Raw genomic sequence first — 69,567 nt, 5'->3', positions numbered from 1 at the left:
CGATACAATCCGCTCTTTTCTCTTCACTGTCACCTGAACCTTTTCCACCAGAGGTAAATTGAGTTCCTACTTTGCCTGGATTTGTTCCGAGTGCCTAGCTGCAGCATCCAGCCAGCCAAAGGTATCTCTGGGGTAAAACGCCACAGCTGCCGCCTTTGGTCCAGCAGAAAGGGTCAGACGCTGCCAGGCACGACACACCTGGAAACATCGGGATTAATATTCTATACCTTTGCATCCTGATGATAGGCCAAAGTTTGCCTTCACAATGCCTTCAGTCAACAATGCCGAACCTGTGTGGAGATATCAATGGAAGGTTTTCCCACAGGGCTGTCGCAATAGCCTGACTCTTTGTCAGTGGTATGTGGCTCAGGCTTTGTCTGGGGTTTGCGTTCAGTTTCCTGATGTGTGTTGTTATCATTATATGGATGATATCCTGGTGGCAACACCCACCCAGGATGAGTTGCTGTGGATACAGCCTCAGCTGTTTGCTGCTCTGCATGCTTTTGGGCTGCAGATGACTCCAGAGAAAGTTCAGCAGCACCCTCCGTGGAAGTATCTGGGGGTCAAAGTTCTTGACCAAACCATTCAGCATCAGGAGTTGCAATTTTCAGATTCTATTCAGACCTTGAATGATGCCCAGAAGTTGATGGGTGTCATCAGCTGGTTGCATCCTTACCGACTGACACACTAGGAACACAATTGTCCCCATTGTATGACACTTTGAAAGGGGATCCTGACCTGAGGTCGCCTCAGGAACTGATCCCTGCAGCGCAACAAGTGCTGGAGGAGGTCCAAAGGGCTGTTTCTGCTCGTCAGGTTCATCGGATAGATCCTTTCATTGATATCACTGTCTTCATTACCAATCCAGATTTTCATCCTACAGGTATTATTGGCCAGTGGAGCGACAAGTAGTCTGATCCCTTGCACATTTTGGAATGGGTCTTTTGGCACCATCAGCTGAAAAAGATGGCACCCTCATTGTTTGAGCTAATTGCTTGTTTGATAATCATATGCTGTCAATGGTGTTTGCAATTGATGGCTGCCAATCCCTCAGCGATCATTCTTCCTGTGGAACAGGAAGATTTTGAATGGAGCCTTGCTAACAGCGCTCCTTTGGAGAGTGCACTGCAGAACTTTTCAGGGCAGATTGCTTATCATATGACCAGCCATAAGTTGCTGCTGCTGGCAAAGACATCAGGTTTGTTGTTGCGGCCAAAGAGCAGCCGGGTGCCAGTGCAAGGGCCCACTGTCTTCACTGATAGTTTGGAAAAACAGGGAAGGCCACTGTTACTTGGAAGGATGAATCTGGATGGCAGACACTGGAAGGCCATGAGTCAGGCTCGGCCCAACTGATTGAGTTAAAGGCCGTTGCCATGACGTTCCAGAAATTTTCCCAAGTGCGTCTGAATTTGGTGACTGATTCTGCCTATGTCGCGGACATAACCAAGTGTTTGGATTGTTCACTTCTGAAGGAAGTCAATAATGTGGTTTTGTTTCAGTTATTGGAAGCCTTGTGGAGTGCAATTCAAACCTGATTCCATCCGTATTACATCTTACATATTTGGAGTCACACCAACTTACCAGGTTTCATAGTGGAAGGTAATGCCAGGGCTGACAGGTTGGCTAACCCTGTGTGGGTAGCACCTCAGCCTGACAAAATTGCACAAGCCAAGGCGTCACATTATTTTTTCCATGAAAGTGCGCATACTTTGCAGAAACAGTTTCATTTGACACTGACTAAATCTTGTGACATCATCAGTTCTTGCACTGACCGTCATGGATTCGCTGCACCTTTGCCAGCGGGGGTGAACCCCAGAGGCCTAAAGGCCTTGCAGCTTTGGCAAACAGATGTCACTCACATTGCTGAATTTGGCTGACTCAAGTATGTGCATGTGTCTCTTGACACATTTTCCTCTGCCATGTGGGCCTCTGCTCACACTGGGGAAAAAGAGTTGCAATGTGATTGCCCATTGGAGGATGGCTTTTGCAGTCTTTGGAATACCTTCTTCTGTGAAAACTGACAATGATGCTGCTTATGTCTCACAGAAGATGCAGCAGTTTTTACACCTGTGGGGAGTGTCACACAAGCTTGGTATTCCACACTCTGCAATGGGCCAGGCCATTGTTGAATGCGCTCATGGTACCTTGAAGCATGTTCTGGACAGACAGAAAAGGGAAATGCCTGGAGAAACACCACACAGACAATTGGAAAAAGCTTTATATACAATCAACCATTTGACAGTGCCACAGAATTCGGAGAACCCTGTCATTCTAAATCACTTTCTCTCATTGCATTCTTCAGGTGAGATGCACCTGCCTCAAGCAAAGGTCCGGATAGAGGATCTAACCACTAATAAGTGGGAAGGCCTGTACGACCTTGTCACTTGGGGCCACGGGTATGCATGTGTTTCCACATATACTGGAGTGCAATGGGTACCTGCAAGGTGTGTCCGCCCTGACTTGAAACACCAAAACTGGAATGTGGCCAACAGGAAGCCTCCAAATGATGACCAAGAGGACAACCATCAATCAGATGGCCCCTCCATGAGTGGGGAGTGGACATTTCATTCTGCTTCTGAAAAATGACTGTTTTGTAATAGAATAAGTACATGATTTAGGATTGTTAGTGCATTTTTGTAAGAGAGAATCACAAGATCCGATCTCTCTGACCATTTTTATTCACCATCCAATTAAGGAACCTCTGGAGCCATGTTTGTTCTCCTGCCTGCAAGGGACCCTTCAGAGGATTATAAACACTAGCTCCATCTTTAAACAAGAAGGGGGATTGTGGATGTAACAGCCTGGTCAGAGAGCAAGAAAATGGGATTCATTTTCTCACAATGGACTTGTGAGACCTTGTAGGGAGTTGTAGAAAAACGATGATAACTTGTTAGTATAAACAACCTGCAGGTGGTGTTTTCCTACTCTGTTTTTCTGTTCTTCTCAAGGACTGTTTGTGAGAAAAATGTTTTTGTTAATTAGCTAATCAAGTAGAATGTGTCGAACCTAGTTATAAAAGAAGAGAACTTTCGTATTAAAAGCTGCTGCTGTTGTGCAAACCAGCCTGCTGGTGGATTTGTGTCATTTCTTGCTCAACAGTGACACTGGAGCACCCCAGAGGAGGCACTGCCATGGGGCTCACCCTGAATGGGCTGGGCTGGGGTGAGCTGAGTTGGGCTGGGCTGAGGGCAGGGCAGATGGGCAGAGCTGGGCAGAAGTTGTGCTGGGCTGGGAAGAGCCCAGGAGATGAAACCCATCCATGTCAGCTGAGCTGTGTGACTCTGCAGCGCCAGGACACATTCCAGCAGGTGTGTGATGCTGTGCCAGTCCCCTGGCAGGGATCTCAGGTAGGTGCAGCATTGAGGAAGTTGATCTGTGGCCTTGGTGGTACGGCCAGTCTGAGAAGGTGCCCCAGGGCTTTGACCGTCCCTCCAGCCTCTTCCACCAGCCACTTTGAGACCTGGGCACTCACCCCAGTTTATTCGTCTATTTGTTCTGTGGTTATCTCCGTCCTCCTGCCGATTTCAGCACCAGTGTAGAGGCAGCATCAGCCCTGCCTCAGTTCGCTCCTCAACCAGCCCTTAGCAGACCCCAGAGCTCTGTGAACCCAGGCACTGGACATGGTTGGAGAGGCTGGACACTGAGGTCTGGAATGGACACTCTGGTGGGAAACATTTGCCCACCCAAAACACATCCTGTGCTGTGCCATGTCTGATGAGGGGGGTGTGGGGCCTGTGCTGGGCAGGGGGGCTGTGCTGCCTCAGGGACAAATGACAGGGATGAGCTGCAACACAATGGCCAGGAGGTGGAAGTGAGGACAAGCTATGCAGGAGGAATTCAGAAATCTGACCTGAGCATATGTTCATGTGTTTATGAGAGCCAAAGCCCAGCTGAAGCTGATGGAGGCTGCAGGCAACATCCAAAGCAAAGTTCATTCAGTTGCTGTATTTGCAGTAAATGGCTGCAAAAGGAACATGTCAACCTGCTGCTGCTGAATGTGGGCAGGGAGGGGCAGATCCAGGATCATAGGATGGCTTGGGTTAGAATCCTTAACATCATTCAATTCCAGGCTCCTGCCATGGGCAGGGACACTTTCCACTGGACCAAATTGCTCCATCCAACCTAGCCTTGAACCCCTCCAGAGGTGGGGAGTCTGCAGCATCTCTGGGCAACCTTTGCCAGGGCCTCATCACCCTCACTGGGAAGAATTTCTTCCCAATATCCCATCTAAACCTATTCTCCATCATCTCATGTTCCCCTTATCCTGTCCCTCCAGAAGTCCCTCTCCAGCTCTCTTGGAGCCCCTTTAAGTGCTGGAATGGGCTCTAATGTCTCCCTGGAGCTTTCTCGTGCTCAGGCTGAACAACTCCAGCTCTCAGCCTGGCTCCAGAGCAGAGCTATTCCAGCCCTGCAAATGTCCATTGTGACACTGCAGGGCTTCATGTAACCAAGGGTCCATTGTGACAGTGTGGAACTGTTATAAATTATCAAATCGTGAGCCAAAATTATCAAAAATTTAGCAAAGATTTATTAATTTGTCTGCGATACCAAGGTTTGGTCTTTGAAACCACCACAGCCAAAGAGACAGCGTTGAGCCCCGGTTTGGTGCCAGGTGAACCTGAATCTGACCTCCCGAGTGTCAGAATCTCCCCCGCTTACACTTGCTGCTTCACGCGGCGAGGTTTTATACAGTTTATTCTGCCCAAGGCAAAGATGACCAAATTTCCTTTGTGTCTCTTCACATGCATCGCTGTTGCTTTCCATGTGCAGAGGTGGACAAAGGCTGAATCCAGGTGTGCTATCGGCGTTAATCGGCTTTGGAGGAGCCGTGTATTCAGATGTATCAGTTTGGCGCCGCTGACTACCTTGATAGATGCAATTGGCAAGGCAATATTCGCTCTTGGGTGGCTCCTGACAACTTGGAAACCAGTGATCATCATCTTGGACGCTTCTATTCTTACGTTAAGATGTCGATCGTTATCTTAACTTGTGTCTGGGAACTAGTTGAATCTAAATAGACAGCTGCTCCCGGCCGAGGTCGTCAAAAGATGTGGTTTGGATTTTACAATATTTTATACCATACATGAATAGTATGAATTATCCCTACCATATATTACAGAACCAATGAGACCCTTGTGACACTGGGATGCCCCATGAGAACAAGGCACCATTGTGACATAGCAGAGCCCCATGAAACCAAGGAGAGCATTGTGACACTGGGAAAACAAGGAGAGCATTTTGACAAGTGGCATCCCACAGAACCAAATGTCCATGGTGATACTGCAGATCCCCTTGGAACCAAGGAGACAATTGTTATACAATGGGACCTCATGGAACCAAGGGGCCATTCTGATCCTGTAGGGCTCCATGGAACCAAAGAGAGCATTGTGACACTTGGGGGCCTCAAGGAGCCAAGTAGCCATTTTAACACTGCAGAACCAGGGTGACCATTGCTACACTGAGGGGCCTCATGGAACCATGGAATCCATTGTGCCACTAAGAAGCCTCATAGAACCAAGTGTCATTTGTGATGCTGTGGACTCAAGGGGTCATTGTGACACTGGGGCTCCCCAGAGCCAAGGGGCCATTGTGACATTTCAGGGCCTCGGGAAAGCAAGGGGATCATTGTGGCACTGTGGGGTCTTGTATAACCAAGGGCCAGTGTGGCACTGCAGGGCCTCATGGAACCAAGGGCTCTCTTTTAAAATTGCAAAGCCAAGTAGATCGCTGGGACACTGTGGGGCCTGACTGAACTGATGAGAATATCGTGACGCAGTGAGACCTTAGGGAAACAAGGGGCCATTGTGACACTGCTACCAAAAATTGGAAAAAGTGAAAGAAACTGCTTAACACCAAGGAAGCAGTAAGAAGCAGCATTCTTTATTTAGGCAGACGCACAAGAGGGAATAACTCCTCCCAAAGCTGTGCATGCTGAGTACAGGAAAGTTCCTGCTTACAGACTGTATTTTACAAACATATTCAGTGATTGTCACAGAATAAACATACACATCATAATCATTTTTCTGAAATCATTAACATATCTTCCCTGCCCTTCAGAGATATGTTCTTCTGTTCTGGGGGTCTCTTTGGTGGTCCCTGCTGGTTGGTGACGTCAGAGTCACACCTGACTTCCCGGTGAACTGCTAAAATTTGGCACAACTGGAGCTGGTTGCTTTGGAATTCTCCTTCTTACACATTGTGCAGTTCCATGGGCCAGTGGGTTTTGAAGAACAAGCATTGTGTGTGGTCACCATGTAGAGATGGTTTTTCATCTGGTAACTTCCCCCCTTTGAAGCTTGTGAAGCTTCTCTTCAAGTCTTCCTAAGCTCCACATTTGTGTCTGCTGGAATTAAATCCCCCTCCCCATCCCACAGCAGCCCTGCTTTTCCCATGCCTTTGTCCCAGCACAGCCATGGAGGCTCTTTGGGGTCTTGACTGTTCCTGCAGCCACCAAGGACAGCTGAGTTCTGCTGTGGGAACCCATAAAATCAGAGAGTTTTAGGAAAACTGCAAAAGGCAGGCTTCAGATACAGCAAGAATTTTGAAAGTGCTAAAGCAGCAGAAAAATTATTTAAGCTGTACAGAAGAACAGGGAATAAGAACAATAGAGCTGTGTATTAGTGCTTGGTTGGCTTTCTAAGTTGCAAAAAGTTTATCTAGCAAGATATTAGGAAGATTAAGCTTATAGGGCTCTATGCGTTGTGCCTCACAAACAAGTATTGCATTTGAAATAAACAAGTATTGTTTTAACCAAAGCTATGTGTGCTTAGGGTGATTGGATAGAACTACTGTCAATATGCTTTTGCTTCATCTAATTGGCTTAGAAGGTTATAAAGTATGCTGTAACATTAAGCTTTCCAGCCTGCTTCCTGGATTTGTGAGCTGTTAGCATCTTTCCATTATCATAATCATGTAATGAGACTGATGCTGAAAAAATAAACAACTTGAGACGCTATCACAGCAGCCCCGTCCTGTTCATGTCTGTAAATAAATTGCCGGCGTCGCTCTGACTTTGGCACAGTTAGCCCTGGCCAGCGCAGGCCATGCTCAGCAATTGCTTGTGTGTGCCTGGCCTTGCTGTGAGCCCTGGCAGCGGCTGCGTGGTCCCTTTGTGGCCCTGTGCTGGCCCAGCCATGGTGGCCCAGCCCCTGTGCAGGCCCAACCCAGGCCAGGAGCATTGTGGCTGGGAACGGCCCCTGTGCCGTGGTGCCCACAGCAGCCTTGGGGCTCTGTGCCCCATGGCCTCCCTGCTGGGCAGCCTCTGCCAGCTCCTGCAGAGCCCCTGCCACCTGTGGGTCTGCACAGACAGCCCTGCCCTAATAAAGCCTCTGTTTTGGCCTTATTAATATGCAGAGCAATATAGCTCAGGAGCTAGGTCCCCCGGGGGGACCGGGTGCCCAATGCTGGCTAGCTCAGACCGAATCGCCGCGGGCCAAACACCATAGCAAGCTCAGTGATTGTCAGCTCTTATAGTGAAGGCAAGCTCTTAGGATTTCAGCTCTGCTTGGTAGGTAAGTTTGCCCTTGGCTTGAGGCTGCAGCAGACAGAGGGAGAGGAGAAGGAGAGGCGCGGGTTGGTTCCACAGAGATGGCTTTATTGGGGATGTCTGTGAAGGGTCCCGGCGACAGCTCTTCTTCTGTCGAATGGGGTACAGTATGCCCTTTTTATAGGGTTGGATAGAATCCAAACTTAACCAATGGTAAGGGTTTAGGGGTATCCATATTTGACCAATAGTAAGGGTTAAAGTAACATAGCCTTATAGGGTTACAGAGATAGGTTATGGGGCGGAGGTCTAGGGAGACAGGAACTTCTTTGCTGCCTCAGCATTCCTATTGTTCAGATTGTCCATGGTGCTTTTCCCAAATCTATGGGGTTTACTACACTGCCCGGGCTCTGCCAGCCTCTGGGCCAGCAGAGAGGCCGGCCAGGGCTGCCCATGGCTGGGAACAGGCCCTGAGCCCCGCAGGAGGATGGAGCTGGGCCACAGCCAAACTCAGCCCAGGGCAAAGCTGGGCTCAGCAGCCAGGGCTGCCAAGGGCTGGGCACAGAGGCTGGCTCTGACAAATGTCCTGGGCCCCCTCCCTGCTCTGTCCATGCTGTTGGAATCCATAAAGTTAGAGGGTTTTGAGAAAATGGTAAAAAAGCAGGCCCCAAAAAGCCAGCAGGGACAGAGAAATGCCAAGATAGCAGAAAGAGTTTTAGGCTGCAGCTTAGACATGAGAAATAGAACAATAAGCCTATGTGGTTTGTCCTTTTTGGTTGCAACAAATTTACTTAATGTATATTTTAGAAGGCTAACATGAACGAGCCATTGTGTTAGAAAATAGGCTGCTATTGTTTTAACCGAAGCTACGTGTGCTCCATGTAATTGGGTAGAAGTAATGTCAATATGCTTTTGCTCTATGTGTGATTGGCTGAAACTTGGAAAGATTTTGCTTTATGCTGTGTTGTAACATTACGTTTCTTTGGCATTCTGTTTAAATCAGTGAACTGTTCACATCGAGTGTCTCCATTGTTAAGTGTTGAGACTGATGTTGAAATAAAACAGCTCAAGACACTGATTTTCGAGTGTTCCATCCTGTTCGAGTCTGTAAATAGTTGCCAGTGGCACGTGCCACCAAGGGCACAGAGCAGCCTCCTCTCTGGGGCACTTGCCTGTTTTCAATGCCTTGCACAGGCACTGGCCCTGCCCCACAAGGTCTGGCCTGAGTCCTGCCCCTGCACGCTCAGCCAGGCTGAGATGGACACTGATGGTTTCTGGGCCAGGCTCTCTGAGCCCAGCCCAGCTCCCTGCAAGCTCTCCCAGCTGCCCTGAGCTCTGGGCAGCACCAAGGGCCTCTCTGAGCCCAGCCCAGCCCAGCCGGCTCTGGCCCCACAGCTCTGCTCAGGCCAGGCTGCTCTGGGCAGTGCCCCACAGCCTCAGCCCCTGGCAAGGGCACAGCAGCAGCTGCAGCTCCCACAGGACTCAGCCCCACCATGGGGGAAGGTGCTTGGCCAAGGCCAAAGGAGGCTCCCTGGCTGCCCTGCTCCCCTCTGCCTGAGGTGCTGAGGGCTCTGCAGCCCCTGCTGCCATCCCATCTGCCCAGGGCAGTACCAGAGCCCCGGCCTTGGGGCCCTCAAGAGCTGCTCCTGCTCCAGGCCCAGGGCCCATCCCAGAGCTGGGGCAGCCACAAAGCTGTGCCCATTTCTGTTCATTGCTGCTCTGATGGGGATGGATCCTCAGCAACTTGGAGGTTGCAGATGAATTTTACTACTCCAGAGGCCTCTCCTTTTTTGAGCTCTTCAGTTCAGGAATTCAGTGACAAAGGCTCATAAACATTTGTTCAAAACACCTGAACAGGAAAAGCCCCTGGGAATAACTGAAGTTTTCAATTCTTCTGTGATCAATTAGACACATTTCAGAAATATACTCAAAGTGAATATACTGTACTGGAAAAAATGCAGAGAGAACTGTTTTGTCCTGTTTTCCTGTTTATAGCTTGATATCAGCAATTGATATTGACCCCCAGCACCTCCTCATGTAGTTTGAACAGATATGAAAATCAAGACCCTTCACGCCTGACAATCAATAACACTTTGTCCCCACTGCCTCCCCACCATTTTCCTCATCCAACCCCTTGGATTGCTATGGATCAGGAACAGTGTGGCCAGCAGGAGCAGGGCAGTGATTCTTCCCCTGTGCTCGGCACTGGTTGGGCAGCACCTCGAGTGCTGTGTCCAGTGCTGGGGCCCCAATTTAGGAAGGACATGGAGGGGCGGGAGCGTGTCCAGAGAAGGGCAACAAGGCTGGGGAGGGATCTGGAGCCACTCCTCACAGGTCCTGTGAGGAGTGACTGAGACAGCTGGGGTTGTTTATCCTGGAGAAGAAGCAGCTCAGGGGAGACAAGGTGGTGTCAGGGCACAGGTTGGACTTGATGATCTCCATGGCCTGTTCCACGCTTGCTGATTCTGTGATTCTCTGAAAACACCCTTGGAGCAGTTGCAGGATGAGCCCTGGGCTTCCTCTTCAGGAGCTCCAGCAGCTCAGGTCCCTCAGCTTCTCCTGCCAGCCCCAAAGCCCATCCTGTCAGTCCTGCAGAGCCTCTGCAGCTCCTCCTCATTGCCCAGAACAGGGAGCCCCAGAGCTAGACACAGCAGCCCAGATGTGCCCCCCTGGCCTGGGGTTCCTCTGGCAAGGGAGCAGCACCAGGCACTGCAGGAGCCTGCAGACGATTCCTGCAGCACTTGTAGGATGATCCTGCTCCCCAAGGGACGTTCCCATGGGGCCAAGCCAGGAACTGAAATGGGGAGTGGGCCAGAGAGGGAAGGGCAAACAGGGATGGGCTGTTTGCAGGGGAGGGAGCAGGGGTGGGCAATTGGAAGAAATTTGTATCAGGCAAAGGAAAGAAAGCAAAGGTGAAGCCAAGGAAATGCTCACGGCAGTTTGTTGGGTGGCTGCCAGGCAGCCCTGGCTCTGAGCAACAGCGTCTGCGGTGGGACAGGAAACTCCCAGCTGATGGGAACAAACTTTCTGGCTGACTGCAGAGGCCAGGACAAACCTGGGTGGTTTCCCTGCCGTTCCCCAGCCCTTGCTGGCCCCAGGGGCGGATGGCATTTGTGCTCCCTCAGGTTCATGTCCCCACAGCAACAGCATGGGGGTGCTCCCCCTGCTCTGTGCAATGCAAACGGGGGCTCCTGAGCCAGTGCTGCCGTGTCTGTGCCTGCAAGGATGGGGCACCTGTGTGAGCTGGGGGAGAGGCCAGGGCTGCAGAGGGGGGATGTTGTTGGCAGCTCCATGAGGACGCTCTGGGACGCTGCCCTGGGCTGTGCAGCGCACTGGGGATGGATCAGCCCCTGCTCTGCTGCTCCTTCCTGTCTGCCCCAGGGCCCTTGCAGAGCACCAGCCATGCTGCCCTGGGCTGCCATGGCAACCCTGAGGACAAAGCGGTGCCAGGGCTGTTCCAGGTACAATTGCAGTGACACTGGTTGGTGCCAGCAGGTGCCATGGCAACAGCCACGGGGACCCGTTCCTTGGTTTGGTGCCATGGCAAGCAATGCCCGGAGCCGTTGTGGTGGTTGGTGGCCATGGAAAGCTGCCCTGGGGCCCTTGCTCAGGGCTGGTGTCAGTGCCCAGAGCCAGAGGGGATCCCTTGCTGGGGGCTGTGCCATGGCCACCTGCCCTGTGCCGCACTGGCCGCTCAGGCACCCGGAACCAGCAGCCAAGGGCACTGCCAGGGCCAAAGCCCAGGTCAGCCAGACAGAAAGGGGCAGGGCTGGGCACTGTTTCCATGGCAACCGGCACTGGGGGGGACACCTGGGTCACCTGGCCTGGCAGTTGCCATGGAAAGCCCTGGCAGGCACTGAGGGCACAGCCCCTGGCACTGAGACACTGCTGGGCCGGGTGCTGAGCACAGCGCTGAGCACGCAGAGATGGTTTTGTTCTTGCTGAGCTGCAGCACAGCCAAGGCTTGTCCTGCCCCTCGTCCAGCCACACTGGGGAGGGGCTGGGGCTGCGGGGGAGCTTGGCAGGGGACACAGCCAGGACAGGTGACCCCAACTGACCCTGGGCATACCCCAGACCAGAGGACATCATGCTCAGGGTATGAGGGGGGGGGAACAAAGAGGAAGGGGGGAATTTTGGAGGGAGGCTTTTTGCCTTCACAGGTAATACTTAGGCAAGAGGGGGCCCTGTTTCACCAGTGGGCAGGGTCACTACCAAAGACACAGACACCAACTGAAGGAATTGTGTCATTTATGTCACGGCACAGCTGCACAAATTACAAAAGGATAAGCTCAGCAAAGCACATCATCATTAGCAAAGAATTACAAAAGAAGCTCAGCAATCCATCCAGTCATGACTAACAAAGATTGCCTGCAGTGATTAAAGAAAGATCCATCAGCAGTTCCCCTCAGACTTTACCATCAGCCAGATCCACACATCAGCTGGGGAAACCAAGGACTGCAGAGCCACTCCCAGACACTGGGAATTCCTGCAGGTACCTCCACCTCTGCAGGCAAGGAGGCTCCAAGCCTGCTGGGAGAGGACACAGCTTTTACACTTTTAAACAAACCAGCTGACATCACTGCTAGTGTGGCAACATCTGGTTTCATTCTCCTCATTGGTTTCTCCCAAAGCCTGGCCAGGGCTCAAGAAGGAACCAAGGGAGTTGACTTTGATCCTTCAGCCCCAAACAAGGCCAGATGGGGCCTGGTCTGGTTTCTAAATACAGAAAGATAAATCCATGTTTTATCAAGGGACACATACACTGATCATGTTGTCAATAATGCTTCCTTAAGGAGTGAATACAAATATAACATTTGGTTGGAAGGTTCATCTAGAGGTGAACTTTGCCTCGTGGCCTGTTCAGGCCTTGATCACAGCCTGTTCAGGCCTTGGTACTTTGATCGGTCCTGAGACCTACAATGAACTACAACCTTCCTAACAATTCTTTCAATAACACAGTGTAGATTGAGATATTAGGCATAAAGGCATCTCCTCTTGTGCTTCAATTAAGTGCTGTTTAATTTCATTACTCCGAGCTAGTCACCTTCCTTTTAAAACATGCCTAAATAATTGCTGTTATTCTCTGTTATTTATCAAATGCCTCTCTTTTCTTGAGACTGTCTCTTTTAAGACAAGTCTCAATACTCCACTTCCCAGCACAAAGTGTCACAACAACTCTAACATGGAATGTCAGAGTGCACACCAAGTGCACACGCTGCAATGATGACAGGCACTGCCACAATGCCAAATGTCACAGAAGCCTCCAATTTGACAGCCATGAAGCCAATCCCAGCAAGAAGAATTTTCTTCTTTCTGCCACTCTTCTACTGCTCTTTGTGTCAAGGTGATTCCTGACTGTTGGCCTTCAAACCCATTACCGAGAGCAGTCCAACATTCCTGTCCCATGAGAGCCCAGGCTCCTCCTTGGCCAGCAAGCGGATAATCCAAGGCCATGCAATTCTGTGGAGTCCCCAGTTGTGTTTGTTGGAGCTCACAGGATGTGCTATTGGACATTTTAACTGGATCATTTGCTACTTCTTCTAATAATCCATTCAGCTTATTCCTGTAAACTCCACAGGACGGGGCAGCACACATGGGGCAGAGGCAGAACCAGAATCTTTTGCTTTTTGAAAGCCAAGGCACTCCTTGGGGGGAAAATGTTCTCTGGGCCCCAATTCTTCCTTGTGGTTGTTGCTGAAGGACATGAAATGGTGGCCCTGCAGCCAAGAGCGGTGTGACACTGACACTGAGCAGCTCCAGCAGCCCAAGTTCTACTGACATTGGCAGTGATGGAAAAACACAGAAATCCTCTCACACTGTGGCCTCTGGAACTAGAACGGGGTTTGGTTTCTCCTGAAGGGAAATCTTAGGGAATCCTGTCCAAGTGATCATTGTATTCCTGTGTTTTCTTTAACTGTCCCTTCACTGACAGTTACGAGTCAGAGCCCATGGACAGAGTTCTGGCCACCCCACAGGGTGGGCCCTCCAAGTGAACCCCATTCCTCCCAACTCCAGCTGAGAACATACCCAGAAATTGGTGACATGCAGTACTTTGGCTACCCTGATCTTTACATTTTCATAACTCATCATTACATTTTGATGACTAACCCCTTGGTCAAACACTAGAGGTGTTTGTGGCAGACAAAGATTCTGGCTGACTATCGAGGTACACCTTACAGACATCAGTAGTACTTTAGTGACACCGTTCTTCATTCTTTTTTCTCAATCTCATTGGAGTTAGGAACAAGAATTCTGTTGTCCATGGAGCTGGCATCTTTTTAATTCCAGAATAATGCCCCCAGGCCCTTTGCTGTTCAGCTTTACCATGTTGTCTGGGGCTAACAAGGCCTGGGGGGGGGCCCTTTCCCCTCTGGCTGGAAGGGGCCAGGTCCCAGTCCCTGAGGGGCACCCAGGCTCCTGGATGCAATTCCTGTGCAAGTCCCTCAGTGTCACAGCAGCCTTCCCATGGAGCCCCGTGGATCAGAGCATTTGCCAAAGGGGCCCTTGGGGCAAACAGGGAGATTTGGTCTGGCAGCATGTGTAAAACAATATTGCAATATTGATAATTGGGCTACCCTGTCATGGGGTTGAATAATCCAGTCTTGTTCACTATTGTTTAACAGAATTACTGTAATTTCTGCTTGATATTCTGCACCAATTCCTCCTGCCATGACATGAACACTTTGCAAGGCCAAGGTCCAAGGGAGCAGTTACCAAAGCAAAGTGTCCTGGAGGAATCTGAATTCCTGTTTCAGTATTGATAGCTCTTATTTGTTTTGAATTTCTCCTCATTAATTCCAATGCATGAAGGCCCAGCCCTGCAGCCTCTGGGCTGGCCCTGCCAGGGGCCATCACAGCCAGAACAATTTCCCAGGCAGTCCAAGTCTCACTGCCCATGGTTGGATTTGCAAATTGGGGGCAGCCATGCACAGCCAGGGGGTTTCCATTTCCCCCGTGGGCATTGTTAAGGGCATGGAGCACATCTGGGAGATGGGTTCTCCATGGGCAAAGGTTCCCATCTCCTCATTTTTTCAACTGCTCTTGTAACAACCCCTTCACCCGTTCAACCAATCCTGCAGCTTTTGCATAGTCTGGTACATGAAAAACCCTGCAGGCTTAATCACTGTATTTTTCACAGCAACAGACAAAGCACTCTGCATCACGGTATCAGCAAACCCTGGGGAAATAGCCAATTTCATCCCTTCCTCCTTTTTTCATTGTATACAGTCTCACAAAATTGACCACTGACATTAGGGTCCTGGCCAATCCTGTTCTGTGGGGTATTTAGTGTTATATCCCTGAGCAGCCAAAGCTACCAAATTAGTACTCTCAGCACTATTTCACATTATTATTATTTTATACGTAGATAGTGATATAGAAATATAGATATAGATAGATATGGACATATATAAAAGATAAATATATATATTAAGGTCTTATTATCCTATAAATATACATATAGTTATTCATTGTATTAATATTTCACTTGCAGAAATGCATCTGAGCTCAAGATTAAAACCTTCTTCTCTTGCTCCATGTGGGAGCATTCCAACAATAATTGTTCCTTCTGAAGGTGCTGTTTCCAATGGACTCTTAACAAATTCATCTTTGTCTGCCCAAACCCACAAGTTCTTTTCCTTTTCCATATGCAATTTTTGGATGCATTTGAAGACATCCAGGGCTGCAGCTTCTTTTACCCGACTGCCCCACTGCTCCCACAGGGCTCCCACCTCAGCCCACTCCAGAGCCAGGGAACTCCAGGGAAGGGCTTCCCATCTGGAAATTTCTGATGGCACTGATGCCTCACATTGACACTGAACAAGTGACATTTGGTGGGGATCTGGCCAGACTGTGCCAGTTTGGTTTGACCAGTGGCCAAAGTCAGCACCAAAGACACAGACTCCAACTGGAGGAATCAGTGTCATTTCCTGCAGTTCAGAGCAGCAAAGAATCACAAAAGGAGCAGCTCAGCAATGCACCCAATCATCCCCACCAAAGATTGCCTGCAGTGATTAAGAAAGATGCAGCAGCATTTACCCTCAGCCTTTCCCATCCCCCAGATGCACACAGCAGCTGGGGAAGCTGTCACAGCCAAGGGCTGCAGAGCCACTCCTGGGCACTGGCAATTCCTGCAAGTGCCTCCAGCCCCAGCTGAGGCTCCAAGCCCGCTGGGAGAGGGCCCAGCTCTGACAGTGCTGCATGAACAAACTGACAGCACTGCTAGTGTGGCAACATCGGCTTTCATCCTCCTCTTGGCTCCCTCCCAAAGCCTGGCCAGGCCTCAAGGAGGAGCCAAGGCAGCTGACTTTGATCCTTCAGCCCCACACAAGGCCAGATGTCAGATTTCATGGCCTTCTCTGGCTTCTAAATACACAAAGGTCCATCCATGTTTCACTAAGGAGTGGCTACATCTGTCACAGTGCTAATGACCATGCATATCTCATCAGGGAGCAGATACAAAGATAACCTTTGCTTGGAAGGTTCATCCAGAGGCCACCTTTGGCTCAGGGCCTACTGTCCAGGCCTCACTCAGGGCTGCTGTCCAGGCCTTGGCACTTCAGGGACGTGCTTTAGTGCTGGGCTTGGCACTGCTGGCTGAGCGGCTGCACTGGGTGAGCCCAGAGGGCTTTTCCAACAGAAAGGATTCTGTGATTCCATGATGATATCTGCTGCATTCAGCTGGGGCTATTTTAGCAGCATTACTTTGCTCCAAAAGTTCCCTCTTGCCCAGCTCCTGTGGCCTGAGGCTTCAGCTCCTTCAGCTCCTGGTGCTGAGCTGCTCATGCTGAAAGAGACGACTCAGAGAGACGAATCCAGTCCATCCAATTCCTTCTGGGACATGGAGAGGGGAGGCTGTGCAAACAGGAGCATTGTTTGCTGTGGCCTCCTCTCTGCCCTTCACGCCTTTCAGCGCTTTGAACCAGCCAAGAGCTTTCTCCGAGTGCAATGGAGCAGCTGTTCCTGCTCGCGGGCCTGGCTCTTCCCAGTCTCTACCCTTGCCTGCTTCTGTCCCTCTTGCTATGCCCTCTGTTTCCCCAGGGCTGGCTGGCTGCTGCCCAGGACTGTGGCACTGGCACAGATCCAGTGCTCCAGAGCCTCCTTTCTGTGCCCTTGGAGCTGCCTGGGCACAGCAGCCTTTTCCATCTGGAAGCTCCCCATGGACAGGGAGTGCCCAGCTCCATTCCTTGCACAGTCTCCAGGAGCCCAGGGCTATCATCTCAAGTCCCTGCTGGCACTGGGGGCTCCCAGGCGCCTCAGGCTGCTGTGACACCACTGCACACGGGAGGGAACAGGGGCAGGGTCTGTGCTGAAAGTCATCTCCATCTGCTGCTGCTGCTGCTGTGGGGTCATTTGTGCAGCCCTGGCCCAGAGTCAGGGATCAGATGCTGCCAGTCTTTTCCAGCCCTGGCTGCTCAGAGGTTGGGCCTTGGAGCCTCAGGTGGCCAAAGGCAGCTGCTGCTGGGCCCTCTGTGTGTGCCCGTGTTCAGCAGTGCTGCTCCATCAGTCTGTGCCCAGCAACGGGGAAAAGCCTCAGCCCTGCAGGGCCAGGAGCTGCCGGGCTCTGCCTGAGCATCTCAGCCAGCAGGAAGAGAGCTGCTCCACACAGGAACCAGGAGAAAAGGACATTCCTTTTGTAGGACATGTTTTCTATTTAAAGGAAAAAAAGGAAAAAGGAAAAAAACTATATAAATTGTGAAAGATGAAAACAAAACCCAAGTGTTAGTGAAAAAACTTCTGTAACTTTGCATTAAGAGGTAAATGATGTTTTTTAAAAGGAAACTCAGTTATCTTCATTGTAAATGTGCTGATGGCATGGATCCATCTTACTGATCCCAGCAGCCTTTTAAAAGATTTTGGGCTTTGTTTCCAACATTGCCATTTGAAATTGTGCTCAAAGCAAGAGGAAATTGCTTTGTGCCCTGCCAGCTCCAAGCAGGACTGGGAATGGAAACTCTGTCAAAGCCCAAATCCTTTAGAAGATGCCCTTCCTTCTCAGCCTGGGAAGGAGCTGCACATTCCCTTTGAAACTGTCAGGGATTTCTTAGAGACACAAAGTCCCATTTAGGGCTTTTTGCTCTGGTTTTGCAGTACAGAAGGGCAAATCCATCAGCTCCAGACTGCACTGCCTCAGGAGCACGGCCCACTCGCCAGCTTTGGTCCACTCGTGGCACTTCTAGAGGAGGAAGAAAGTGCAATTGCACAATTCCAGCCAATCAAGAAGGAAGAATGGGACAGACAAACACCCTGTGCAGATACAGGTGTTCAGCTGGGACTGTGGAGAGTTTGGGTTCTTGCCAATTGCATGTGTGTCCCCAGCTGCAATCTCTGGGCCTGCAGCAGAGTCTCACTCAGCTGCCAAAGCAGAAAGCTCAGGCGCTGTGCTCGCAAGGGGCTCGTCTGATGCAAAGCTGTCAGAGCAATGTGAGGGCAGAGCCAGCCCAGCTGGGCCCAGGGCTGAGCCCAGCAGAGCCCTGGCAGAGCCCAGAGCAGCCTCAGCAGCCGCAGAGCCCGGCCGCAAGGAGAGAAAGCAGAAAGTGCCCGTCAGCTGAGGGCTCCTGTCCCCTTGTGCCAAGGCGTGCGGTGCCCAGGCCATGCTGGCTGTGCCCAGAGCTGTGCCCAGAGCTGCCCATCCCTGCTGCCTTTGGCAGCAGAGCAGGACATGTGCCCAGCCTGCAGCCAGCCACGGCACATCCAGCCCTCAGCAGCTGCCCAGAGCAGGATGCTCCTGTGCTCGCTGCCATCTCCCAAAAGCTCTGATCCCACCCTGCCAAGCACACAGGGACCCACCTCACGCCAGCCACGGCTGCAAGAAAAGCTGCTCCCAAACCATGTCCTCAGCCTTCTCCAAGGCCACCGCCCATCCACGCCACAGCTGCTCCCAAGCACTTCCCCATCTGCACTGGACCACCTAGACGCTTCCTCTGGAAAAACAAACAACACATTCTTGAAAAGAGATTAGATGCAAAAAGGGAAAACAAGAAAAACGGGAAAAACTCTTATCTCTGTCAGGGCCTTGAGGACGGCCCAACTACTACATGGTAGGGAAAAACCCAGCCAAGGCTGAGGGAAGCCCACACTTTCTCTCTTCCCCCCTGCACTGCCCCCCACAATCACGGTGATCCCAAAGCCAACAAGGGCAGTGCAGCAGCCCAGCCCTTCCTTGCCTGCAAAGCAAAGCAGCTGTGCACAGCTTCTGGAGTCCCACCTCTGCTCCCAGCATGGGGCTTTGTTTGTGTCGGGCTGGCTGCCCCAGCCCCAGCCCCAGCCCAGGCCACGGTGGCTGCTGGGGGCTGTTGGCAGGGCCAGGAGCCCACTCCCATTTTGTACCCAGCCCAGCCCATGCCCTCAGCCCTGCCAAAAAGCAGCTGGGCAGTGACTGAAGAATGAGTTGCATCTGCTCCAGCAAAGGGGGAACCTTTGCTTCCCAGCCAGGCTGGGCCATGCCCAAATCTGGCAGCATTTCCCTGGGTGGGGACTCATCTGCAAATTCCCTGTGGAGTTTGGCTTTGAAGAAGGTGCCAGAATCAAAGTCCATCACCTTCAGCCGCGGGTGGCCAGGCTGAGGAAGAGCTTGTCATCCTTGATGTCATCCTGGCTGTCTCCAGCAGCAGCAGCAGCAGCAGCAGCAGCAGCAGCAGCAGCAACAGCAGGAGCAGCAGCAGCAGCATCCCCACCCAGTACAGCTTCTCCAGGGGCTCCTTCTCCTTCCCTGGGGGGAGACCAGGCTCTCAGGGCCCAGGGCCCCAGCTGTCAGGGAACCAGCACAAGCAAAACCAGCTTGGATGGCGGCCACCCGTGCTGGGAAGAGCAGCTCAGCTGCAGCACAAGGGCTGTGTGTTCCCATCCCACGACCCTGGTGCAGTGACACAGGCGGCACAAAAAGGTCTGGGTTCCTTTGCTTCTGATTGCCAAGGCATGTGTGGAGCTGCAACTTACCAGGGCCCTGGATCAAAGTGTGCCTGTGGCTCTCTCCCTTCTTCTACGGCCGAGGAATATCCTGCACCCACGGATCACAGAACAGGTCTTCTAATGTCGGTCTGTCCAAGGAGTTCACAGATAAACACCACCTGATCAGATCTTTGCACTCTGGGGAGAGAAAGCAGAAACTGCCGGTCAGCCAGAGAAGGCTCCTGTCTGCTTTGCCCCACTATTGCCATGCCCAGGCCTTGCTGGATGTGTTCAGGACTGGGCCTAAACTTTCCCATCAATTCCCTGTTTTGGAGGAGAGCAGGACATGTGCCACCTCCTCAGCAGCTGCCAGAGCGGGATGCTCACGAGCCCGCTGCTGGCTCCCAGCACTGGGATTCCCCCCGTGCCCAGAGAAGAGGATCCACCTTGAGAGAGCCCTTGTGGCAGCGGGAGCTGGCCCCAGCTGAGGTTCCGGCCCCTCCTGAAAGGGTGCTCCCCGCAGACCATCTGGTGCAGCAGGATGCCCAGGGACCAGATCGTTGCTGCCTCGCCATGGTACCAGCCAAAGTGGGTCCATTCCGCGGGGCTGTAGGACAGTGTTCCTATGGAATACAGATGGAGTTCAGCAGGGGGATGCTGCTACTCTCAGAGCCTGGCCCCAGCATCCCTGGGCCTGCGGGGGCTGCATCAGTGGCACACAGGGTGACCACTGCCCTCTCGCCAGCTCCTGGGACTTGTGCACAAACTTAGGCTTGGAAAAGAAGCCACTGGTGTCAGAAGAGGGCAGAGGAAGCCCTGGCTAAGCCTGACCCTGACCTGCAAAAGAAAAACCCTCTCCGTGCTGGCGAAAAAACATGCCCTTATCCTCCCTGCCTGCATTGCCCCAAAAATATTATGAAGCCAAGGCAAACAGGGCGAATGGAGCAGTCCAAGCCCTTCCTCTCGCCTGCACACCAAACTGGTTGGGGCACAGGTTGTGGCCTGCCCCCTCTGCTACCCCCACCCACGGCGGTTTTGGTCGGGCTGGCTGCCCCAGCCCAGCCCCAGTCCTGGGCAGAGTGGCTGGCAAAGGCTGCCAGCAGGGCTGGAAGATGGCTCCCCGCCCAGCCCCACTCTAAAGCAACTCAGCTGAAGACTCAGTCCCCTGACTGGCAGCAAAAGGGAGAATCCCCTCTGCCACAGCCAGCTTGGGCTGGGAGATGCTGGGTCATGAGATGCCAGCAGCGGGAGCACAGCCCTTTGTAGGCTCACCTGCAAAGTGAGTGTAGGCTGTGTCTTGCAGGTAGGTGCCACAGCCAAAGTCAATCAGATTGGCCTGCCCGGTGGCCAGGTCAAGCAGGATGTTCTGTGGTTTGATGTCGTGGTGCAGGACCCCGCAGCTGGTGCAGTGCCGCACGGCCTCCAGCACCTGGCGGAACAGCACCCGCGCCACCTCCTCGGGCAGGAACCGCCGTGCCCCGATGAAACGCTGCAGGTCCTGACAGCGCTCTGGCTGCTCCAGCACCATCACGATGTGTTTGGGCAGCTCGAGCCACTCCAGCAGCTGCACCACACCAGGGAAGTCAGTGGACACCTTGGCCAGCAGCACGATCTCCAGTGGGGCCCTGCTGCCGTCGGGCTGCGGGAGGAGCACGATGCCCTCAGTGGGGCCGATGCCGTGCCAGGCCTGGGGAAGCCCTGAGCCAGCCCGGGATGCTCTGCTCCCTGCGCTGGCCCCACACCCACTCCCCCTCGAGGCGTCCTGGCGGCTTCCACCGTGCCGGGCCTCGGCTCATCCCCGCCCAGCAGCCCCAGCTGCTGCCGCTGGCCCCGCTCACTCACCAGCTCGCCCCAGTGCCGGACGCAGTTCCGTGGCACCCTCTCGATGGCTACCTGCAAGCCAAGGACAGCAGCGGGCTCAGCTCGCTGCCCGCTGCCGCCACTGCTGCTGCCGCCGCTGCCGCCACTGCAACTGAAGCACCGGGGCCGTTCATCCCGGTGTCCGTTCCCCGCTCGCCCCACGTGCCCCACGTTCAAGCCCCGCGCGCCCCGGGCACAGCCCCTGAGTCTGTCCAAACACGGGAACTTTGCAGCCTTGAGCCCAGGTGCAGAGCCCTGACTCCTGAACACTGCACAGCAATCCCCTCGCTTGCTGCTCTGCATTGGCCTTGCTGACGGTCAAATGCTGTCGGGACACCTTCCCTTGCTGTAGGATTCCTACCTGACCCCAGCACTGCACTTACATCTCCAGTGTTGCTTTGCAGTAAAAACAGGGGAAGGACAACTTGTTGGCTATGGAGAGAGAGACTGACTCAGTGATCAGAATCCGGTTTTATTGTGGGATACAAGTGCTTATATACTATTTTAGGGAGACTAGTAATGTGTACTACAAGGATTAGTACTTATGCATATAACAACATCTCTTGCTTGCAGAGTTAATTGGGATTTTCTTTTTCCGGTAAACCTGTCTGATTTAATCTTCTTGCAATCCAGGTCTAATTTTCAAAGTTCCATTTGCTTTTGCCAAGGCATCCTGTTATCAAATCTCTTATGTTAACCAGGTCCGAAGTCTATCATCTGTCTTGTGTCCCCCAGCATTCCAACAAGGTCTCCCAACACCTACAATGATTCCACAAGGATGGGAAATAATTATCATTGATTTGAAAGATAGCTTTTTTACAATTCCATTGGCTGATTAGGATAAGGAAAAATTATTATGCATATTCTTAGCCATACATCGCTGCCCGGATTTTTTGTTGAAGGTAACGCCTATGTGGATTCCCTTGTGGCTGCCTCAGCAGTAAAAACGGTGCCTAATGTGTTACAGCAAGCTGTTCTATCTTACCAATTTTTTCATCAGGGTGCTCAGGCACTATGGCAGCAATTTAAATTATCACATAGTGTCGTGATACAGCGGAAGAAATGCCTCACACAATATGCGTGAATTGCAAATCTCAAAGTTTATTGAAAGCTCACATATATGTATATTGGTGTTAATGAAGCTTATACATATTGCAAAAGCTGAGCTCATTATTGGTTAAAGCACACTTAGATCAACCACACCTACTTCTACGCTCTAATGATTATTTTGTTTCTATGTTTGCATTCTTCTAGATTCTCTACCTAGGATATCTACATTTTCTGGCAAGCGATTTTCTCCCCCGTCTTCCCGTTTCAGCGAAGGTCACTGTGACCTTTGTCAGTGATTGGACACCGGTTACATAATCCCCAGCTTGTTTCCCCTATCCTTATCCATCGGTATCACATCGAAATGTCCTTTCTCAGCTAACCAATTATCCAAAAAGCTCTCTACAACATAGTGAAGCAAAGTCAATTATTTTTTCTTGCCCTGATTGTCATATGTCTCATGTTTCACAATATTAGAGTACTAATCCTAGAGGCTTACTCCCTTTGCAAGAATGGCAAACAGATGTGACAAAAATGCCTGAATTTGGCCGTTTAAAGTATGTTCACATCACAATTGACACCTTTTCTCATGCCATGGTTGCTTCAGGATTGGCAGGTGAAACAGCCCGGGATGTTATCCGTCATTTTTGCCACGCCTTTTCCATCTTAGGTGTTCCATCACATGTAAAGATGGATAATGGCCCGGCATATGTTTCAAAGAAATCGCAAGTGTTTTTTCATGCTTGGGGTATTGGTCATTCTTCCGGTATCCCTCATGCTTTAACAGGCCAAGCAATTATTGAATGTGCTCACGGTGTGTTGAAGCGCCAGGTACAAAAACAAAAAGGGGGAATAGAGAATGAGTCGCCTCAAGTGACATTAGACAAAGCTGTTTATGTCTTAAACTTTCTGTGTACTTTACCTGACTTACAAGAGTCTTCTATATTCTATAATTTTTCGTCTTTGAATTCAAAACAGCCAAACTTTGAGAAAGGTATTAAGATATGGGTAAAAGATTTAATCACAGGAAAGTGGACTGGCCCAGTGGAATTAATAACATGGGGAAGAGGATATGCATGTGTTTTAACAGAAAATGGCCCTCGTTGGGTCTCTGCCCGTTGTGTTAAACCTTATTTGGAGCACACAGAAAAGGACAGGATGGGTGGTTCTACAGTGGGAGCAAAATGAGTAGGTAATTGCATTGGTTATTAGGTGGATGGAAGCATGGACCCTCAAGGAATGTGTGGTAAAGATGGTAATTCGAGACAGAGTAAAGGGAGTTATAGGCTTATGCTGAAAATCCAAAATTTAAGTTAGTGGGTGTTACTTTTGCTTCTTTTCCTTGAATTCTCTCATAGAGAGGTTGGTAGTACTGAGTAATGTGTCTTGTACCATTTCCTTTTGCAGGGCACTGATGGTCCCAAAATAGGGTAATTTGATGCACCTAAGGGAGAAGTGTTGCCTTTGCATAGGGGTTGAATTAGTAGCTGAAGTCCACACTTTGAGCAACTAGGTTGGTTGCCCAGTATGATAGCAGCAACCAGTTGTAAAGTCAAGTGGATGCTACTTGGTTCTAAGTGGTGACTAGGCAGATGACTTGGTCTCTGACTCTGTGTGGGAGAAAGTTATTTGATTAGTGGTGAGGGTGTCATTCTGCTACAAATGTGTCATCTGGAAATTGCGAGGTCTGTAACAGTATTTGAAGATCTGTTTTTATGTGCTTTGTTTGTATATGAACCTTAAGATTGTGAGGGTGTGTGTTGTGGAGTTGGTAGAAGTTGGTTATCTGTAAGTGAATGAAGAATTGATCCTCTGTCTGCTTGGATTTTTGCAAGGGCCCTGCAGGAGTCCTTAGCAGTTGTATTTGCGGGTCAAATACAAAAAGGGGGAATTGTAGGAAAGACATTCTGTGCTGTTCTTGTGAGCCAGCAAAGGCCTCCTGAAGATAAAGGAAAGCCCCATATCTCTCCTGAGGAAGACACCAAGGTTGTCACCATGGAGACATGATGAAGGAGAGAAAGTTAAGAGATACAGACTTTAGCTGGCTCACAGAATGATGTGGCTCCTTGGTCACCCACTGAGAACTTTGTTTCTTTCCTATAACCAATGGGCAGTGAATGTGTATGTTAAGTGAATGTAAATATCTTGAAAAAGTATAAAAGCAACATGTTGCTATAATAAATCTCTCTTTCACCCTTCTGATGGAGTCATGGTACTTTGTGCTGTGTCATGCTCTATAACGACATCAGAGGACTCCAGGAAGGGCATGGAATATGTGCAGGATCTGGTTGCAACATCAGCAGAAGACAAGACGGAGAAGCGTCAATCACCCTCCGTGGCCAGGAGAAGTGGTAAGCAGGTAAATTGGGCTTTCGTTGCCTCTGCAGAGCCTCAGGCTCCTCTGGAACTTGGCATCTTAGCCCAGGCAGTGCTTTGGAGACCTCTGCTTGTTCCCTTGCCTCTCCCTGTCCCTGCTGTGGCACACCCCTTTGTTTGTTCTCTCTCTTGTGGCAGCCCATGGCTTTCACAAGGGCACCTTCACTCCACTGCCTTCCTCCCTGGCCCCGTGTCCCTGCACACACACACTGGCCTCTCTTGCACAGCCTCCAGCGAGAGCTTTTTGCCCCCAGTGTTGTCTGGTGGAATTCAGGGTCTCAGAGCAGATATCTCCTTGCCTTGATGTCCAGAGGTCCTTTTGCTCCATCTTTGCTGACAGGTTTCTGTGACCCTCTCTTCCATCCAATGTGCAGGTGCAACCTGAAAGGAGAAGAATCAGAAGCTTTAGAAGAACGTTCCCCCCAGACTATTTACCTTGCCTGTCCCCAAGTCTGCCCATCGAAATTGGTCAACTTTTGAAATAGAAGAGTCCTCCAGTAGCTCAGGGGAGCAGCAGCCCTCCTGCTGATGCACAGCCTGTGGAGAAAGGGGTCAGTGGCCCAAACGTGTGCTTTGGAAAGCAGAATTGGGTTCTTAAATCCTGTTGGAAGTCTCTGTAATAGACCTGTGGTGGCTGAGGGATGTATGTGGGAAGGGTTTGCCAGCCTTGAACTGAACTTGTTGATGCTCTGAGCTCTGTTGTGTCTGGGAGCCTGTTCCTTTCCCCTTGCCCAAGGGCAGAGTGTTGGTGAGGGCTGGAGTTGGAGGCTGTGTCTGCCCCGAGAGCCGGTACCGTGGGGCTGTAGGTGCTCCTGCTAGCGTGGGCTTGTCTGAGCTGGGCTCTGTGCCTCTCTCAGGTGTCCCTGCTGCAGTCACAGCTGGCCCAAGACTGACAGGACCACCTGGAGAGCTGTGTAGGGAGCAGGCAGGAGACACAAGGTGCAGAAGGGACGTCCTTGCTTCCTGATCTTCTCAGAGAGGAGCCAGGCTACAGCTTGATGCAGTCTTAGGCTTAGTCAATAGTTTATGTTTAAAGCACAGTATAGGTGTAATTGAACCTTTGTACAACTGTGTTCCATACGATGAAGGATATATTTCTATAAAAATAAAGAGTTTATTATGATCTCGATTAAACTAAAAGATCTTTATCAGGGTTATTTACTACCCAGTGCAGAGACCTATGACTTCCAGTATAGTGCATTATATCTGAAGCAACATTGAAGCAATTCTGGTAAAGCCAGCAAAAAACAATTCTTAAAGATTGATGCTACTCACCCAAACCAATGACCATGGGTAAACATTTCTCTCAGCCTCAAGGTGCGACCTTGAGGAGCATCCTCACTCCAGGGAGGAATCTGCAGAATGGAGACATGTGCCATGAACCACTTCGGTGAGGGCAGGAGAAACCTGCCATGTGTGGAGCTTTTTCATTTGTCCTTAGTAAGCTGCAGCCCGTTTGTTCTCAGAGTCACAGAATCTCAGGCTGGGGGAGGCTGGAGGCACCTCTGGAGGTCACCTTGCCCAGCCCCTGCTCCATCAGGGCCACCCAGAGCCAGGTGCCCAGGATGTGTCCAGGTGGCTTTTGAGTCTCTGCAGGGATGGCAACTCTCCCACCTCCCCAGGCACCTGCAGCAGTGCTCGGCCACCCTCCCAGTGCAGAAGTGTCTCCTGAGCTCGAAGGGCCCCTCCTGTGGGTCACTTTGTGCCCGAGACCCCTGGGACTGTCCCTGACCGTCTCCTCTGCAGCCTCCGCCTGGCTTTTCATCCCCAGGGATGAGATGCCCTGAGTCTGCTCTGCTCCAGGCTGGGCAGTGCCAGCTCTCTCAGCCTCTCCTCATGGCAGAGACGCTCCAGTCCCTCCATCAGCTTCATGGCCCTTTGCTGGACTCTGTCCAGTCTATCCCTGTGTCCTGTACTGGGCAGCCCAGCTCTGGGCCCAGCACTCCAGGGCTGGCCTCACTGGTGTGGAGCAGAGGGAAAGGATCCCCTTCCTCTGCCAGCTGTGACACAGCTCCCAGTGCAGCCCAGGACGCTGTTCTGCATTGCTGCAGGAGCACATTGCTGGCCCATGGGCATCCTGGTGTCCAGCAGAACCCTGCCAAACTTTAGTTTTCCAACTGGGTGGCCCCCAGCAGTCATTGGTACCTGTGGTTGAGCCTTCCCAAGGACAGGACTCAGCACTTGTCATTGAACTGGTCACCCTTGTTGAACTGTCCCTCTGGATGGCAGCACTTCTCTCTGGCAGATCAGCCACTCCTCCTGGTTTGTGGGAGGGCACACCCTGGCCCCCTCACCCAGTTCACTAACAAAAGTGTCAGGAAGGACTGGGCTCAGCATTGTCCTCCGGGGTGTACTGTGGGGACCCTGGGGGGCATCCCCTGGCTTGGGGATCTTGGGTCAGCTGTCTGTTTTCTGCCCCGAGATGCATGGGATGGTTCTGTGGCAGCCCGTGCTCTGAAGAATGAGTCTGGACTCTTCACTTTTCGGTCTTCAGGTTGTTTATTATTTCTTACCTATAAAATTTTCTTTCTGCCCAGCTGAGATCTGCTCAGCAAGGCAGCCACAAGCACTCTGACCACCCCCGAGATGGTGTTGTCCTTTTATACTACAAACTACGTATATCATATTTACTTTTAATTCCCAATACCTATCACCTATGTTAGACAGTGCATTTCTACTCTAAACCAATCCCAAAGTGCCAACACCACAGCAGAAAATGGAGAACAAGAAGAAGAAAGAAGAAGGACTAGACAGGCCCTGATTCCTCCATCTTGTCCCCATAACCCCCACACCAAAAATCCTAAAATCTACATTTTCACCCTGTGAATACTTTATTACTACACCATTCAAACCTGTGTGGCTTTCACATCCCCATACCAAGCTGGCAATTTGTTGGAAGGATCAAAATCAAGCCACCAGGTGTTCCAGGCAGCACGCCAGGGTCTCCAAGCCCCCCAACAGGGTTCTCGGCAATTCTGGACATCCGGAGGGATGTGCTGAGTTCCCACATAGGGAGACACAAGAAGCTTCCCTCAAAAAGCTCTTAAGACCCTATTGGCTCCTTCCCCTGTTCCTATGCCTGTTCCTATGTCCCTGAGCCACTCCCTCCCTATTCCCTGACTGGCCCTCATTTTTGTACTGCCTGGAGACCAGGTTCACCCCCTGCCCCTCGGGAGGGAGAAACCTCAAGTCTCCCATTAATGTCCCTGGGGACTCGGAACATCTCCCCACGCGGCTGAATTAAACATCTGTGGATACCATGCAAAGGCTCTTTTTGCCTCCTTACCCTGGACTTTACTAGCAGCTATTCAGGCTGCAACAGTCCACCGCTAAACTTTGTGCCACTGATCACCAGGGTTCCAAGAAGGTAGATCCTGTGCAAGGCGTCTTTGCTTGTATGTACTTATTCAGAAAGAATTGGCAGGATTTACAACTGGGATTTCTGCTCCATATCTTATGTGGGAAAAAATTGAATGATCCACGCTTCCTCTCACTGGTGGTGAGTAAAGTGGTCCTATTGTTGGTGGCAGGGGATGTCACCTGCACAGGAACTGTGCCAGACTGGTGTGACATACTGTGGGAAGGAGCACTCTGAGGGAGGTAAAAGCTGGGCTGTAGAGATCATTCAAAGACTATTCTTCAAACCATAGAAGCCCCTGTTTTGTGAAGACCAGGAACAACTCCTAAGCAAGGGCTGAAGCTGCATATCTATGAGTTCTTTTACCTCCTAGGTCAATTTCTCCATTCATGATAGCAGATTGTCCTGGTTTAAAAGACAGATGTCTTCCAAGAAAGCTGGGAATCTTCCTGGAATGGAGAGATAGCCCCCTTCCTCCAAATCATTATAACTTGAAATTACAGGGCTTCCGGGCAAAGATATGGGAAAAGAAATATCAGTTCTTTACTAGAATATATATATATATTCTAGTAAATACATATATATATATAGAGAGAGAGAGAGAGAGAGAGAGATAGATAGAGAGAGAGAGAGAGAGAGAGAGAGAGAGAGAGAGAGAGAGGGGTAATAAGAGAGAACAACCAGCAGCGCCCCCAAAGCAATGCCAGACTCTTCCCACCCGTTGAGCAGTTCTGCCTTTGCTGTAGTTCTGACGACAGCCGGCAGAGGGCGCTGTGAGCTGAGGCCAGGCAGAGTGGCTGCAGTGACTCTGCCCTGGCTCCAGGGGGCGCTGTCGGCCCAGGCGGCTTCAGGGGCCACGGCTGCGAGCCCTGAGCCAGCCCAGGGGTTAACGGCAGCCTCGGGGACACAGGGAACCTGGGGCTCTGCTTTTCCCAGGTTCTCACCCATCTGTTGCAGTATCCTGGCCATGGCAGCTCTGCTGTGGTTCCAGTCAAACAGCACCTGAGGCTCCCTCTCTCCAGAGAGAAAGAGAATAGGTGGGGTGGTCCCGTTTCCCCTCAAGCACCCACGCAGATGGTGAGAATCTTCCTGGTGATGGCGAGTGTTGAAAAGTCCCTGTCAACCAGCAGCTGCAGCAAGCAGTGGGCTCACCTATGGATGGCAAGGAGAATTCTGAAGCAGCACCAAAAACTGCCCAAACTGCCCTGCTCCTAGCATGGCCAGCTGGTTCTTCCCTCAGCAAGCCAGTGCCCAACCCTGCCCTCCCTCCCTGGAAGCTTCCAGTGGAATGGGAGGGTCACTGGCCAGTTCTTTCCCATCTCAATTGCCCCACAGGCAATTCCTTCCCAGGCAGGGAACTGCCTGGCATCAACTGCCCTCTCCTCAACACAACATCAACAGGCATCAACTGCCCTCTCCTCAACACATCCCTCTTTTCAGGTAACAAATGAGAGAAAATTCACCAAAAATCCACCCAAACACACATTTTCCACCCTGACTTTTTTCCCATACCAATATGTTACATCAAACTCTGACTTTTAAACTATATACATCCATGTATTATCCCAATTAAATATGTACATAGATACATACATGCAGATATGGATACAGGCACAGTGTTTTGGGCAATTCACCCCAAAAACAAGGTCCCCTGGAGATATCCATTATGTTTATCCATCTTTCTGCATCACCCACCAAGTCCAATCCAGTCCCTGAGCAAAGACAACCCCACAGGTGGTTTTGTCTTTGCTCGAGACAGAATTAATCCCAACAGTCTTTCCTAGCACACCTCTCATGCACACCACCAGAACTTTTCTCCACCTGCTGTGCACAGGGGTTCAGATTGGGCATGGTCAGCTTGGTTGGTGGAATCTCTGCTATTAACTAACCATGTAGCCTTTGCTAAATGCAGCTCCCACTGCTTGAGGGTCCCATCCCCCCATTGCCTTCAATGTGTTTTTGAAAAGTTCATTGCACCGCTCAACTTTCCTGGCCGCTGCTGCATGGTGGGGAATGTGATATAACCACTCAATGCCAGGTTCTCTAGCCCAGGTGTTGATAAGGCTGTCCCTGAGATGAGTCCCTTTGTTGGACTCAATTCTCTTGTAGGTACTGTGCCTCCAAAGGACCTGCTTTTCAAGACCCACAATGGTGTTCTTGGCAGTGGCATGAGGCACAGGGTAGGTCTCCAACCATCCAGTGGGGGATTCTACCATTGGGAGCATGTAGCACTTGCCTTGGCAGGTTTGAGGCAGCCTGATGTAGTCAATCTACCAGGCCTCGCCATAATTCTGTTTAACCATGGCCCCCCACACCACAGGGGCTTCACTCGCTTAGCATGCTTGATGGCAGCTCACGTTTCACAGTCATGGATAACCTGGGAGATGCTGCCCATGGTTACATCCACCCCTGGGTCTCGTGCCCACCTATAGGTGGCACCTCTGCCCCGATGGCCTGAGGCACCATGGGCCCATCGAGCTGGGAACAACTGTCCCTTGTGTTGCCAATCCAAACCTATCTGTAACACCTTGATTTTTGCAGCCTGATCCACCTCTTCATTTTTTCAGTGCTCCTCATTAGCCCAAGTCTTGGGCATGTGGGCACCCACATGTCAGACTTTCACAGGTAGCTTCTCTACCTGAGTGGCAATGTCTTGCCATTCGTCAGCAGCCCAGATTGCTTTTCCCCTATGCTGCCAATTGGTCTTTTTCCACTTTTCCAGCCAGGAAAGGCCTCCACAGAGCATTGTCTACCATCCATGAGTCAGTGTAGAGAGAGAGTTCTGGCCACTTCTCTCCCTCAGCAATGTTCAGGGCCAACTGGATGGCTTTGAGTTCAGCAAACTGGCTCGATCCACCCTCTCCTTCAGTATCTTCTGCAACCTGTCCCGTGGGGCTCCATTCACTGCTTTGCACTTTCAGTTCATCCTTACAATGCGACAGGAACTGTGAGTGTAAAGAGCACAGCATGTTTCTCCTTGTAGCTGTTGGTTCCAAGGTGGAGCTTCCTCCACACACAACACCTGTTTCTGCTCCTCTTTTTCCAGTAGATCAAAGCTCTCACCTTCAGGCCAATTCATAATTATCTCCAAGATCCCAGAGCAGTTTGTATTTCCAATACTGGCGTGCTGTGTGATGAGGACAATCCATTTGCACCATGCCTTGCTGTACCCGGACAGCCCACAGGAGTCCCTGTGACGGGTGGCCATCAGGTTCATCTCTGAACCACGAGCCTGGGCTTCCCCTCCCCACCCTGCCCCACCCAACCTCTCCCCTCCACGCCCAGCTCCACCCAACCTTGCCCTGCCACACTGAAGCCCACGCCATCCTCTACACCCCACCTTGTCCCACCCCATCCCAGCTCTGCCCCACCACGCCACACTTTACACAGCCCCTCCCTGCCACACCCAGCTGTGCCCAGCCACGCCCTGCCCTGCACCGCTCCACCCACAGCGCCCTACCCCGCTGAACTGGGCACTGCCCTGCCAAACCCTGTCCCACCCTGCCTGCCCCGCCCAGCTCCACCCTTCACTGCCCAACCCTGCCACACCCGGCCCTGCCCCACCCTGCTCCACCCAAACCTGTTCCTCCTCACCCCGCTGCAGCTCGGCCCAAGCCCCGGAAGCGCCAGCCGGGCCCGGCGCCGTTGAGCCCCGCCTGGCCTGGGCATTGCTGCTGCCGCCCTCTGGCAACCGTGCCCTGGGGCGGCAGCGTGCGCCAAGGGCCGGGCTGAGCCCTGCCGGGCCAGCAGCCCGTGTGGCCACAGCGCCGGCAGCGCCGCTGGCAAGGAGCTCTGCCGCTGGCGCCGTGACAGGCTCTGTGTTCACAGGCATGGCCGGGCGGCACCTGAGGGGGCAGCAGCAAGAGCTGCAGCTGATCTGCACTGGTGAATGAGTGTAGCGGGCTGAGCGCGGGGGCTGCCGGGGGAAGAGCTGCAAGCCCTGCCCCGGGGCTGAGGGCTCTGCTCCCTGTGCGGACCAAACCTGGCGTAGCCAGAGCGCATGCACCGATTTCAGGCCCATGTGTGGCAAGAGCATCCAGCAGCTTCGGGCTGATCCCCTTGCTCCTTGCTCCCTCCTGGCCATGGCCAGAGCCGGCTGGCATGGCCCTGGCACAGGGCTCTCCTCGGGTCACCAAAGATCCGGGATCTGACCATGGCATGGTTCCTCTCCCACGCAGCCCTTGAAGACAAGACAGAGGACATCAGCCCTGCCACCAGAAGCCTGGTGCTCGAAAGAGCCTTTGTCCTCCGGGCTGTGGCGAGAGCTCTGGGCTCCATCTTGCAGAAGCTGCAAGATCGATTTTGCAGGGCAAGGAAGAAACAGCCTTGTCTGTGGGGCCACAGTGGGCTGTGCTGCTGGAGCTCAGAGGAGAGCTGATTTGAGAGCCTCTCTATCTGCTGGGGCCACCTGAGCAGGGGGGGAATTTTCTTTAAGATTTTTCCTTCTTTTTTGTTCTTCTTTAGGCTATAAATATAGAATGTGTTCTAATACCCAGACTCCCAGGAGCTTTCTTTGGTGCCCAGCATACACAGGGCACAGGGAAAGAGGGGAAAACGGGTCCTTGAGCTCAGCAAGCTGCCAGGCGTGCAGTGGAAAAGGGGAAATGGCCAGAAGCCCCTTGGCCTTTGGTGGTTCTGCTGAAGGCTTTCAGCTGAGGACAGGGCGACTGGGCAAGGACCAGAGCTGCAGGGATCCCTGCCGGACTGGTGCCTGGAGATGGCCACAAGCCCTCCTGCCCAGCCAGGAAGGGCCATCTCTGCCCTTCTGCTCGTGTGTTGCTGGCTGCATTGCTGAGGCCTCTGAGGTTCCTCTTGATCCGGCTCCTCTGGAGCTCAGTTGGAGCTGCGCCACTGCTGGGCAGGTTGGCCAGGCACGGGGAGACCCTGATGGGATGATGGGGCAGTGGGAGGCCATGAAGGGATGAGGTGCTGCAGAGGCCCTGATGGGACAAGGTGGTGGGAAGGCATGAGGGCCATGTGGGAGGGAGTGGGTGGTAGGAGCCTCCAAGGTGTGGTGGACTACAGCTGGCCTGTAGGCCTCAAAGTATAAATAATAACAAATTTATAACGGAAATATGTGATCAATTACATAATTACCTTACTTATATAACTCAACCAGTAAGAGCAGGCCCAGGCCATTGGGGACTCAGGCTTCTGTTGGCTGGTTGACCAGGAAGTAACTGGCTCAGCCAACAAGGACTGACACCTCATGGGCTTCTTAGGTATAGAAGGAAGTAAGATCTCAATCAAGGGAGCTGTTGCTGCATGAACACGGTGTGTCTTGTCACTTGTCTGTCTCTGAAACTGTGACACCCAGGGGACAGGAGGCCCCTGAAGGGCTGGATTGGTGGGAAGCCCTGAGGAACTGGGTGTCAGAGGCCATAAGCCCTGGAGGGTGGGCCTCAGGAGGAGGGTGGGGACACCCCTGAGGTGCCCAGACTGGGCTTGCTGGGGATGAGGAGGGCAAGGGGACCCTGCCAGGGCATGGTCACTGGGTGCTGCCAGGGCGGTGGGCAGAGCAGGGCTAGCGGCCAGCCTGGGCCTCTGTGGCTGCCCAGGCCATGGTGCTAAGAATGAGGCTTTCCTTTTTTTCTGCCCCTGTGGTGAGGGCAGCGATGTCTGAGTCGCTGCTGCCGAAGTGGCTCTGGACACCACAGAAACAGCACCAGAACATGCACAGGAACAGCAGCACCCTGAACCCCAGCACCTGCTCAGTGAGGTGTCTGCACCAGCTGCCATTCCAAAGGGGTGATACTGTGGGCACCATTGCACGTGGTTTGGCAAAAGGGTTCAGCACACTTGGCCACAATGGCTTTCTCTTGGCTTGCCAGCCTCACAGCAATGCTTGGCAGCTGCAGCTGCAGCCTGCGCCCCTGACTGACTTCAATGGCTGTGCTTGAGGGATGACTCGCCTTCCACTGGCAGGCATCCCCAGGCAGCAGCATTGGTGCCATCATGAGAGGGACATGAGCTCTGCACTGCAGCTGCCATCCCTCTCCTCCGTGCAGGCACCTTAAAAACATGTGCATAAGCTTCCAACCAAAATCCTGGACTGGCTTGGAACAAAGGAAGCAGCAGCAGGCGCTGAAGAAATGGAGGCACTTGTGGTCGACATTCAGGGCTGGAGGAAAGCACTTTGGTGTCTGCTGAGGATGTGGCCTGCTTTGCAAGCTCAAGGCTTCCTGCTGGAACATCCTGCTTTGCTCTTGCTGGAGGCCATTCCCTACCAATGCATGGGCTTCCATTGTTCCTGGATCAAGTCTGGTGGACCTGTGGGCAACAAGTCTGTCCTGTGTGCATCTGACAGCAGAAAAGAGCAGGACATGGCTGCTTCCAGCACTTGTCTTGGCTGCTCCTTCAGGGGCCTGGCACCATCATCAGAGGCACAGAACAGTTTCTCCTCCCAGAGTTATCCCTATCCTCTGCACTTCCCCAGGTGTCTGCCTTGATGTTCACTGGGGAGCTCCCTGTTTGTGGCCGTCCATTGCTGTGCTCAGCAGGCAGCCAGTTGTGTTTGCACATGAGCTGCCACAGGAAGACACACAGCTAGCGAAACATTGAATAAGAGAGGCTGGGCCAATTCTTTCTCTTCAAAATGCAAGAAAGACAGAAAAACGCAAGGAAACATGACAGTGTTTCAGTGGAGTCTCTGTCATGTGAAATTCAGTAGCTGTTGGTGCTTCTGTGCTACTGCTAATGCCTTCTATGAAAAAATCATTTCAGGAAGGAGCAACATCATCTGGCACACACCAAGTGTTGCCACCATTGCTCCAGGTGCTCCTACCAGGAGCCCCTGTAGGATGGAGCACAGCCCCCAATGCACGTCGGCTTTGGCTGCCCTCTGGCAGAGAAGCCCTCTTGAGGCACAGGTCTCTGGGGCAGGAGATGGGCACCAGTGCTGCCAGGGCTCAGAGGGACTCTGCTTTGGCAGGGACTCTGCCACACCTGATGTCAGTGCTCCCCGGGCCCCAGGGCTCAGAGCAGCATTCATGCCCTGGCCCACACGTTCCTTGTCTCTCTCACACGGCTATGCTTAGCGTGGCCACCAGACAGGACCTGTCCCAAGGAGGCCATGCCAGCTTCTGTGGATGGCCCTGTGCCCTTCCTGCTGCAGCTGTGTTTGCAGACGTGGGGGCTCCTTCTGCTGCCCTGAGCCTGCAGAGCAGGGCAGCCTTTGCTTATGGTTTGAGCCGTTCCTAAAGATCCTGTTGGTCTGAGACACTTGGAGCAAGGCATTGCTTCCAACCTGGGCCACTTTGGGGGGGCTGGGGGCGGTCCCAGGGCAGGTGGCAGGGTGTCCAAGGGCACTTTGTGACACTGTGCAGCATGGTCACTGTGACATGGAATGGGACAGCGTGTTCAAGGGCCCTTTGTGACACCATGCAGCATGGTCACCATGGCATGGAATGGGACAGTGTGTCCAAGGGCCCTTTGTGACATGCAGTGACATAGGTGTTGGCAGTGATGTGGCTACGCCACAGTGCTTGGTGCATGTGATGGGACAGGACAGGGGAGATGGGGACGGGGACACTCCGAGGGGACAGGGACACACAACAGTGGACAGGTCTCAGGTTTCTGGGGTTGAGATGGTCCATGAGGTGTTAGAAAGTCTTTTTTCTTCTCAGCCCTGCAACCAAAGAAGTCGAGATTTGTCAGTTCTGCTTCTCAAGGTTGTTTTTCTTACCTATTATATTCTTTCTCTGACCTGCTGAGATCTGTCCAGCAGGTTGGGTTGTGGCACTGTCCTTGCGGTGGTGTTAACTTTTTATACTATGAACTACATGTACTTTATTTACAATAATTTTCCAATATCTATTACCTATGTTAGACAGTCTGTCTCTACTCTAAACCAATCAAAAAGTGTCTCCATCCCAGCAGAAGATGGAGGACAAGAAGGAGAAGGATAGGACATGCCCAGATTCTTCCATCTTGCCTGTTGAACCCCCATTCTAAAACCCCAAACTTCTACTTTTTCACTCTGTGATAAATTAACTAACATTCTATTCAAACTCTTGTGGCTTGTAAATCTTCACACAAAGCTGGGAATTTTTCCCATGGATTAAAATTGAATGCACAGGTGTTTTTGACTCCATGCCAAGGTCTCTGAGCCCCTTGCCAGGGTCTCGAATAACCCAGGGCAGCCAGAAGAATGTCCTGGGTCCCAAGAGACAGGGACAAGTCCAGAGGTATAGGGACACATAGGTGGGGGACAGTGATACACAGAGGGAAGGGGAGACAGGGATACATGGGGGGGACAGGGACATGTCACAGACATATTTTATGAAAATCCTTTCGCTAGGATTTTTCTCCTGAGAAGCTGAGAGGCCTCAGAAATGAAATGTAAACAATAACTATCTGATGGGTGTGGAATGTGGTCTGGAGATGGTTTACCAATAGGTGCATCTTTGATTGGCCTGTGTGGTTGTTTTTAATTAATGACCAATCAGAGGTCCAGCTGTGTCGAGGCTGTGAGCAGTTAGAAGATTGTATTATTCATTCATTTTTTTACTAGACTTCTGATGTCTCCTTTCTCTTTCTTTATTATAGCTTTAGTATATAATTTTTTAAAAATATAATATATATCATAAAATAATAAAACAGCCATCTGAAACATGGAGTCAAGATTCTCATCTCTTCCCTTGCTGGGGTTGCCTGCCAAATTCCACAGAGACACACATACAAGGAGAGGGGACACACCAAGAGGGGAACACTATGCCACCAGGATACTCATGTGGGGACGCTGCCACCAGGACATGTCAGCACAAGAAGTCACCAGGACGTGTCAGAGGACGCTGCCACCAGAATGTGTATTAGGACAAAAGGCGGATCCGGTGACACGCAGAGCCGCGCCACGTCACCCCGCGGGTGACACCGCCCACACCCGACCCTTGCCCTGTCCCCTGCCTGTCCCCAGGAGCGGTTCTATGGCGGTGGCCACAGCGCTAGGTTCCCTGGGCGCGGTGGCCCTGGGCACCTTCGTGGTGGCCCTGCTGCTGCGGTGGCTCTGGGATGCGCTGGTGGCTGTCACCCGATTCTGGGCCACTTGTCTCCAGCTGAACAAGTTCCCCATCCCGCCCTGGCGCAATTGGTTGCTGGGACACACCGGCATGGTGAGGGGACAGGCGGTGGCATCTGCGGGGACAGTGGGGACAGGGGTGGAGGCACCTGCAAAGGAACAATTGGGTGGTGGCACCTGTGAGGGGACCGAAGGAATGGGGTGGTGGCACTTGGGGGGATGGTGAGGACGGGGTAGTGGCACCTGCAAGGGGAAAGTGGGGCAGACACACATGTCCCCAAGGCTGGCAGTGTGCTGAGGACACACATGTCCCTGAGCCTATCTGTGCCCCCAATGGCACACATGTCCTGTTGTCCCCAGGGCCAGAGCACGGAGGAAGGCCTACAGCAGGTGGACACCTTGGTGGCCCAATATCGTCATGGCTGCCTCTGGTGGGGACTTCCCTGGCTGCCTGTGCTGCGCCTCTTCCACCCCAGCACCCTCCAGCCACTCCTCAGTGCCTCAGGTAGGACATGGGACATCAGACGGGTCCCCAGGGCCACCCATGGGTGTCACCGCACCTGGCACAGAGACCTGGCAGTGGCCACCAACCCAAGCCCACAGGTCCCCAGAGGTGTCACCATTGGCAGGCCAAATGCCACCCCATAGTGGCCACCAACCTGTCCTTGAGGTTCCCCAAGGCCACCCAAAGGTGTCACCATGTCCAGCCTCTAGTTGTCCCCCAACCCTCATCCTTTGGTGGCCATGGGTGCTGGGAGAGGGTCCCCACCTGAGGGTTAATGGGTGCAGACAGGGTGGTGCCACCCCCAGTGTCCCCACGCAGGGAACCTGATGGCACCCCAGTGAATCCCTGCCCACCCCATCCTTGTATCCTGCAGCTTTTGTGGCCCCCAAGGATAAAATTTTCTACGGCTTCCTCAAGCCCTGGCTGGGTGAGTGGGGGGGGGTTTGGATGGGGACAGCACCCCGGGGTGCCCCGCGAATGGAGTTGGGTGTCACAGGGGTGGGGACAGCACACCTGGGTGGCCCCCTAGGATGGATCCAGGTGTGCCACATGGGACAGGGGCGGTGGGGGACAGGGACATATCCTTGGGTGCCCCCAGATGGATTGCTGTGTGTCACAGAGGACAGGGGCGGTGGGCGACAGGGACAACCCCCTGGGTGCCCTTGGCGGACCTCGGTGTCCCCTCCCCAGGAGAGGGGCTGCTGCTGAGCAATGGGCAGCGCTGGGCACGGCACCGGCGACTCCTGACGCCCGCCTTCCATGGGGATGTGCTCCAGAATTACCTGGGAATCTTCAACCAGAGCACCCGTGTGCTGCTCGTGAGAGATCCCAGATGGGCATGAGTCTCCACCTGCACCCCAAATCATGAGTGCTGCACCCTAAATTCTGACCTGAGTCCCTCCCGCACCCAAAATTCTCTTCTGCACCCACTGCTGCATCCTGAGTCCTGTCCTGCACCCTGAGTCCTGTCCTGTACCCAAATTCTGTACTGTCCCATACCCCAAACCCAAAGCTGCCCCCAAACCTCAACCCACCCCTCGTTCATCACCACATTCCTGTTCCACACCTGCTTCCCACTCTTCCCCCTCTCCCACCCCTGTCCCACCCCCCAGTTTATCCCCTGTCCCTGATCCCCTCCCTGTTCCCTCCCCAACCCAGTCCTTCCCCGCAGGCCAAGTGGGGGGCAGCAGCAGTGGCAGCTGGTGGGGGGCCAGTGGAGTTGGAGGTGCTGCAGCCCCTGAGCCTCCTCACCCTGGACACGCTCCAGAAGTGCATCTTCAGCCACAAGAGCCACTGCCAGGAGTGAGTGTCACCTGTCCCCATTGATCATCTGTAAGAGACAGTCTGAAGTTTTCCTCATTTGCCTCACAACCATCGCAAAGACAGAGATCCCTCATCTGCCTCACGACCACTGTCATGGACGGAGATTGAAGCCCCTTCCCACGGACTGAGACCCTTATAACTCTAACACAGGGGGCTGGCCGGACTGAGGTAAGATGTTTGCCAAGTGTTGCCTGCAGGTGTGTTCCCTGGACCAAGAAAACAATTGGTCTCGCTCACTGCTGAGAACATGGACTGTCTGTAAACTTACCTCTTCCCCACCTTGGTGGAGGACTATAATACAACCAACACTTTGAGATTCTCCCTGTCGTGACAAGACAGATCTATTAGCTGGACCACAATGGTTTCGTCTCTCCACTGGTAGCTATTCCCCCCCTCTTTCTCTCTCTCTCTCTATCCTTTATTCTCCTTTCTAATCCTTCTATCACATCTGCTGTGGGCACTCAATAAAGGGTGCATTTGTTTTGATTAATACTAAAATCCCCTTCCGTGTTGCTTTTGCACTCTGGGATAAGTTAATGAACCATCATAACTCCTGCTTGTATATAAGTGGATCATGACACCATCCTGGTGGTTGTGGTGCCTACCATTGTCCCTGCTGGCCATCCCGGTGGCTGTGCTGGCCCTGCTGTAGTCCCTGTTGACCATCCTGTCCCATCATTGTCCCTGCTGGCCATCCTGGTGGCTGTGCTGGCCCTACCATGGTCCCTGTTGACCATCCTGATGACTGCATAGGCCCCCACTGGCCATCATGGTCCCACCACTGTCCCTGTTGGTCATTCTGGTGGCCCCAATGGTCCTGCTATCATCCACGCTGGTGGCCACAGTGTCCCCTACATTGTCCTGGTACAGGCGGCCCAGCGAGTACATCCAGGCCATCCTCGAGCTGAGCTCATTGGTGGTCCGGTGCCAGCTACAGCCATTTCTCCACCCATGGTGGCTCTACAGCCTCTCCTCTGATGGCCGGCGCTTCGCCCGCCCTTGTGCCACTGTCCACGCCTTCACTGCTGATGTGGTGCAGTGCCAGCGCCAGGCACTTGCCTGCCTGGGCCACCAGGCCTGGCTGGACGGCCACTGGGGACGCAGCATGGACTTCATCGACCTCCTGCTGCTCACCAAGGTGGGGCTGGGGTGGTGGCCATGGGGACATGGAAGTGGTTAAGAGGGTGGTTGTGGCCATGGGGAGATGATAGTGACCATCAGGGGATGATGGTCAAGGGGATGGTGGTGGCCATGGAAGGGTTGGCCATAGAGGCCACTACCATGGTGGTGGCCATGGGGGGCTTGGGCATAGACTGGTGGCCACAGGGGAACAGTGGTGGACATGGGCAGCATTGACCATAGGGCTGGTGGCCAGTGGGATTGTGGTGACATAGGGTGGTGGCCATGGGGCCAAAGCGGTGGCCATGGATAGGATTTGGCCCCAGGTGGCCCACGGACTGGTGGCCCCAGTGGCCCATGGCTCATCTTGCCCCTGCAGGACGAGAATGGCCACACCCTGTCGGATGAGGACATCGCGGCTGAGGCTGACACCTTCATGTTTGAGGGTGAGCATGAGCTCCCAGGTGCCATTGGGAAGGAGCCACTCCAGTGTCCCCTCACTCACCCAATGTCCCCACAGGCCACAACACCACAGCTACTGCACGGGGCACCCCACTTTTGTGGCCCGTAGAGGCCAATAGCCTAGAAGCTAACGGCACCACAAACCCGGTAAAGAAAGCAAGCAAGGAACTGAGTTCCCTAAGAACTGCAGTTTAAATCACCTGTAATTCTAGCGCACGAAGATCCAGACAAGAACAGTGGGCTGTGAGTATCGTTCAGTTGGGTGGAGGTGACAGTGTCTGATTGAAAGTGAGAGAGTGAGACTCAATATTATTGCGGAGTGATCAACGAGTCCTTCTCTCTGCAGTTCCATCACCCCGCGAGGGGCTTGGCCAGTGAAGGGACCAAGCGAGTGGTGTGAGACAGTGGTCACAATGGGTCAGGGGAACAGTAAGACCTCTGGCTCAAGGACCCCCCAGAGAGGTTCAACGAGCCCCCAGAGAGGCTCAAAGGGCCCCAAGAGAGGCTCAAGGTTATGGGGCCCCCAGAGAGGCTCTAAAAACAAGAAAGGGAGTGAGTAACCAGAGATACCCCCTGGGATTAATGACTGCACATTGGGATGCAATGCCCTCTTGGAAGGGGAAAAGTAAAGAAAGCGGATACATTATTGTATGGTAGAGAGGACTAAGGAAGAAATTAGGCCTGATCATTTATATTGGCCAATGTTTGGGTCCTTTGATGACTGGATGTGTGAAGCTTTAAATATTTATGTAAATAGTAAGGAACGCTTTGATCAGGAGGAAAGTCATTATGTGGCACTTTGGAGGGGGGTCTCTGTAGCGATAACATTATACCCCCTGAAAACTAAAAACAGGAGAAAGATGGAAGAAAAAGAAAAAGGTTGGGAACCATTAGACAATTTGCCCCCTCCCTATCAAGGGCAGGAAACTCTCTCCTCCCCTGAGAGGCCCAGGAGCTTGACAACTCCAGCCCTATCACCACCATCTAGTAGGACTTGGAGCAAGAGGAGAAAACAACGTGAGGAAAATAATTCTAGTGGGGAGGAGAAAGATGAAGAGACTATTCCCCTTGAGAGAAGTACTTATGGGTAGAAATGATAGGGGAATAGGGTTGGTAACAGTCCCACTTAATACTGGGAATGTAAGAGAATTTGAAAAGGAAATGGGGCAGCTGCTTGAAAATCCTTTAGGGGTTTCCGAGAGCTTAGACCAATTTTTAGGCCCAAATACCTACATCTGGGATGAGCTTCAAGCTATATTAGCAATACTATTTACTATAGAGGAAAGGGAAATGATTAGGCAAGCAGGAATGAGAGACTGGGAAGAAGACACCAGGCAGGGTCCACGTGGTGATCAAAAATGGCCTAATCAGAATGAGCAGGACAGACAAAATATGAGGGACCTTAGAGATATCATTAGACAAGGGATACAGCATGCCTCGAGGGCAAAATATTAACAAGGCCTTCAGTGTGCGCCAAGAAAAAGATGGAACACCTACAGATTGGCTTGAGAGGCTCAGAAAGGGCCTGCAAAAGTATTCAGGAGTGGACCCAGATTCCCCAGTAGGAGTTGCATTGCTTATAACTCAATTTGTGGCAAAATTATGGGGAGACATACAAAAAAAAAAAACAACAAAAGGCTAGAGAAATGAGAGGATTGGCAGGACTGCGGTCTCCAAGAGCTACTGTGGGAAGCCCAAAAGGTGTACATGAGGAGAGATAAAGAAAAACAAAAGGCAAAAGCCAAGATATTTGTAGCAGCTGTGAGGGAAACTCAGAAGGGGGAAAAGAAAGCAGAACAGCAGAACAAAGACCTAGGGGAGATTGTAAGAAACTTCCCCAAATTAGAAACCCCAGAGATGGTCCTGCAGATTATCATTGCCATTACTGAGGAAGAAGAAGACACACAGAACGAAGCTGTAAGCAACGACAAAAAGATGAAAAAAAAAGAAAAAAAATGTTTGAAGAGGACAAATAGGGGTGTCAGGGGCTGTACATCTTGGGGACCAGAACATAGAAAAAGTCCTTGATAAAACCAAAAACAGGTCCACAAGGGGAAGAAATTACCTTTTTAGTAGACACTGGAGCAGAAAGATCATCTATACAGCACCTCCCTAAAGGGTGTAAAATTAGTAAAGAAATTGCTCTAGTTTTGGGAGCAAAAGGGGAACCACTTAAGGTAGCCATACTTAAAAATGTTGAAATTTAATCAGAAAATAAGATTTGTTTGAATGATTTGTTATTGGTACCAGAAGAAGAAAATAATTTGCTAAGAAAAAAATTAATTCTAGATTTAGGAGTAAATTTAGAAGTGAAACAAGAACTACAGGTACACTTTTATACCTTAATGTCACAAGAGAAAGACAAAATTAATCCAAAAGTGTGGCACCATAATAGGAAAGCTGAAGATTGGACCCATTAAGATAGAAATAAGTAATCCAATTGTTTCCCTAAGAGTATTAGAAGCTTTGAGGGTACCATCAGGGATAGCTGTTGTCCATGTAAGAGGATACCAGAGGGGAATGGATTATTGGACTCATGGGAATAATTTGGCTGATGCAGAAGCACAAAGGGCAGCAGTATGCTTACCCGTGTTCTTAAATAATTTGAATAAAAGTGAAGATGATACAAAGTATCAAAAATGCTGTATCTCAAAGGAAATACAAGTGATGGAGAAACTAGGGGCTAAGCAAGAAGGGGGTAGGTGGCTTTTACCAGATGGTAGAGAAATGCTATCTAAAAGTTATGTTAAAAGAATAATTCACCAGTTACATTAATGAACTCATTGGCCAACACGAGCACTAAGCGACCATTTTTTAAAGTTTTTAGGGTGTCTAAGAATATTTGATATAGCAAAACAGAAGACACAAGGATGCATTATTTGCCAGAAAATTAACAAGAAGACATCTAGACAGACCCCACAGAAAAACTGCGAGGAAGGCAGAAAAACTGCGTATAGGCCTTTTGAAAAGATACAAGTGGATTTTACCAAACTACTGAAAGTGGGAAGATATAAGTATTTGTTAGTAACAGTAGACCAATTAACTCATTGGGTAGAAACCTACCCTGTGACACGAGCAACAGTACATTTTGTTACAAAGATTATTTTAGAAGAAATAATTCCACGATTTGGGATGATTGGAGTGATTGATTCAGATCAAGGTTCTCACTTTACCTCAAAAGTGTTAAAAGAAGTAATGAAAGCTCTAGGGATCTCTCGGGAATAATATACCCCTTGGCACCCTCAGAGTTTGGGGAGAGTAGAAAGAATGAACCAGGCCCTAAAGCATCAGCTAGCAAAACTAACAATTGAAACAAAACTATCTTGGATTAAGTGCTTACCACTGGTGTTGTTAAATATTCGAACAATGCCGAACTCAGAGCATGGGATCTCCCCATATAATGTGTTATATGGGATGCCATATTCTCAAGAGATGCTGGGAGATATAATAACCTGTACTGAAAAGGATTGCAATTGCTATCCCTTTGGAAGCACTGAATGAAACTATTGTAAGGAGAGGTGGTATTATCATTGTTGCAGGGGTTATCCTCCAAGTGGATTGTGTCCAGAGTGTAAACACATTGAACAGAATTTAACTGAATATATTGTAAAAAAGAAAAGAGAATAGAGGAAGGGACATTAGAACTAGATTCTTATGAGTGGTGGATGTTATGGAAATACAGATTAAGAGGGGGACGATCAAGTGAGGCAAAAAATAAAAAGATTGAGCATCGCAAACGTAATCGAGTCCCTTGCGGATCCGAGCCAGTCAAAGCAAAGAAGTGGGAAGTATTTAAGAAACAGCACGAAACCTGGGAAAGCTCATACAGAACCCCTGAAGAATATCCTTGCTGCTGAGAAGATGGTACCCCTCACTGCTGGGAGCACCCCAGTAGGCAGAGGAGGTAGAGGGATAATAAAACTGTGGGGCCTTCTGGTACTGCTGAGTCTTCCATGGAATGGGATAACCAATCCCTGCTTGAAGGGCTACCAAAATGTAAAGTATGGCTGGACCACAGCCCGAGCATTTGCAGCAAACACTCATATTAATGCAGGATGTTATGAGCCAGGAAAACTTGAAACCTGTACAATAGGAGAAAAGAGTTACTGGGTAGCAACAAATTCAGGAATGGGAGAATGGGCACCTCAAAACTATCAATTTTGTCCCCAGGGAGAACCATTCCTCTGTTTTACCAAAGGCGGAATGTGGGGATACTCAGATAAAGGGGGAGTACAAGATAAATTCAAGGAAGAATTAGTGAAAAAAGTCACAAAGAATTTAGGGGAAATTCAAACCAAAAAAGAACAAGAGCAGGAAGTGACCTGTATAAAAAAATTAAGAAAAGACTCAGTGATCGGGACCTCCCTATGTTAGGAAAAAAATTTGTGTATTGATCTGATGCAAAAAGTAGTTAAGGAATTAAATGTGACTAACTGTTGGGTTTATGGGGATCCCAAATGACTGAGCAATGGCCATGGAGAGGAGAAGGGGTTGGACCTGATCAGTTGATATTATGGAACAGGACACAAAGATTTAATGAAATTCAACCTGAGGGGTAAACATTGAGTCATGAAGTAGTAGGTCAAATTTGTATTTCTAGGAAAGGAAACAATTTTACTACAAACGTAGGACACACCCATTGCAAGATAATATATACCACCAACTCCACTTTTACAACGTGGTGGCCAAAACCACCAACAGGTTATTGGTCTATCAACTGTACCAAGGGAACTGTTTTCTGGAAAAGTGTAACACATGCTAATCCTTTTGAAGAGGTAAAAGATCTTAGGGGATATTGGGAAAATCTGGGGCAGATGGCTGAAAATTAGACAGCTTCAAATGGATTATTTTCAATTGCTGGTAAAAGGGCATATACTGAATATCAAAGAGATGGAGAGGTACCTGTACGATTGGAATTATACAACCTGCATTCTTTTTGCTACCAAAGAGCCAAGGTGAATATTTAGTACTACCTCTTTATGAAACTCTGCGCAGAAGAAAACAAACTGAAATAGGAGGAAAACAGTCCTGGAAAAATGAAGAATGGACTTCCCAACAGATCACAGATTACTACAATCCTGCCTCCTGGGCTCAGAATGGCAGTTGGGGTTATAGAACCCCTATGTATATGCTTAACCTAATCATTAGATTACAGGCCATTGCAGAAATTACTTCTAATTAAACATCAGAGGCACTGAAGCTTGTAGCTAGACAACTAAACCAGACCAGAGCGGCAGTATATCAGAATAGGCTAGTCCTAGATTATTTATTAGCTGAAGAAGGGGGTTTTGTGGAAAATTTAGTACATCTGAGTGCTGTTTAGAGATTGATGATAATGGAGAAGCTATTACAAATTTGGCAGGTGAAATTAAACAAGTTGCATGTGTTCCAGTGCAAAAATGGAATTCCACATTAACTGACAATTGGTGGAATAATTTGTTTGAAGGAGCCTAGTGGAAAAATGAGGGTTCATGTTGCTTTGTTCTGCATTAGGTCTATTGTTTATACCATGTATGGTTCCATGCTTTATTAGGCTAATATACTCAGCGATCCAGGGAATGCAGATTTCAGCAACGCCCATAAACCCTAAAATAACAACCACCACGGGAGAAGAAACTCAATCCCTTATGATAGTCAAGGCAAAGCAGAACCAAAAAACTGCAACACAAAAAGTATTAGCTCAATTTGAAGCAAAGACATGAATCAATAACATAAAGGGGAAGGATTGTAAAAAATGTTTTTGTGGTTTGTGTCAATTGGCAATGGAATCAGCAAATGCTTCTATCTGCTGTGTCCAAAATAGACACAATGAAAAGTTTTGAAACTTTCTGACCAAATAGCCAAATAAAGCAACAAAATCAAAGAAGTATAGTAGAGTAAAAGAGATGAGGTAGCAAGACGGCTGATACTTAGAATAAAATAGAGGAAGTTGGGGTAAAGCTAAGAGATATTGCAACAAAGCAATTAAATGCTTATGTGTAATAAAAAGCTTGATACACTTGGCAAAATCATGTAGCAGACAGCAGTGTAAGGCCTCCCTCCAGAAGGATAGGAATCAATGGCCACTTGGAAAGATTATGAAATTCCTGATCCTAGCTTATTGTTATTTGCTGATTTGGACTAACCAAGCACATTAGAAAATGCTTTGTGGGCTTAAAAACAGTAAATATACTTTACCAAACTTTTAAGTGGTGTGTGCCGTGAGTGGAGCAGTGACTCCCCGGCCAGCCAGCGCTGCTTGCTTGCTTGCTTTAAAATAAAAGGATATAGAAATAAAATTCGGATTGACTATTGAAATTGTATATCAATTCAAACGCGGCTCCCAGGTGTTCCAGGGTCCCTTTTCTCCAGCATCCCTCCACTCCAGGCACTCAGCGCTTCCCCTGCTCCCCGACTATACTTTCAGGGTCGGGGAGCCCGGGCCCCACTCATCTCCCGGCTCCACCACCCCTCCAGCCTGCCGGAGCTCCCCCAGCTCTGCTATCGCCCCTCTCCCCACGCCGGGGCTCCCGCCTTTCATCCCCCGGCTCTCACGGAGATCCCCAAAACCCGTATCCCGCCCCGCCGTAACCGGGCGATCGCCACGTGGGGCCCGCAAAATCCCCCCAGGACCATTTCCGGCTCAGCTTTGCACTCCTGCGAGATCCAAAAATATCTCCTCATCAAATAAATAAAAAATACCTCTCTCAGCGACACCGAAATATAATTGGCAATCGACTCCGGAATCGGCAGGGCCTAAACCACAGCAAAATCTCCCTCTCCCCGCCAAAAAAAACCACTCCCGGAGCTGCCGCGATCGACTCGGGGCGCGCTTCTCCTCCGCGCTCACCTGCGGGATGCGGGGCAATGCGATGCTGCCGGGGCCAGCCGAGCAGCGGGCTCAGCGGGCTCGCCGTGGAACCCCGCAATGCTCCCTCCCCTGCTGCTGCTCCTCCTCGGGCTGCTCGCCTTCGTGCTCCTCCTGTTCCTGCTCCTCCCCTTCCCCTCTCTCTCCCCTTCCTCCCGCTCCTCCTCCGCCCCCGCCTTAGATCCTCTTTTCGCACCCCATCTGCCCCACGGCCGTAGCAGCACCGGCTCTGGGGTAGGGGGAGAAACCCCCAGAGCCCCCAGCGATGGGCAGGGGGCTGGGCTCCTGGGTGATCCGTGATCACTAAGACTACGGATCGCCGAGTCTCTGTCCAACGAGAGTCACTGTGGGTTATCCAGCGCGGAACCTCCCATGGGGGATGGAGCTGAAGCAGCGCACGAAGCTCCTCCCGCACTGGGGGCACCTGCAGGGATTCCCTTGGTGCTGCCTCCCTTGGCGTCGGGTCCCGGTGGAGTTCTGGGAGAAGCGCTTCCCGCATTCGGGACGCTGTCAGGGCCTCTCCCCAGTTCCAGGCAGAGGAATTCCGCTCTGACTGATTTCCTTAGCAGTGACTCCGCAGTTCTCGGGAAGAGCCGCAGCGCCCAGCGCTCCCCACTTCCACCCCACCTGCGCCACCGCTCGTACCTAGAGAGCCCCGGGAGCGGAATTTTGGCTCGGGGGGAGGGGGACGGGACGGACGGACCTGCACTGGGGGGCCCCCGAGCCCCCTGCCCATCGCTGGGGGCTCTGGGGGTTTCTCCCCCTACCCCAGAGCCGGTGCTGCTACGGCCGTGGGGCAGAGGGGCTGCGAAAGGAGGATCTAGGGCGGGGGCGGAGGAGGAGCGGGAAGAAGGGGAAGGAGAGGGGAGAAGGAGGAGCAGGAACAGGAGGAGCACGAAGGCGAGCAGCCCGAGGAGGAGCAGCAGCAGGGGAGGGAGCATTGCGGGGTTCCACGGCGAGCCCGCTGAGCCCGCTGCTCGGCTGGCCCCGGCAGCATCGCATTGCCCCGCATCCCGCAGGTGAGCGCGGAGGAGAAGCGCGCCCCGAGTCGATCGCGGCAGCTCCGGGAGTGGTTTTTTTTGGCGGGGAGAGGGAGATTTTGCTGTGGTTTAGGCCCTGCCGATTCCGGAGTCGATTGCCAATTATATTTCGGTGTCGCTGAGAGAGGTATTTTTTATTTATTTGATGAGGAGATATTTTTGGATCTCGCAGGAGTGCAAAGCTGAGCCGGAAATGGTCCTGGGGGGATTTTGCGGGCCCTACGTGGCGATCGCCCGGTTACGGCGGGGCGGGATACGGGTTTTGGGGATCTCCGTGAGAGCCGGGGGATGAAAGGCGGGAGCCCCGGCTTGGGGAGAGGGGCGATAGCAGAGCTGGGGGAGCTCCGGCAGGCTGGAGGGGTGGTGGAGCCGGGAGATGAGTGGGGCCCGGGCTCCCCGACCCTGAAAGTATAGTCGGGGAGCAGGGGAAGCGCTGAGTGCCTGGAGTGGAGGGATGCAGAAGAAGGGGACTCTGGAACACCTGGGAGCCGCGTTCGAATGAGGAGAGGATGAGCCCTGAGATCCCCAAAAGACCCTCAGCATGCCTGAGCAGGACCCGGGGTAGGGGGGATGCCCAGGACCCACGGGCCCCCAGCAGCTCTGAGAAGAGGAACCCCCAAACCCCAGAATAACAACACTGGAAACAGGGAATGCCTGGGATAGGTTTTTTTGTCTCCTTGATTTTTGGAAGTTTTTCTGGCCACCAGACACCCAGAGACTTCTAGAAATGGACTTGGCCAGTGGGACCTTCAAAGCCAATGTCCTGGTTTAGGGCAATTTTGGGAGAAAAACCTCTAAAGGTGTTTCCTCTAGAAGAGCAAATTCAAGCAGCCCCTCCATCATCTGGTTCTGGAAAAAGATTTCCTTGGAGACAAGTGGAAAAAACTGTTTCTTTAACAGGCAAAGCACTCACCAGCCCCAAAAATAACAATATTAAACAATAAAACCTCTTGCTATTCCAAAAGAGATGACAAACTCACAAAGTCCCTCCGTGGGCTGTAGCTTGGTTCGCTCAGTCTCTTATCAGTCTCTCAGGTGCTGAAAATGCCGTGGCCCAGCTCTGGTGGGGCTCAGGTGTGAGCACCTGGTGATCTTCTGGGTGTTCAGTCCAGAGCAGGTTTAGACAGGTCCAAAAAAAAGGAAAAACCAAAAACCACAGTCCAGGGAACTTCTCCTCTGGTAGCTAAAACTAACTAAAAGCAAAGGAGGGCTCTGTCCCACTGTCTGTCCATCTGCAGACAACAGAAGAGCAGGAATGTGGAGGAGTGAAGGAGGTTCTGAAAACAAATTCCGTGCTTCTTCTTCCTCCCTCTGTGTTCTCAGAACCAGTGTTAAAGGTGCAAAACTTATTTCAGACAAATGGGGATACAAGCATCATAAATTCATCCCTGGGACCCCCAAAAGACCCTCAGCCTGTGTAAGCAGAACCCAGGAGAGGGGGAATGCCCAGGACCCATGGGCCCCCAGCAGCTCTGAGAAGAGGGACCCTGATAACCCCAAAGTGAGCACACTGGAAACAGGGAACTCCTGGGAGAGATTTTTGGACTTCTTGCTTTTTGGAGATATTTCTGGCCACCAGACAGCCGGTGACTTCTAGAGATGGACTTGGCCAGTGGGACCTTTGAAGGCAATGCACTCACATCTTGTTTTTCCCTCAAATCAGGATTTCCCATTTCCAAACCTTATCTGGATAGAGGAGAAGTCTGCGAGGAAGAGGAAGATGCCTTGGGATAGCCTGGCAGGTGAGGAGGAAGTCAGTGCCCCTTTCCCCCTCTCTCCTGCTCCATCTCCCAGCCCAGCACGGCCCCCGGCTGCAGGACAGCCCCACTGCTGATGCTGTCCAGCCAGGGATGCACTGGGGGGATCTCCTTCCCCTTCCCTGTGGCACGGAGGCAAATCCCATCCTTTCCTTGTCCTTCCTCCCCCAGGGAAGGAGCTGAGGATGGAGACCAGGGAGGACAAATCTAGGGAGGCAGAACCTTGTGGCCATTTTGAGTGGCTCCATGGCGCAGGAATCCAACGGGGAGGAAAAGCCCCAGAGAACCTGCAGGAGGAGGGGCTCCAAACCCAGCCCAGGATGCTCCAAGGAGGAAAGACCCTGTGCCAGGAAGGCAGCCAGAGATCTGGCCAGAGCTCTGAGCTGGTGGTCAATGAGCAGCTTGATGATGGCAAGAAGCCCCACCAATGCTTGGAATGTGGGAAGAGTTTCCTCACGAGCTCATGCCTGGTCCTCCACCAGAGGATGCACACCGGGGAACGGCCCCATGAGTGTGGGGAATGTGGGAAGAGCTTCAGGATCAGCTCCCACCTGTACCGCCACCAGAGGATCCACACTGATGAATGGCCCTTCAGCCTGAGCTCCAGTTTGATCCGCCACCAGAGGATCCACACTGATGAACGGCCCTATAAATGTGGAGAATGTGGGAAAGGCTTCAGGAAGAGAACTGAACTGTCATCAGATGATCCACAGTGGGATATGACCCTATGTGTGTGGGGAATGGGAGAAGGGCTTCCGTAACAGCTCTGACCTGATCATCCACCAGACAATGCACACTGGGGAATGCCCCTGCATGTGCTCAGAATGTGGGAAGTGCTTCAGCCAGAACTCCAACCTGATTGCCCACCAGAGGATCCACACTGGGGAGAGGCCCTATGAGTGTTCTGAGTGTGGGGAGAGGTTTCAGAGTCAATACCATCTCCTCAAGCATCAGCAGATTCACACAGAATAGAGGCCCTTCTGCTGCCCTGACTGCGGGAAGGGCTTTAAGAAAAACCACCCTCCTCACCCACCAGCGGATCCACACTGGGGAGAGGCCCTAACAGTGTCCCAAGTGTGGGAAGAGCTTCTCCCAGGACTCTACCGTAACCCAACACCAAGGGAGGCAGCAGTAAGGGATGCCCTACAAGTGCCCTGTGTGCAGGAAGAGCTTTGAGTGCTGCTTCAACTCCATCCCATATTGGAGGACCACCATTGGATGGTTCACAGTGACTCTCACTGGGCAGAGACATGGTCATCCATGGTCCTGGTGATCCATGTTAGGAAGACACCTGGCTGGTGGTCTCCACATCTTCCTGGCTCCCCTTGGGCACTTGGACGGAGCCAGAAAAAAATCCATTGGGATGCAAACAGACATCAGAATTTCATAGGGGACAGCACAGTTTTTTACTTTCGACCCCCAAAAAGTCTCACCTTTTGCATCCAATCATTTCTTCAGGTGGCATCAAGGAATACTGGATTATGTTGGAGGTCTTTTCCAACCTGAATCATTCCATGATTGTAATTCTCTCTGGCCCACAGGCATCTTCCACAGCCAAATAGTAATGGACTGGAGCAAAAAAACAGGATTTTGGAGACAATGGAGTAGAAATCCCTCTAGAAAAGGTCTACCTGTAGTAAACCCCATAGATTTAGGAAAAGCACCACGGAGGATATGAACAATAGGAATGCTGAAACAGCAAAAGAAAATTCCTGTTTTCTTGTCCTCACCCCTTAACCTATCTCTGTAACCCTATAAGGCAATGTCATGTTAACCCCTTACCCATTGGTCAAGCTTGGATCCTTTCCAACCCTATAAAAGAAGCATACTGTACCCCATTAGTTGAGAAAGAAGAAGAGCAGAGACCCTTCACGGACCTCCCCAAATAAAGCCATCTCCATGGAACAGCCTGCGCCTTCTCCTTCTCCTCTCTCTCCGTCTGCTGCAGCCTCAAGCCCAGGGCACCACTACCTAGCAAGCAGAGCTGAAATCCTGAGAGCTTGCAATCACCATAGAGCTGATAATCACCATGCTTGCTGGATGGCAGCCCCGCGGCGTTGGCATGAGTGAGCGAGCTTCGGGCACCCGGTCCTTACCCAGGGACTGAGCTCCTGAGCCCTAATGCTCTGCTTTATGATAAGGCCAAATAAGAGGCTTTATTATCTACCTTCTACCCGCCCAGGCACATGGATACTCAGCAGCATAGACACGTAAATCCTTTTATTTTGACTTTGATTTTCCTTCATTTTTCTTCATCCCTTCACCCAAATATTGGCGTAAAATAAAGACATTCAGCTAAGACATGGATAGTGACATTGGGGGACATGGTGGGGATGGGGACATGGACAAGGACATGGGTGAGGACATGGCTGTGGATGGCGATATTGGGCATGGGGGGTGTCACAGATATAGATGGTGATATGGGGTTATATGGCCATGGATGAGGACATGGGGGACATGGCCATGGATGGTGACACAAGTGGCTAAGGGACAAGTCCATGGGTTGACATGTCCATGCCATGGAGTGTCCCATGGCCAAGGACAACACATCTCCTCCACCACCATGATACTGTCCCTTTCATGCTACCATTTATTCCCTGCTCCTCCCCTGGCTGTGACACCTGCCTTGCGGGATGTCCCCATGTCCTGGTGACCCGTGTCACTCAGGCCACTCCCACCAGTGGCTCCAGCAGCAGCCAGAGCCCGTCCTCGGCACGCAGGACCAGCTCGGGCTTGCGGCGCGGGGGTGGCCTCATGTTGTCCCTCCGCAGCACGAACCGGGACAGTGTCAATGCCACTACCACCTTCATCTCAGCCATGGCAAAGCTCTGCCCGATGCAGTTCCTGCCACCACATCGCCACTGTCACTGTCACCCCACTGTGAACTCAGCCAGGGACAGGGGTGACACTTGGGGACACTCCTGTCCCCACTCCAGCACATACCTGGGGCCAGCAGAGAAGGGGATGAAGGACGAGGGGGACCGTCCCTTGCTGTTCTCCAGACTGAACCTCAGAGGATTGAACACCTGGGGTGACACTGACACAGTCACACCGAGGGAACACAGCTGTCACCACCATGGTGACAGGTACACCTCATAGGGTGGCCCTACCTCAGGCTCGGGCCAGAGGTCTGGGTTGTGGTGGGTCCCGTAGATGCTCATCAGGCAGATGACCCCTGGTGGAATGGGAATGGCCGCTTTAGGGAAAGCAGATGAGGGTGGGTGGTGACACTGGGGACACCCATGCCATACCCTTGGGGATGACACGGCCATCACGCAGGGGGATGTCCTCAGTGCAGCGCCGGGACACAGCAGTGACAGGAGGGTGCAGCCGCAGGCTCTCCTTGATGCACATGGTGGTGAAGGGCAGCTGAGACAGGTCCTCCCTGGGGACAAGCAGGGGTGGCACCATGTCCCCAAGCCACATGACCGGGGAGGCCCTGGGGACATCTCACCATTCAATGTCTGCAGTGTCCCGGCCAGCCAGGAGCTCCTGGACCTCCTGGCGGCATCGCTCCTGGTGCTCAGGATGGCTGGCCAGGTTGTAGAAGAGCCATGCTAGGCCACTGGCCGTGGTGTCATGGCCTGTGGGGACATTGGGTGAGTGAGGGGACACTGGAGTGGCTCCTTCCCAATGGCACCTGGGAGCTCGTGCTCACCCTCAAACATGAAGGTGTCAGCCTCAGCCGCGATGTCCTCGTCCGACAGAGAGCGGCCATTCTCGTCCTGCAGGGGCAAGATGAGCCATGGGCCACTGGGGCCACCAGTCCGTGGGCCACCTGGGGCCAAATCCCATCCATGGCCACCACCCTATATCACCACAATCCCACTGGCCACCAGCTCTATGGTCAATGCTGCCCATGGCCGCCACTGTTCCCCTGTGGCCACCAGTCTATGCCCAAGCCCCCCATGGCCACCACCATGGTAGTGGCCTCTATGGCCAACCCTTCCATGGCCACCACCATCCCCTTGACCATCATCCCCTGATGGTCACTATCATCTCCCCATGGCCACAACCACCCTCTTAACCACTTCCATGTCCCCATGGCCACCACCCCAGCCCCACCTTGGTGAGCAGCAGGAGGTCGATGAAGTCCATGCTGCGTCCCCAGTGGCCATCCAGCCAGGCCTGGTGGCCCAGGCAGGCAAGTGCCTGGCGCCGGTGCTGCACCACATCAGCAGTGAAGGCGTGGACAGTGGCACAGGCGCGGGCGAAGCGCCGGCCATCAGAGGAGAGGCTGTAGAGCCACCACGGGTGGAGAAGTGGCTGGAACTGGCGCCGCACCACCAATGAGCTCAGCTCGAGGATGGCCTGGATGTACTCGCTAGGCCGCCTGTACCAGGGAGAATGGGGGGACACTGTGGCCACCAGCATGGATGATAGCAGGACCATTTGGGCCACCAGAATGATCAAGAGGGACAATGATGGGACAGGATGGCCAGTGGGGACCATGGCAGGGCCAGCAAAGCCACCAGGATGGCCAGCAGGGACAATGGTAGGGTCACCAGGGCCACCAAGATGGTCAATGGGGACAGGTGACACTCACTCCTGGCAGTGGCTCTCGTGGCTGAAGATGCACTTCTGGAGCGTGTCCAGGGTGAGGAGGCTCAGGGGCTGCAGCACCTCCAACTCCACTGGCCCCCCACCAGCTGCCACTGCTGCTGCCCCCCACTTGGCCTGCGGGGAAGGACTGGGTTGGGGAGGGAACAGGGAGGGGATCAGGGACAGGGGATAAACTGGGGGGTGGGAGAGGGATGGGAGAGGGGGAAGAGTGGGAAGCAGGTGTGGAACAGGAATGTGGTGATGAACGAGGGGTGGGTTGAGGTTTGGGGGCAGCTTTGGGTTTGGGGTATGGGACAGTACAGAATTTGGGTACAGGACAGGACTCAGGGGTGCAGGACAGGACTCAGGATGCAGCAGTGGGTGCAGAAGAGAATTTTGGGTGCGGGAGGGACTCAGGTCAGAATTTAGGGTGCAGCACTCATGATTTGGGGTGCAGGTGGAGACTCATGCCCATCTGGGATCTCTCACGAGCAGCACGCGGGTGCTCTGGTTGAAGATTCCCAGGTAATTCCGGAGCACATCCCCATGGAAGGCGGGCGTCAGGAGTCGCCGGTGCCGTGCCCAGCGCTGCCCATTGCTCAGCAGCAGCCCCTCTCCTGGGGAGGGGACACCGAGGTCCGCCAAGGGCACCCAGGGGGTTGTCCCTGTCGCCCACCGCCCCTGTCCTCTGTGACACACAGCAATCCATCTGGGGGCACCCAAGGATATGTCCCTGTCCCCCACCGCCCCTGTCCTCTGTGACACACAGCAATACATCTGGGGACACCCAAAGATGATGTCCCTGTCCCCCACCGCCCCTGTCCCATGTGGCACACCTGGATCCATCCTAGGGGGCCACCCAGGTGTGCTGTCCCCACCCCTGTGACACCCAACTCCATTCGCGGGGCACCCCGGGGTGCTGTCCCCATCCAAACCCCCCCCCACTCACCCAGCCAGGGCTTGAGGAAGCCGTAGAAAATTTTATCCTTGGGGGCCACAAAAGCTGCAGGATACAAGGATGGGGTAGGCAGGGATTCACTGGGGTGCCATCAGGTTCCCTGCGTGGGGACACTGGGGGTGGCACCACCCTGTCTGCACCCATTAACCCTCAGGTGGGGACCCTCTCCCAGCACCCATGGCCACCAAAGGATGAGGGTTGGGGGACAACTAGAGGCTGGACATGGTGACACCTTTGGGTGGCCTTGGGGAACCTCAAGGACAGGTTGGTGGCCACTATGGGGTGGCATTTGGCCTGCCAATGGTGACACCTCTGGGGACCTGTGGGCTTGGGTTGGTGGCCACTGCCAGGTCTCTGTGCCAGGTGCGGTGACACCCATGGGTGGCCCTGGGGACCCGTCTGATGTCCCATGTCCTACCTGAGGCACTGAGGAGTGGCTGGAGGGTGCTGGGGTGGAAGAGGCGCAGCACAGGCAGCCAGGGAAGTCCCCACCAGAGGCAGCCATGACGATATTGGGCCACCAAGGTGTCCACCTGCTGTAGGCCTTCCTCCGTGCTCTGGCCCTGGGGACAACAGGACATGTGTGCCATTGGGGGCACAGATAGGCTCAGGGACATGTGTGTCCTCAGCACACTGCCAGCCTTGGGGACATGTGTGTCTGCCCCACTTTCCCCTTGCAGGTGCCACTACCCCGTCCTCACCATCCCCCCAAGTGCCACCACCCCATTCCTTCGGTCCCCTCACAGGTGCCACCACCCAATTGTTCCTTTGCAGGTGCCTCCACCCCTGTCCCCACTGTCCCCGCAGATGCCACCGCCTGTCCCCTCACCATGCCGGTGTGTCCCAGCAACCAATTGCGCCAGGGCGGGATGGGGAACTTGTTCAGCTGGAGACAAGTGGCCCGGAATCGGGTGACAGCCACCAGCGCATCCCAGAGCCACCGCAGCAGCAGGGCCACCACGAAGGTGCCCAGGGCCACCGCGCCCAGGGAACCTAGCGCTGTGGCCACCGCCATAGAACCGCTCCTGGGGACAGGCAGGGGACAGGGCAAAGGTCGGGTGTGTGCGGTGTCACCCGCGGGGTCACGTGACGCGGCGCGGGGTGACGTGGCGCGGCTCTGCGTGTCACCGGATCCTCCTTTTGTCCTAATACACATTCTGGCGGCAGCGTCCTCTGACACGTCTTGGTGACTTCTTGTGCTGACGTGTCCTGGTGGCAGCGTCCCCACATGAGTATCCTGGTAGCATCATGTTCCATTCTCCCTGTGTGTGTCCCTGTCCCCCCTTCACTCTGTGTATCACTGTCCCCCACCCCTATGTTCCTATCCCTCTGCACGTGTCCTTGTCCACTGTCGTGTGTCCCTGTCCCCTTGGAGTGTCCCCTGTCCGCCCCCCCCTCCCCCCCCCCCCCCCGGCGGGACCAAAGTCCCCAAGGTCCCGGGGCCGTGTCCTTCAGGATATTCACGTGTCCCGCAGGGTGTTCCCGTGTCCCATAGGATGTTCCCGTGGCTGTTCCTTGCACTGAGAGTCTGCACCTCTCCCGGCACAGAGAGGGACACCCCATGACACCCCACAGTACCAACAACACTTTGACCTCTGGTTTTGTGTCTTTTCTCCTTGGTTTGGGCCCTTTCCCCCTCTTTCAGGTCCTTTCTCCCTCTCTAGGGTCCTTTAACCCCATTTTGGGTTCTTTCCCCTTCTTTTGGGTCTTTCCCCTCTGTTTAGGGTCCTTTCCCCAGTTTTAGTTGCATTGTTCAGATTTTGGTCTTTTCCCTTAATTTTGGCTGCCCTCCCCCTGTTTTTGATTCATTTTTGGGTGCCTTCCCTGTCTCAACCCCATCCCCACCCTTCCCCTCACATGCCCGTGCTCCCTGCACACCCACATGCCCCCAAGGGTGTCCCGCATGCCATGTGTTCTCTGTGACTGACATCATGGACACCCTCGAGTCCCCAGCCCAGGGCGGCTCCCCTACCACCGCCACAGCACTGGGCCAGGGGTTGAGGGTCTGCAGCGTCTTGGAATGCCACGCAGGGCTGGGTGAGCACCCCTGGGACCCCCTCCTGGGTCTCACTCCTGGGCAGTGGCAGCTCCTGACCAAGCTCCTGCGCTGTGACCCTGCAACCCTGGACTATGGGGCCATGCTGGCCCCCAACAGCTCCATGGTGGACGTCGGTCCCCTCTTTGCCAGCATCCAGATGGGCCTGAGGTCTGAAAGATTTGGGCAACCCCTCCCCAGCCTCAACCCCCTGCTGATCCTCTCTTTACTGTCACCATCACTGAGGCTTTGGGGACATCTTTCCTGGTGACAACAATGGGACCATACTGGAACCCAGCAGCTGCTGGGATGACATGGAGAACTAAAATTACACCTTGCAGGGCCTCCCGTCCCCTGGCCCCATAGCTGTGGTCATCAGGGCCATGGATGGGGTGGTCCTGGGGGCGCAACTGGCCCAGGACCCCATCCTGCTGGCCAAGTTGCTCCTGTTGCTACTACAGGACCAGCAATGTCTTGGAAATGGGGAGACCGCCCCCCTGCCCCCAGCAGTTATGGCACCAGGATTTTGGGGCGCTGGTGTGGCCAGGACAGCTGGAGAAGGAAGAGGCAAAAGGAGGTTTTGGGGATTCTGTGGGTGCTGTCACATACCTGGCAGCTCCTTAGGGATGTGAGGACATAGCAGGTGGAGGTCTTGGCTTGTCAGGTGTCACAGGAGTTAAATGAGTGCTATGTGGGTATGGGCAGGGGATGTCACCCCCTAAACAGGGCTGTCACCTCACAAGTGGGGGTTATCACCCCCTAAACAGGAGTTGTTACCACACAAAGGGGGCTTGTCACCACACAAATGGGGGTTGTCACTGCACAAATGGGGTGGGAAGGAGTGAGAGAGGACCCCAGGTGAGTGGGGTGGGGTCACTCTCATGGGTGGGCCCTGAGAGATGACGGCAGGGACAGGTGGCTTGGTGTGGTGGGACATCTTTGGGTCCCCTGGGTGGACACCATTGTGTCCCCTGGGTGGACACCACCATGTCCTGTGGATGGCCACCACTATGCTGCCTGGGTGGACACCACGGTTTTCCCTTGATGACCACCACTGTGTCCTCTGTATGGACACAACTCTGCCCCTGGATGGCCACCACTCTCTCCCTTGGTGGTGGTCCCTGAATGGCTGTCCCTAGGTGGCCACCACCATGTCCCCATGGCCAACACTGTTGTGTCCCTTGGACACTGGCCCCCTCATGTCCCCGCCAATGGACACCCTGAGTAGCCCCTTCTCATCTCCTCAGTAACTCCCAGGAGGACCCTCCCACATCCAGGCTGAGGGTCCCTCAGATGTTCCCATGTGTTCCCAAAGACCCATCAAGCTCCTTGTCTCCGCATGGACTCTGACGTGTCCCCAAGGACCCACTGAGCCCCTTGTCCCCACATGGACTCTGATGTGTCCCTAAGGGCTTAAGGGATATGTGGAGCCCCTTGTCCCACTGCATGTGGGGGCTGGTCCCTACTGGGGCACCCTGTAATTGCTGTGGCTCCTGCTGGGCTCCATGTTCCTGCACCACACCCTGGAGCCAGTAAGGCCATGCTAGAGCTGCTGCACCTGTTCCCATGCCATGAGGGACATGCAGAGCTTCCACCAGGATACCCACAGTTGGGACAACATTGGCTGCAGGTCACTGGCACCCTCTGAGGGAGCTGGCACCCCCCAAGGAAGCTGTCATTGTACCCTGGTGGGCCCTTTCACCACCCAAAGGACCTGTTGCCCTCCAAAGTCCCCATCAGTGTCCCCTTGTAAGTCCCCACCATTGTCCCCCCTACTGTCCCAATCACTGTCCCACCATGGCCCCTGTCACCCTCTGTGGTCCCTTTTGCCCCCCATGGTCCCCATCCCTGTCCCTTTGCAGTCCCCACCACTATCCCCTCATGGTTCCCACCACTGGGTCCCCACTGTCAGGTCCTTTTAGCTTCGTGGTGGGCTCGGACAGGTACCTGTACGAGGGTGAGGGGTGGCACTGGGTCAGTGCCCACACCAAGGACTTCAATACCAAGGGCTTCAGCACTGGCATCATCCAGGACTTCTTGGCCACCCTGGTGGACCCCGACACCCTGTCCCTGATGCAGGATGAACTCCAGCCCTGTGCTGTGCACTCTGGCTGCGTCCAGCCAGACTTCACCCTGTGTGGCCAGCTCAGCCCCACCAACTGTCCTGGCAACGCCCTCTTCCAGGAGATCCAGAGCTTGGGGTGGGTGTCCCAGTGGGGTTGGTGGGAGGAGGTTTGGGGTGATGATCTCTGGGCACTGATGGAGCAGAACAGAGTGTTCTTTGCTTTTCAGTTGGTTTTTGCTGGCTGAGGCAGAGTTTTCCCTGGACTGTCTTTTTTCTTTCCCTTTTCTTGGAACTGTTCAAACCTGCTCCAGACTGGGACCTGGAGAGCACTGAGAGCTTGCACTTTGTGGCCTATGGGGGCCTACCCTGGGCAGCAGCCTTTCCCAGTGCTGGAGGGATTGATAACAGAGCAAGCATCCACAGGAGAGACTTTCTGAATTTGTTGTCTCTTCAGAGCGGCGATTGAGTTTTGTCATCTGGTATTGTTCATTTTTTTGTGCTGGGGAGTGCTTTCCCTGTTAAATAAACAGATTTTTTCCACTTCTCTCAGAGGAAATGTTTCCCAGACCAGTTGAGGGGAGGGGCCGTGTAGGTGGGCTTTCTGGGGGGGGGCCCCTGAGACATAAACTTTAAAGAAATTTAGGGATTTTAGAGGAGCTGAGGTTTTAGTTAGAGATAAGCCTTATTAGAGTTTATCCAAATAAATAGGTAGGCCTTGATGAAGTTAAGAGTTAGTAGTTAACGAATAATTGATTGCTTGTCAACATCATGTTTGCTTAGCTGGGTTTATCATGAAGAATATAGAAACTCATAAATAGCTTTTAGGAACGTAAGACAATTGTAGGCCACCTCTGTTCTGAAACCAATTGAAGATGGGGAATGGGAGTTCTACCAATGGGTTCATTTGTCATATTTGCATTGAAAATGTAGAAAGTTCAGAACCAGGAAGACTTCATTTATTTCCTCATTTTGGAACCCCTCCCCATGAAAGGGACCACTGATTCATTTTGAGGAACAAACTACACGTGCTTAATAGCTTTTGAACTAATTACCATATGAAGTGGGGAATGATGGGATGTACCTAAATTATGAATATGTATTTGTCTTTTGGGTATTCAATACTTGTATAGATAAAAAGACTCTGTTATCACCTCTAAATCACAGTGTGTATTTGGGAGCTATCCCGCACGCTGCCCAGCGTTGCAATAAACATACACTTTCTAATTTTGAACTGTTAGAGAGCCTTTGTCCGTCACAGTTGGATATCAGTACTAGATCAATATTTTTAATAAATCACCCCTTCTTGAGGATTGCTGCCAAATTTGCCCTAAACCAGGACAAGCAGGATGTGCGACTTAGAGAAAGATGGAATCACTTTGATTGGAAAAGACCTTTAAGAACATTGAGTCTAAATGTAATTAGCAAACACAACCATCAAGCAATGTTTTGCTGTCTGAAGAGAACATGGTTTATCTGGTAAGCTTTGCAAGTATTTGTGTCATCACAAGCATGCATGTCCAATGCATTAGATGGATATATAATAAGAAACCTGTGCAAATCCACAGAATGATTCTCAGGGTAGGATATTGGCATGTTTCATCCTTCTTCCCGACTTCTTCCAATGAATTATTTTTATAAAGTAAGGATTGGAATTGTTACTCTTTTGATGGTTCTTGTTGTATTACTGACAATTTTTTGCATAGGAATGCCAAATGGGTTAATTCGCCTAGTTTTTCAGATAAAGACCAAGATTTAGTGTTGCTTAAGCTGGAGGCAGAAATATTTAAATCCTCCAGCCTCCTTCTTAGTACCTAATTTCTATTACAATATCAGTGCACAATCTTGTCCCTTAAGGTCCAGCTAGCTCAGTTTATACCAACAGGGTGACATTAGTAGGGCTCACGTGATGCTGCACACAGAAGCCCTCGGGGTGCACCTCTAGCAGACAGTAATTCCATGCACTTGGACCATCCCAGTGCTGACTTTGGATCACCAGAAGAGTAGAACTAGAGAGATTTGATGGAGAGCTCTCTGGAGGAAGTGGCCTGAAGAAGACAGCAGAAATCCCATCTGTGTGTTTGTACAAATAATGTGAATGCCATTTACAGAAAAAGATCTTCAAATGGATCTAGCTTTTTCTGCAGACTATTTGTCAACTATATGCATTACATGGACAGTTCCACTGAGCATCTGAAATACAGCTGCGTTTAAGTGGATTGATTCAGGGTTGGAAAGCAGTGAAATAAAGCTTTTCAGGAATAGCTGACATCCAAGTCCCGCAGAAATTTACCTATTTTTAATGTCCAGATGCTTTTTAAAATCATGGGTGACCATTTAGCTACCTAATAGCTTTAATCAGAAATACAAAGAAAATTTTAAACTCCCATCTTTTATAGCTTGAATATTTTTCTTTGTTTATTTCCTGGTTTCCAATTCAGGTATACAAATCATATGATTAGGTAATGAGAACTCATGCTGTATAAACATATTTCGTGCTATACTTCCAAGTCAAGGCCATGTTTTTCCCGGAACTGTTTAAAAAAATAAAATTCTATCTGGATTCTCTCTAGCCCACACTCATCATTATATAAAATCATTTAAATATTATATTTTGACTTTACATGGTGCAATTATATTCAGAAATCCAAGGCTCTATTGTTAGATTGTTTGTATGGTTTTCTGGCAATTCTAACTTCCCACAACCACTCTTTGCAGCTATATATTTTTGCAGCAAGGCATCACAGGGGTCTGTCAGAAGTTTGAATGTGAAGCAGAGCTAACATTAAAATACACGTGACATATTCAACATATTTCACTTCAGAAAGTTACAGTTTGCTTAGATGGAATGAAATATGAAATAAATAAACCTCACACAACATTTCTAAATCTTGGAAATCTATTACCTGAACTTTGAGTCAGTTTGCAGGACAGGACTCTGTAGAAATGCAAATGTGAAGTCCAAGAAGAGAGCAGAAGGTGTATTGGGCAGGGGTACAGAAGATTGCTCTGAAGGGTGATGTAAGCAAGATTGCATCCTATAAAGATAGCAGCTGCTTCTGCTGGTGCCAACATAGAGAATTTGCACCACCAGCCTAGTTTTCTGGGGACATTTGACCTGTACACTCTTGAGGGCTTGTAGATGTGAATGAATGTGTCCTTTGATCTGTTTTTTTCTTTTGAATGTCTATGACCTGACTTGCTATTGTGTACTGTACTGTATCGTTTTATAAACAGACATGTTTCATCTGTTTGAAAGCTGTAGTTGAAAGTGAGCTTGCAATTATGAGTTGGCTGTCAAAAGAATTAATTTTCTGCTTTAAGCAAAATATCAATAGAAACATTCCATCCACTCCTATGATACAGATTCCTTTTGAATTTACAGGGTAATTTGCATCAGTGAGTATACTGCATGTGCAATAAATACACCTTGCTTGGTTTCTAATGATGATAATAGTCCTCTTTGTATTACTCTAAGGATTGAACTCACCATCATTATTTTCCTGTTCTCATTGAACTGTAAAGGAAAAATAGTTTTGCATTAACCAAGGAGTAAAATGCATGGATTTAGCATCATTCTTGCAAGTAGTCCTCGATTCTGAAAATACCTCTCAGAAGCTGCATCAAATGGCAAAGCTAGATAGATGGCAGAATGCAGAACCTGCCATTTAGGATCAGGTACAAAATAACACCCAAGAAATTCTTCATGGATGCTGCATAAGTACAAAGACGCCGTTATTTAAAAGAGAAAAATAGTCAATGTGAAACGTGTTTGATGAATAAAAAGCTATGCTAATCAAGAGACTACAGTGCCAAGTGTGCTACAAGGCTTTTTTGTAATTAACATCATTCCCAGCATGAAAAAATACTATTTTTATTGTAGATTGCTTAAGAGTGCACAACAGTTTGGAAAAAAGTGCTTTGCTTTTTCTATTCATAGGAACTGTGTATCATGGTAAGAGATACTGTAAACAGGTTTTGGAAAACAATGTTATTTTGAAGATTCATTCTATTCATAAATACTTCACATGAAAAAATTTGATCTGCTCTCCATCCTGAAGACTCTTAAAGGAAAATGTCTTTGTTGCATTCTCTTCACACTAGTTCAGGAGCTCAGTCTTACCTGCATTCTAATGCTTTTTTATGTTCCTGATGGCATGGCTTAGACATCCTTGTCTCCATTACCATCATGATTTCCAGATCAAGTGATGAGAGTTTTTCTTCAGGATTGGTGAAGTTAAGTGTCATAACATTTTTGTCAAGTCAATTTGAAGGGGTTTTTTTGCCAAAGGAATCTCTTCCTTCCTAATGAAAACCATTGGCAATAGCAAACCTACTCAGTTTTTCAGGAAGTCAAATAATACATCTCCACTGTACAAGGTCCTCCGTTTGTTTTTTTTTCACCAGAAGAAAACTGCTGTTTTCTTCTTCTATCACCTTGGACTTACTTTCTTCAAAATCTTTTTAAACCTTTACATTTCTATATATAGCTAATTACTTTCACAGTGGGCTATAGCATATGTATTTGAAAAGACCATTTGTACATATTCAAATGGCTTACTTCTATTCTATTAAGAAATGGCTGTACTTCTATTAAGGAAACATAAAGGTGCAGTAATATTTTTTCTTCTACAAAATTTAAAAAACCCCAACTATTAAAAATGATACCAGCAAATGATGTCTGTAAGACTGAGGCAGGAGGCTTTTTTCCAGAACAATGTGCAGTTCTTCCCAATTCTATTTTTCCCTCCGATTACTTTGTACAAAAATAGTTTTACACAGTCTTCTAATAGTGGCGTGTTACTAGTGGGGTAGAGTATTGCCCTGCCAGCATTGGAATTGACTCGACTGTAGTTGTGTTCAAATTTGCTGATGAGACAAGGTTTTTTTGCTGAACGCACTTCAGCAAGCAAGAGAGCTTCTTAGTCTTAAGATGCTATGAGTCCCAGAAGAAGATGAATGAGGTGATGACATGCCTTGTGTTCTGAAGAGAGATCAAAACTTATTTCTGGGGTCACCCCCCCTCTTGGTACAGAAAGCACACAGAGGGCTTTGAAGCAGCACTTTCACCCTCTTTGCATTCACTAGTAAATCGGAGACAGAGCTTGCCCCAAGGTTTGGGCAAAAATACTCTTTTGATGCAACTCTTAACCAGACAAAATCTCTGGGAAAATTTGCAGTGGCAGAAAGCAATTTTCCCTTCCTGGGAAATCTACTGAAACGGTTCAGAAGTTATTCCCATTCCCTGTTGCTAACCTCTGCTGTCTAGCTGTCCGATTTGTTTGGGACCATGTTGAAATCATTCTAAACAATGTACTGATGCTGCACTGTTGAGTAAACATAGGTCTTTTCCATAGGTGTCAGGGAAGAATATTTCTGTTGGTAAAAATGATAGAAAACAATACCAGCATGGCAGAAAAACAATTACATCAATAGAATGAAGATGCCCAGAATTCTTCTTTTGAAGTTACACACAGTCAATATTTTCTAAAGAAGGTTGTGAAACTTAATAAGGAGTACATTCCACGTGACTGGTGCACAAGTTCATGTTTCCAACTTACAAAATACATATTATTAAAAGAAAAATGTTCTGCCTTGTAGAAAAGTAACCCATTAGTAATTTGATCAAAGATAGGATTAGATCAAGTATTCCTACAAGACAGTAGTAGTACTAGGAAAAGCCTTTTGGCATCTATTTAACTACAGGAAACTTGAGAAAGCAGAAGAGTGTCCTTCCCTGCTGCAAGCTGTACTTCCTATTTGCTAGTGCTGCTTCAACATTGTCTAAAGAAAACTTGCCAAAATAAGACTATTGTATACAAGCAACTGTAACTATCCATTCCGTTCCAGCTAATTTTAACTAGCAAGTATGAGTCACACACTCTAATGGTATATTCTAATGCATAGATAGAGCATACCTTCACTAATAAATGGGGACTCTGGAAAAAGGAGCAAATGCAGATGAATTTCAGGGAAGGAAATTATTGGAGTGCTAACTGCAGTCCCTCGACTTCACAAGAAATGATGTCTGGTAATCCCAACCAGAAACATATAGAAATCCATTTTCAAATGGGTTGCATCTATAGTCCTCTGCTCTTCCTATATGAAGAAACTGTGGTTTGAATCAATCTTCAAAATAGTATGCCTAAAGACCTTAGATGCCTCCAATTCTTTTGTTGTTTTTTTTTTTTTCCAGAAGCAACTGTTTCAAAACCTTTTTAAAGCTGACATTTTCCCTTAAGATGCCATATTTTAAAAGAGCACCTTTTCATTTAACAGGGTATTCCAAACATCATTTACAAGTTTAGACTGAAAGTAACACTTTTCCTAGTAATCTTTCCTTTTTTGCAGCTCAGTGCTAACATAGGCAGCAAAGAAGAGAACAGACCACAGACCTCTGGAGCATCTTGAACAAATGCCCTTGCTTATGTTCTAATCATTCACTTCACCAAAAGACCTAATGATGAAGGAAAGGTTGTGAAAGCATTACTAGTAGTGTTACATGGCAATGCACGGGTGTGATTTCTCAAGCAGAATTTGTATCACATAGATGATACTTGGCAAACAGCAAATGAAGGGGTTTTCTTCAGCTCTCAGACTGATGTTACATGTCAGTAATTTAATAAAAAGATAACAAGAAGAAGGTTATTTTTTAACATGTGAATTTAATTCCACCCCTGCCATGGACATCTGAATCTTATGAATAGACAGTGTCTGATTTAGAAAAAAATAAAGAATTATCACAGTTTAAAGAAACATAGGATCATAAACCCTTTGCTGATGGAACGTAGCCTATTCATTGGTTGAAATGAAGCAGGTAGACAGGACATATGAAATATTTTTTTGTGGATCAAACATTGATTTTCTAAAGTGATGCTGACAGATAGTGAACTCACCAACTTAGATATTGCACAGTAGATAAGAGTACATAACTTGCTCCATCAAGTAATCCCTTGAAATCATCATCCAAGGGAATTTTCCCCTGCATCTGTGAAAATATGCCTACCTTTTTCACAATACTTCTGCAGCAGCATTGTTAGGCCTGATCAGCTGGTATGGAGAGTGAATTATCGGCAGCAAGGTGACTGGCCAGGGCAATTTGCTTCAATGGATTTTGATCTCCCGGATATTTTGCAGACCTGCTTCAGCCCTGCTTGTCAAACACAGCCTTTAAAGGGTGCCAAACAATTGTTAGTCTGTACTGGGCCATATGCTCTTTATTCTCTCCCTCAACTTCTCCATCGCCTCTCATCTGTTTCACATGAGCTATGTTCAAGGTCCACAGGCTACTTTTCACAGAATCTTCAGGCTTGATGCAGTAAGAATGATGACTAGAACACAGCTGGGATCAATTTTCCAGTTTGGATAAAATGCATTCTGCACACAAATCCAATGAGAAGGTGCTCCCCCTATGCCCAGAAAAACCTTCACTAGTACTAGTGTTCTACGTAAACTGCAACTTAGTCTGAAAGAAAAGCTTTTTTCTGAGAGTGTCTAAGAGCTTTGTATGAAGCACAGATATTTGATATATGCAATTTTGAATACCAGAGGAAAAAGAAAACGGCACGAAGTTTTTAATGGTACTGGTTTTAATTTTAAAATCCATGCACCTTTTCAAAAAGTGTCAGCTCAAATGCCCATCAACATATTTTAGCCACCTGTAAGTCAGTATTCATATAAAATGTGATTCAAATCAAAAGAATTTCAAACCTTTCCTCAAAGTTTATATGCCTAGATTTAATACTTCTGACACATATTAGATGAAAGGAAGACATTTTTTACTGTGGGGGTGCTGGAACACTGGAACAAGTTGCCCAGAGAAGTTGTGGGTGTCCCATCCCTGAAAGTATTCAAGGTCAGGTTGGATGGGGCTTTGAGCAGCAACACAGGAGACTCTTGATGGTAGAGAAACAAGGTTTGAATAGAGAAGAAACTCAGATTGAAGTATAGGAGCAAGTTTTCCCTCAGCTCTTGGGGTAAAATCAAAGTGTTACAAAATTACCTTGATCTGTGATTTTCACTACTGTAACAGGTTAATGAAAACTATGCAGAAGATAGCAAATTTTAAAAGAGAGAAGAATTACAGCATAAAATACATGGGATGGGTTTCTACATGGGACAAAATATCTGTATTTCAACACTTCCTCATGTTAGGATTTCATGAAGTGCCAAAGAAGGCGGCAAAATATCATTCAGGACATTATTTACTGGAGTTCAGCCTGGCCTTTAGTAGGAATTGGGTTTGAACATAATGCAGATATACCACACACTTTCCCTTCACTGAAAAATTACTGTTTACAATGAATAAGCAATGAGGATATAAAATTGACTGAAAGCATCTTAAAAAGGTAAAGTATTTCATTGTAAATGATCTGTGATCCAAATAGTTCTTCCACCTTAGTGAGGGACAAAAGAATTCTTCCATATCATGATGGTTTAAAATTGTATAAACCAATGTTTTCTTCTGAAAAGATATTATCTATTTTTTTCTATTTTTAGAAGAAAATATTCCTAGACATACAACACATGAGAACAAAGTAATTTTAAAGAAACAAATGATATGAAAATATTCCCTACACATAATTAAATGACAAGCTGTGTTTTAAATAGGAGGTAGATATTAAACAGAATTTTTACACCAGATATTTGAATTGTTGCACCAGCTATTTTGCCCACAAAGAGAGGTATTTAGCATTTCGGTCTTTTCCAAGGTGTTCATCATCTGCTATGCTGACTTCTGCGTGGGCCTAGGTGTGTGTGGAAGGGGGGCATGTGAAGATGAGTGTGTATGTTTGCTTAACACTTGTTGTGGCAGATTCATGCCTCAGCTCCATCATTTGTTTTAGAAACTTCACAGAGAGTGGATATGAAGTTTAATATCAACAAGAGATCAATTCCCAAATCATCCATTTTACCCTACCTTATAAATCATATGCTTTGTTGCGTATTTTATCAAATATACTTTCAAGCCACGTGGAGAAATGAGAATGTGGAGAATCCCTCCAATGTCTTGCAACTTTTATGCAAATAGAGTTTCAAGAAAGCATAATTTCTTTTTAAATACATCTGGGACAGGCATGATGGTGGTGTCAAGCTGTTGGAGTTTTTGTTGCTGGGAGAAGTTGTACAAAAGGATTGGTTTTTACATTGACTAATTACTGAATCAAGTGCATGAATACATTGGAAATTCAACTGGGGGTTCCTTTTTCTAGCAGATTACTTCTAGAACGAGCTTGCAGACTGAAGCTGACTCTTTTGCTCTCTTTTTGTTTCTTACCTATTTTCTTGGCTTCTTTACCACTATCTACACAATTTTGGAACTTTTTTCCCAACTAAAATTGTTTCATAGTCTGATAATTAGGATACATTTTTTACAAGGAATTTTTAAAAATCTTTGTTTGAGTTAAGAAGGTTAAGGACTAAGGTCTTTTTCTTACCTTATCAATATTGCGATGAAATTGATAAATAAAGACCAACTCTTTCTTTTTATTTTCAACCCAAGTAGATAATTCCCATACATTAATACATTTTGTGGACCAAAATTTGCCATTCTGATGTAAGTTGTCCCTTCTTAACAATATACATTCTGTGACTATGTTGACAACACTATTGGTGAAGATCCTAACTGGTCTTAAACACACATAGGGAGAAATTTGCTCAGCCAGTGTCAGTCTTAAGCATGCCTATCAGAGGATCTTTCTATAGCTGGGGAATTTTCCCATGAAAGGGATTCAGTTATGGAAGAGACACTTATCCCAGAGTTTTGCATTCTTCTTGAGCACTACTTAAGGAACTTAGATCCCATGTCCATTTGGATCTCTCTCTGCACAGAACTTTGTCATGCCAGTGCTTGAAATGCATCTCTAAGAGAATTCACTAGCACAGAAT

General features: G+C 50.5%; 3 protein-coding genes, 2 long non-coding RNA genes and 1 pseudogene across 5 annotated transcripts; 3 read left to right on the top strand and 3 right to left on the bottom strand.

Moving 5' to 3' along the window:
- Nucleotides 1-19,463: 19,463 nt before the first annotated feature.
- On the bottom strand, nucleotides 19,464-21,535 carry LOC136569693 (serine/threonine-protein kinase pim-1-like). Its single transcript, XM_066570055.1, has 4 exons — nucleotides 21,215-21,535; nucleotides 20,645-21,011; nucleotides 19,819-19,995; nucleotides 19,464-19,570 (listed from the first exon to the last, which is right to left on the bottom strand). The coding sequence occupies exons 1-4, from the start codon at nucleotides 21,533-21,535 to the stop codon at nucleotides 19,464-19,466; spliced, it is 972 nt and encodes a 323-aa protein (XP_066426152.1).
- A 778-nt stretch (nucleotides 21,536-22,313) lies between these two features.
- On the bottom strand, nucleotides 22,314-47,370 carry LOC136569751 (uncharacterized). Its single transcript, XR_010785448.1, has 4 exons — nucleotides 47,268-47,370; nucleotides 46,616-46,687; nucleotides 25,931-26,010; nucleotides 22,314-25,036 (listed from the first exon to the last, which is right to left on the bottom strand). It is a non-coding gene; the product is annotated as an uncharacterized lncRNA (long non-coding RNA).
- On the top strand, nucleotides 36,938-40,838 carry LOC136569721 (ultra-long-chain fatty acid omega-hydroxylase-like). The gene is made up of 9 exons (XM_066570079.1): nucleotides 36,938-37,123; nucleotides 37,390-37,534; nucleotides 37,908-37,961; nucleotides 38,225-38,352; nucleotides 38,706-38,836; nucleotides 39,728-39,995; nucleotides 40,356-40,422; nucleotides 40,497-40,585; nucleotides 40,785-40,838. The coding sequence occupies exons 1-9, from the start codon at nucleotides 36,938-36,940 to the stop codon at nucleotides 40,836-40,838; spliced, it is 1,122 nt and encodes a 373-aa protein (XP_066426176.1).
- Nucleotides 47,371-48,195: 825 nt separating the features above from the next.
- LOC136569748 (uncharacterized) lies at nucleotides 48,196-52,381 on the top strand. Its single transcript, XR_010785445.1, has 3 exons — nucleotides 48,196-48,304; nucleotides 49,989-50,067; nucleotides 50,254-52,381. It is a non-coding gene; the product is annotated as an uncharacterized lncRNA (long non-coding RNA).
- A 177-nt stretch (nucleotides 52,382-52,558) lies between these two features.
- LOC136569718 (cytochrome P450 4F3-like) lies at nucleotides 52,559-56,600 on the bottom strand. The gene is made up of 12 exons (XM_066570076.1): nucleotides 56,412-56,600; nucleotides 56,001-56,145; nucleotides 55,574-55,627; nucleotides 55,114-55,241; nucleotides 54,629-54,759; nucleotides 54,148-54,415; nucleotides 53,741-53,807; nucleotides 53,537-53,666; nucleotides 53,334-53,467; nucleotides 53,193-53,257; nucleotides 53,026-53,108; nucleotides 52,559-52,926 (listed from the first exon to the last, which is right to left on the bottom strand). The coding sequence occupies exons 1-12, from the start codon at nucleotides 56,595-56,597 to the stop codon at nucleotides 52,746-52,748; spliced, it is 1,572 nt and encodes a 523-aa protein (XP_066426173.1). The 5' UTR covers nucleotides 56,598-56,600; the 3' UTR covers nucleotides 52,559-52,745.
- A 478-nt stretch (nucleotides 56,601-57,078) lies between these two features.
- LOC136569692 (N-acetylmuramoyl-L-alanine amidase-like) lies at nucleotides 57,079-59,839 on the top strand (annotated as a pseudogene).
- The last annotated feature ends 9,728 nt before the right edge of the window (nucleotides 59,840-69,567 follow it).

This window comes from Molothrus aeneus, unplaced genomic scaffold (assembly GCF_037042795.1).
Source record: "Molothrus aeneus isolate 106 unplaced genomic scaffold, BPBGC_Maene_1.0 scaffold_19a, whole genome shotgun sequence".
Classification (NCBI taxonomy): Eukaryota; Metazoa; Chordata; class Aves; order Passeriformes; family Icteridae; genus Molothrus; species Molothrus aeneus.
Note: the sequence above shows the minus strand (reverse complement) of the source record. Positions and strands in the feature narration are given on the sequence as shown.

Coding starts and splice junctions, on each gene's coding strand:
- LOC136569693 (XM_066570055.1), bottom strand. CDS start 21,535: ATGCAGAGCAGCAAGCGAGGGGATTGCTGTGCAGTGTTCAGGAGTCAG. Junction 21,012..21,214: donor TCCGGCACTGGGGCGAGCTG/GTGAGTGAGCGG, acceptor CTCCTCCCGCAG/CCCGACGGCAGCAGGGCCCC. Junction 19,996..20,644: donor AGCCTACACTCACTTTGCAG/GTGAGCCTACAA, acceptor TGTATTCCATAG/GAACACTGTCCTACAGCCCC.
- LOC136569721 (XM_066570079.1), top strand. CDS start 36,938: ATGGCGGTGGCCACAGCGCTAGGTTCCCTGGGCGCGGTGGCCCTGGGC. Junction 38,353..38,705: donor AGAGCACCCGTGTGCTGCTC/GTGAGAGATCCC, acceptor CCTTCCCCGCAG/GCCAAGTGGGGGGCAGCAGC. Junction 40,423..40,496: donor TGACACCTTCATGTTTGAGG/GTGAGCATGAGC, acceptor ATGTCCCCACAG/GCCACAACACCACAGCTACT.
- LOC136569718 (XM_066570076.1), bottom strand. CDS start 56,597: ATGGCGGTGGCCACAGCGCTAGGTTCCCTGGGCGCGGTGGCCCTGGGC. Junction 55,242..55,573: donor CTTCCTCAAGCCCTGGCTGG/GTGAGTGGGGGG, acceptor TCCCCTCCCCAG/GAGAGGGGCTGCTGCTGAGC. Junction 54,760..55,113: donor AGAGCACCCGCGTGCTGCTC/GTGAGAGATCCC, acceptor CCTTCCCCGCAG/GCCAAGTGGGGGGCAGCAGC.